This window comes from Ovis canadensis, chromosome 18 (assembly GCF_042477335.2).
Source record: "Ovis canadensis isolate MfBH-ARS-UI-01 breed Bighorn chromosome 18, ARS-UI_OviCan_v2, whole genome shotgun sequence".
Classification (NCBI taxonomy): Eukaryota; Metazoa; Chordata; class Mammalia; order Artiodactyla; family Bovidae; genus Ovis; species Ovis canadensis.
Window position 1 is genome coordinate 82,130,103 of NC_091262.1, and position 67,614 is coordinate 82,197,716.

At 64.9% G+C, this 67,614-nt stretch overlaps 1 protein-coding gene across 1 annotated transcript; it reads left to right on the top strand.

The window, feature by feature from the left end:
• The first annotated feature begins 20,591 nt into the window (after positions 1-20,591).
• KIF26A (kinesin family member 26A) lies at positions 20,592-59,790 on the top strand. The gene is made up of 16 exons (XM_069560409.1): positions 20,592-20,798; positions 21,162-21,407; positions 32,524-32,958; positions 39,281-39,447; positions 45,296-45,485; positions 49,164-49,376; positions 51,179-51,272; positions 51,492-51,754; positions 52,009-52,168; positions 52,286-52,427; positions 52,755-52,917; positions 53,470-56,311; positions 57,528-57,733; positions 57,825-57,845; positions 58,208-58,358; positions 58,513-59,790. Exons 1-16 carry the CDS (start codon positions 20,757-20,759, stop codon positions 58,692-58,694), a joined length of 5,517 nt encoding a protein of 1,838 aa, XP_069416510.1. The 5' UTR covers positions 20,592-20,756; the 3' UTR covers positions 58,695-59,790.
• The last annotated feature ends 7,824 nt before the right edge of the window (positions 59,791-67,614 follow it).

The window sequence follows — 67,614 nt, forward strand, 5'->3', positions numbered from 1 at the left end:
CTGACGAAGGCCAGGGCGGGGCTTTGGAGGGCTTGGGGGCCCTGCAGTGCCCTGTCGGCTGGGACCCTCAGAAGGCTGGGGGGTGGGCGGCAGGACCACTGCACAAAAGCTTGGACTGCTGGAGGCCCCCTTCCATGTCCCAGGGCTGGTGGCGCTCGGCACTCAGCCGCTTGTTTGAAGCAGCCGCAGCTTTGACCGCTTCCGAGGGGACGAGGATGGCTCAGAGCCTTTGCTTCTCCCAGGCCCTGCAGAGCTGGGCTGTGAGAGCTATGGTTGGACCTGCATGGTTCCTCCGTCCCCCAAGCAGGAGCCGCCCTGCCCCCTAGAACTGCCCCCAGAGCCTGGGGTCCCAGGGGGAGCCGCTGTGCGGGCCTCTCGCCAGGTAGGTCACTGAGGGTCGGGGAGAGGCTTCTGCCTGCTGGAAGCCGCCCGCTGCCATCTGCACTCCCAGTCCTGTGGGACGAGGGGGTTGCCCTGAGGGTCACCTGCCTGGGGGTACCGGCCCACCTTCCCGATTTACAGCAAGAAAGCAAGGCCCAGGCCTGTGCTCAGGATCCCAGGCTAGCACGTGGCAGAGCTGGGCTGTGAGCTTGCCTGGCACCTCTTGTGGGTGGTGGGAGGTGCGGGAGGGCGGGGTACCCGTGGGAGGCTCCTGGAGCCCCTCGGTCTGAGAGCCGCATGGCTCACGTCGGTGATTTCACTGGGTGGGGCTCCAGCTCCTGACAGCGCTTCCCCAGCCACCGTGATCTCAGCGTTATCGCTGGCCAACATCTCGCTCTCATTTAGGCCATTATCCACATATACCCGGTGTCTGCCATCCTAAAATCAGGCTCAGCAGGCAGGGAAGTACCCCCTCCCCTTTGCAGCTCACACCTCAACACCTCCTGCTGCAGATGGGGGCCTCAGGCTGCCGCTTGTCACCGCTTCCTCCGCACTCGTACCGGCCCCCTCTGGCGCTGAGGCAGGTGGACAGAGGGGTCCGCCCTGGACCGGGCTGGTCCCAAGCTCCTAGTCTGGGTCACACGCACGTCTGTGCCCCCCTGCCCCCAGGTTCCGCACACCCCACCCCAGTAATGACACTCAGGCCTGTGGACTCAGCAGAGACGCCAGCTGTGGAGTTCCAGCTCTGCTGTTTGGCCTCTGAGAAGTCACGGCCTCTCTCTGAGCCTCAGTTTCCCCAACTGCGAATGGGAACGGTGAAACCTCTGCTGCTCCCTTCACAGGGCGGGTAGGAAGACACACACACAGCCTGTGAGAACGCCTAGAGGGCCAGGCCTAGCTTGGTGTCTGTGTCCTGGCCTGGGGCTAGCCCGGGCTTCCAAGCCCAGAGGACAGTGTCCAGCTGGTAGCGTGGTCATGGGGGCTGCCCTGGACTCAGCCCAAAGAGGATGACCACCGCCTGCCTCCCACCCACCCTGAGAACTTCAGGGGTCACCTCTCGATTTTCTCCTTCGTAAAGCTTGAGCTCTCCCACTAGCCCCCAATTAGGGTTAGCGTTAGACAGCTCTGCTGTAAAGAAGTCTCTGGAGGCCGGCTGGTGGGCCCCCCAACCTCCCCAGGTGACTCAAGTGGCCAGGCCGGGGCGGAGCGGGGAGGGGGGCGATGGGGGGAGGGGCCCAGGCTCTTGTGGGGGGGGAGCAGAGCAGAGGGAGGACTGTGCACCCCCATCCCCCGCACAGGGTGGGGTGTGTGGCGTCAGGATGAGGCCCCCCCCCCCCACGTGAGCTCGGAGGAGGGCGGGGCTCCAGGCTGCCCTCCCTACCCTCTGGGAGGAGACCCACGGGTCTGAGAACCAGAAACCTGCCTGCGCGTCCTCGCCGCCCTCTAGTTCCACTTTCCTTTCGTTCCCCTCCTCCCCCTCCCACGACGCTCCCTTTGAAGTGAGAGGGACACTGATGGGCGTGTCCAGCCCGGCCCTCCCGCCGCCCATGAGCCGAACCGGCCGGACTTCTGGGGCTCCGGTCCTCACCTGGGGGCCCGCTCGGGCCAGGGTCTCTCCACCCTCCCCGCCGTGAGCCGGGCGCCCCCGGGCCCTGGCAGGACGGCGCTGCTGTGGTCCACCGCCGCGCCCCACCGGCCCGGGCGGAGAGCGGGCCCCAGGAACGCCGGGGGCGCCAGGCCGGGAGGCGGGGGCGCCGGGCGGGGCCGGGAGGCCGGTGAGTCAGGGCCACCCCCGCGCGGGCGCGCCGAGCAGGGACCCGCGCCGCAGACGACCAGCCGCGCGACCTGCGGGCCCAGGAGCCGCCCCGCCCGGAAAAACCGGTCGGGCCGGCGCGGCGCGAACGCATTCCGGCGGCGGGGGAGGGCGGCTGCCCCGCTTAAAAGGCGCCGCGGCGCTGGCCGCCGCCACACGGACGCACCGCCGGGCTTCGTGGAGGGGGCGCGCCGCCGGGACGGCTGGGCTCGCGGGGCTCGGCGGCCGCGGGCGGGCGGGGGGCTGGGTCCGGCGGCCGCGCCCGCCCGGCAGGTCGTGGCTCGGGACCGAGCTCCAGGGCGGCGGGGCTCCTCTCCACAGAGCGCGGCGGACGAGGATCGCGCGCTGGGTCCAGTGGTTCTTAACAGTTCAACAGTTCTGTAGCGCAATTGTGAAATGTTTAGGACCACTAGACCCGGCGGGCCTGGCGCCGGCGACAACGACGGGGCGCCCCACGCGCGGCCCGGGAGCGCCGGCTTGGGCAGGGCCGCGGCGGGACCGCCGAGGAGGAGCCCGCGGGCCCGGCGCCGCGCACCTCGGGCCGGCCGTTCCCTGCGCGCCGCGCCCCGCACACCCCGAGGCCGGGCCCCGGGCCGACAGCCGCAGGAGGCGGCCGGGCGCCGCGGCGCCGAGCGCAGGGGACGGCCGGGATGGGCTCGGGTGCAGGGCGCCAGGCCCACGCTCCTGGCGCGTTGCCGGCGCAGAGACGCCACCACCGCCCGCCAGTGCCCCGGGGGCTCCCACCCTCTCGAAACTCCGCCGGCGTCCCAGCCCGGCCCTGGCGGTGGCCCTGCGGGAGGGAGGCGCGCTCCTCGCCTCGGGCCTCCCGGGAGCTGGCGATGCGGCGCCCTCGGGCTGGGGACAGAGGGTCGTGGGCTCGCAAGGGGAGAGCTGGAGCCTTCGCGTCTCGGGGGGCCGTGGGGGGCGAGCGCAGGGGCCGATGAGAGCGTGGGGAATGAATGAAGGACCCCGCCGAAGAACTCGGACGCGCTGGGGTTGGGGGGAAGCTGGGAGCCCGCGCTCCAGGTAGAGGTCAGGCCCGCGGACTCGGTGGGCCGGCCCGCCCGGGCAAGAGCCTCACCGCCCACCCCCGCCCCCGAGGCCTCAGGCCCCGCTCTGCAGTGGGGCCCGGGAGCGCCGCCTGTGATCCCCGGGGGCGGGGGCGCCGGGAGGGGCTCAGGGAAGTGCCGTCCGTTCCCACCTCGCACCAAGGGCGACGCCGCTCCTCCCCAGGATGACTGACCTGCTCCGGAGCCTGCCTGGCTCGGGTCTGGCCACACCTTCTGGGGAGGAAAGGTTCTTGCCGCCCGGCCCCCTTGGAGGGGAAACGCCGCAGGGCGGCCTGGCTGCTGGGTCCCACAGGCCTGGGTTTGAGGCCAGCGGCGCACCGAGCTGCCAGGTAGCTTGCGGGCCAGTCACGGCTCATGAGTCTGGTGGTGGCTGGGGGGTGGTCGACCAGAGAGGCGGTGCGGAGGGAGAGAGTGGACTGCGAAGGATGCGGCCCCAGCCCGGGCGGTGGACCCCTCGGAGCCCTGGGGGAGGGGGCCGTTTTCCCTGGAGGCTTGTCCACCTGCCAGAGGGCACCCCCTTTTGCCCAGCAGACCCCCCGTTGCAGCCGCCGCAGGGCCGGGCCGGGTGCCCCTGGCTCCGAGGGGCCCAGAGGGTTTGGGCCGCCAGCGCTGCTCTGGGGTGGTTTCCTTCCACCATGCTCCTGGGCGGTCCACGCCACCCCCCAGCAGCCCAGGGACAGGCCCCCTCCGTGGGGCTCAGGTGAGGGGTCCCCAGGCTTCCCCAGTCTGTGGCTTGGCATCATTCTGTACAATGTGAACATGTATGCATCGCAGATTGATGACAATAAACTTTTGTCCTAAAGCTTCCCGGTGTCTGGCCGTCCTCTCTCCCGCGCTGCTCACTCATCTCAGCCTCCCCGTCTTCCTTCCAACCCGAGGAGGAGGAAGGGGGACAGTCCCCCTGGGCCTGGCTGCCAGCCTCCCCTTGCCTCAGAGACTGTGGTCTCTCATCCAGCCCCTCTCTTGCAGGGGCGGGGAGAAGGGCCACCTCCTGAAACCTTCCCCTGCCCCCCTGCTCCACCTTCTGCCGCCTCAGGAGCAGGCTGGGGAGAGGACTTGGTCTTGGGGCCCCAGTTTCGGGTGCTTCCAGCTTACCCCATCCTGGCCTCCTGGCCGGAGGCTGCCATGCCCAGCCTGCCTGGGCTCCTATTCTGGGGAGGGGCAAGCTCGGGGGGCTTAGGGGCTAAAGTGATGGAGGCCCCTCCTCTGCTGTCCCCTGCATCCCAGCCCAGACTGAGAGTCGGCCATGTGCAGCCTGTAGCTGGACAGCAAGTCTCAGCCCTGCTGCCCATGAGCCAGGGACCCTGGCACGCCCTCCTCCCCTCGGGAGCCCATTCCTTCCTCTTGCAGAGGGGAGTGCTGGTGCCCACCTCGCAGGGGCTCGCTGGAGGGGCCGTGCCCCGAGCGCTGATGCTGGCCTCATCCCAGAACTGGTTGGGGGGTGGCGCTGGGGAGGATGCAGGTGGCAGTGGGGTGGGTCTCATCACAGGCCCCCTCAGCCCCTGGGCTTCCTGAGGACAGGCAGCTCCTCCTCCATGACAAGCCTGTCCTTGCTGACAGACAGGTTCCCCACCCGACTCCTGGGTCAGGCCTCTCCTCTCTGGCTGCTGTCTCTGGCTGGCGGTGCTCAGGGTCCCCAGGACCCATTCTCTTTAGCAGTGGAAACCCCTGGCTGCACACGTGGCCCCCTGAGCTGCTAGTGGGGCGCTCTGGCCTGCCCCTACTTTTTCCCACTTGCAGTGGAACCAGCCCTCCATGGTGCTGAGCCCACCTGGGCCTTGCAGGCAGGACCACCCTGAGCCAGAGCAGAGCATCCTGGACGAGGCTGGCCAACCTGTCAAGGTTTGCCTGAGACTGTCCAGTTTTAACACTAGAAATCTCATGTTCTGGGAACCCTATTTGTCCTGGGCAAACTGGGACCTAATCACCCTACCCTGGACCAGCACAGGGGACCCGCCACCCTGGGTCCTTGGACCATGTATCAACTTTTCTTTCCCACAAAAAAATTAACCTTTTGTCTTTTTAAAGCTGGAGTTCTTTTGGTCTCTATTAAAGTAGCTAAACCGGTCTTCTGAGTGAGTGGTTCTCCAGGTTGCCGTGTGGCTGTTGCCAGGAGGGCTGGCGAAGACCCCCAAACCAGGCTCAGAGGGGTGGGGTGGGCACCTCGTGTCACCCTGGCCAAGCCCCTGGCTGATCCTGATCCCGGCCCAAGGATGAGGATCACCGGGGTAAGTGGTAGATCTCAGCAAGAGAAAAGAAGTGAGCGGAGACAGACCCCGTGACCTGTGGCTTTTGGTGATGTCCAGAGCCTCTAATCCCCAGGGCAGCAAGAGCCCAGAACAGGCACAGCCCGTCAGCGCCTCTGTCCGCAGCATCCCTACTGCACTGGCAACCTGCTGAGGGGCCCCCACCAGACTGCAAGAATCTAACTCCAAGTGCCTCTGAGGTTGAGAACCTTCATAGAGGGGGAGGGACACTCTTCACACGCTCGGTAACTTGGTCAATGTCCACTCTGGGAGGACTCGGGGGCCGCTGTGACAGGCTGTCAGAGCACCTGCTGGAGTCCGTAGCGGCTGCAGGGGCCACGGATGGGGCACATGGCCAAGTAAGCTTTCTTCGAGCCCTCCAGTTGGGAATCACCCTCTCCTTCACTTTTCCAGTTTTTAGAGGTATACTTAAGGTATAGTAAAAAGTGCAACAGGTGTTTAAAGTGCACGATCTGATGACTTCTGCCAAATGCCTACATCTGTGAAACCCTCACCCTCATCAAGATAAGGAGCAGACCCACCACCCAACGGGGTTAGCCTGGCCCCTGGCAATTCCTTCCTCCCTTCCCCAACAGCCCTAAACCCCCTCCCTCACCCCTGCCCTGCTCTGACGTTTTCTTTCTTTGAAGGTTTTCAAATGCAAATGTAGTATCTTTAACAGACGTAAGACTATTCAGGTTATCTGTTTCTTCTGGAGTGAGTTTTATCAGTTTGTATCTTTCAAGAAATCTGCTGGTTTAAGTTGTCAGATTTTTTGGTGTAAAGTTAGGTGTGACGCTTCATTATCATTCTTTTGGCATCTGTAGAAATCTGTAGCAAAGTTCCATCTTCCCTTCTTTTCAATTTTTTTAGAAAGTTTATTTTTGGGCCATGCCTCGTGGCATGTGAGATCTTAGTTCTCTGACCAGGGATGGAACCCCAGCCCTCTGCAGGGGAAGTTCAGAGTCTTAACCACCAGAACACCAGGGAGGCGCCCCCCTCACTGCTTAATATTGACGGTTTGTGTCCTCTCAGTCTGCTAGAGGTTTGCTGTTTTTACTGATCAAATCAAGAAGCCGTTTTGTCCCATCTTCTGTTTGCTCTAGGCTTTGTTTGCTCTGCTTTTCTAGCCTCTTAAGGTGGCATCTATTAGGCCACGTTTAGGATGATCCAAAGCCACCTGAAGCTCTGTTCATTGTTCAGGCTCATTTTCTCTGTCTCATTTTGGATAGTTTCTACTTCTAGCTAAATAACTGTTTCTTCTGCAGCGTCCAATTAGCTATTAATTTCATCAGTGTGATTGGCATCTTAGTCAGTTAGTTAGTTCAGTCGTTCAATCGTGTCCGACTCTGCGACCCCATGGACTGCAGCATGCCAGGCCTCCCTGTCCATCACCGTCTCCCGGAGCTTGCTCAGACTCATGTCCATTGAGTTGGTGATGCCATCCAGCCATCTCATCCTCTGTCATCCCCTTCTCCTCCTGCCTTCAGTCTTTCCCAACATCAGGGTCTTTTCCAATGAGCCAGGTCTTGGCATCAGGTGGCCAAAGTATTGGAGTTTCAGCTTCAGCATCAGTCCTTCCAATGAATATTCAGGACTGATTTCCTTTGATGGACTGGTTTGATATCCCTTGCAGTCCAAGAGACTGTCAAGAGTCTTCTCCAATACCACAGTTCAAAAGCATCAATTCTTCAGCCCTCAGCTTTCTTTATAGTCCAACCTCACATCCGTACATGACCACTGGAAAAGTCATAGCTTTGATAAGACAGACCTTTGTCGGCAAAGTAATGTCTCTGCTTTTTAATGTTTGTCACCCTGGACGTTAGATTTTCCATCCGTGAAGTTTGACAGGGTCTGTTTAATAGTGTCCATATTGCTGCTTGATGCATTCAAGCATTCCTAGATCTTCTTGAACATATTGAAATAAAGTTACAAAACTAGCTTTGAAGTTCCTGTCAGCTGATTTGGCCGTCTGCCTCGTCTCTGAGTCTGTCTTTCTGTGTTTGTGTGGCGTTTATCGGGCTTTCCTGGTTGCTCAGATGGTGAAGAATCTGCCTGCAGCGCTGGAGGGTCCTTATTGGAGTGTGGCCGCCGTGCAGTACGCTGCTGGTTTCGTGTGTGCAGTGGCGTGATTCAGCTTACATGTATGTGCATGCTCTTCTCCAGGTCCTTTTGCACTGTGCATAGGTCATTACAAGAGATATTACACATAGTGCCCTGCATCATACAGCAAATCCTTGTTGTTTATCTGTTCTATACAGAATGTTATCTGTTAATCCCACTTCTGGCTTACCCCCACTTTCTCCTTCGATGACCATGAGTTTGTTTTCTATGTCTCTGAGTCTGTTTCTGCTTTCTAAATAAGTTAATTTGTATTTTTTTTTTCAGATTTAAGATTTTGGATACCACATTTACGTGATAGGTAACATTTATCTTTGTCTGACTTACTTCACTTGGTGTGATAATCTCTAGGCCCGTCTCTGTTGCTGCAAACGTCACTCTTTATACGCCCCTTTGTGTGTCCCTTTATATATATTATGTATCACACACACACACGCACACACACACACGCACGCACACACACGCACACACACGCACACACGCACACACGCGCACACACGCACACGCACGCACACACACACACACGCACACACACGCACACACACGCACACACACGCGCACACACACACGCACACACACACACACACGCACACACACACTTTCTTAATCCAGTCATTTGTCGATAGGCACGTTGCCTCCATGTCTTGGCTACTGTGAATAGGCTTCTGTGAACATTGGGGTGGGTATATCTTTTCAAATTAGAGTTTCCACCTTTTCTGGATATATGCCCAGGCGTGGGATTGCGGGATCATATGATACTGGGTTGGCCAAAAGTTCGTTTGTAAGATGTTACAGAAAAACCCAAACGAGCTTTTTGGCCAATCCAATAGCTTTAGTTTTAGCTTTTTAAAGAAACCCCACAGCGGCTGCATCCGTTCACATTCCATCAACCGTGCAGGAGGGTTCTCTGGGCCTGTTCCTACTGACTGATTTTTCTCCCCATTTTACAGTTTTCCATTTCTTTTCGTGCCTGGTCATTTTTGATTGGCTGCCAAACATTGTGGCTTTCACGGTTGGGTGCTGGGTAGATTTGTAACTTGCGAACATTGTGAGCCTTGTTTTGGGACGCAGTTGAGCTACCAGCAGAGAGTTTTGATTCTTCCACGTGTTGCTTTTAGCTTTGTAGGCAGGGTCCGTTAAGCATTTACTCTGTCTCCTGGCAGTGAAGCAGCCCCCTTCTGAGTCCTCCGCTGCATGTCTGGCAAATGACTGAGGCCGTTCCTTCTGCTTGGTGGGAACACACACCATTCCCAGCGTATTTTAAAGACTTTTTAAAAAAAATATGGGAAAATATACAATAAGTAAAGTTTACTCTTTTAACCATTTTTTAAACATACAGTTCTGTGGGATTAAGCACACTCACGCGACTGTGGAACCATTACTGTCATCCATCTCCAGAACTTCTCATCTTGGAAAGCTGAAACTCTGTCTCCGTCAAACAACAGTGTCCTCTCTCCCATTCTCCCAGCCCGCAGCCCCACCATTCTTCTTTCTGTCTGTAAGAACTAAGACAGTGGCCCCAGACTACCAGAGCTGCGCGGTATTTCCGTCTTCTGTGACTGGCTTATTTCACTGAACAGAAGTCCTTGAGGTTCATCCATATTGTAGCAGGTGCCAGAATGTCCTTCATTTTTTTAAGGCCGAACAATGTTCCTCTGGGGCTTCCCATGTGGCGAAATGGTAAATAATCCACCTGCCAGTGCAGAAGACACAAGAGACATGGGTTCGACCCCTGGGTCTGGAAGACCTCCTGGAGGAGGGTGTGGCAACCCACTCCAATATTCTCGCCTGGAAAATTCCATGGACTGGCGGGCGACAGTCCAAGGGTTGCAAAGAGCCCAACATGACTGAGCAACTGGGCGCATGTGCCTGTGTGTGTGTGCACACACACACACACACACACAAGGTTCCACTGTGTGACTGGACCACAGCCTGCTGATCCGTTCCCCCTGGCCGCTGTGAGCGATGCTGCTGCGGACACGATCCGCACATGTCTGTTTCAGCCCCCACTATGGTTAGGAGCGAGGGTGCCTTTCCTCCCCCTCCTTTCCGGTGGCTGCATCCCAGGCTTTGGGGCGTCCTTTCTTGCGCACAATGACGGGCTCTTGGCTAGAGGCTCAGGGGTCTCCGTTGCCCGCCAGGGCCGTGGAGGTCTGGCAGCTCTCCTCTTCGAGACTCCGCCCTGTAGCCTTGACTTCCCCAGGCTTCTGACAGGACCCCTCTTTCCAGCGATGCCCGGGAGATCCTCCTGTGCCTTCTTCCTGTGCGGATGCCAGGCAGCCCTCTCTGGGCAGTGGGCGGGGCCAGCGCAGGCCCAGGGATCCCTGCCCTGGTGGGCCTGAGACTAGATGTCCCCTGAACTGTTGTTTCTTTATTTTCTCCCATTTAGGATGTTTTTTGTGGAGGTGTGAATCTGGTCCCTGATGCTTTATCTTGACTCAAAATCACCTCCTCCTCCGGTTACCCCAAGAACACCAGCTCAAATCTCCCCCTGCAGCTGCTGACACTCTGCCACGGTCCTTTCCCGGAAATGCTTCTGGCTGTCCCTGAGGGATGACAGGTTATTTCAGACACACCCCAGCGGTCTCCAGCCTGCCCTCACCTGGAGCTCCATCTCTTCTGGGCTCCTCCTGCTGACCACCCCCGAGGCTGGATTCTGCCGGCTCAGGCTGGAGCCTGGAGGACTCCATCACAGACAACCTAAGTGCTTGTGTAGGTCATCACACACACACACACAACTTCCCCGAGGGCCTGACCTCAGCAGAAGCGTGTGAGACGGCCGCCCCCAGGAGTAGCTTCTTGGGGGTGGGGTTGTCTAAGGAGCAGAGCCAGCCCAGTCCTGGGAGAGAGGACCCCCCAGGCACTTGGTCTTCCTCCCTCCAAGATTCAGCCTTTCTTTAGCTCTGGGCTAAATCTCCACCATGCCTGAAGAGTGCCTGGGGAGGACACCCCAGCATACAGGCCCAAGTGACATGCCACGGGCAAGGTGACACTTGGGCCATTTTGCGAAAGCTTTCCTTTGTTTATTTGGCCATGCAGCGCAGCAGGCAGAATCTAAGTTACCCGACCAGGGATCAAACCCGTGCCGCCTGCATTGAGAACATGGAGCCTTAACCGCGGGACCACCAGGCAAGCCCCTTCCTTGTTTTGGACACATTCAGATGAGGATTCACGTTTCTTTGCCGTCCCTTTGGCCTCAGCCCACGGGTGGTGATAGAAAGCCCTCCATTGCTTTTGGCGTAGTTTCCATCGGGGTTTTCTCTAGAGTTGTTCAGAAGGGTGTTTTCATTCACCTTTCTAAATTAAAAATTAACCTTGAGCGTTTATGTAATTTAAAAAGTCAAATAACAATTATCAATATAAAGCTTGTTAGGAAAAAACAGGAGCCTCCTGCCCTACGTATCCTCTCCCCAAGTTAGCATGTTGTTGCCTGGCCCACTCATTCGTGTCTGACTCGCTGTGGCCCCATGGTGTGTGCCGTGCTAGGCTCCTCTGCCTGTGGGATTTCCCAGCAAGAATATGGAGGTGGGTTACCACTTCCTTCTCCAGGGGATCGTCCTAACCCAGGGATCAAACCCTTGTCTTCTACTTGGCAGGTGGGTTCTTTACCACTGAACCACCTGGGAAGTCCCCAAGCTAGCATACAATGTCACCATTCCTTTCCGCTACAGCTTTTAATTAAAAAATAATTGCCCCATTTTATTATTATTTCCTCATTTTTAAAATTTGCATAGTTTTCTATGTAATAGTGACTAACTCCATCCTCTGTGATGAAAGTTTAAATCTTTCCTAAATGTGTCCAAATACATTACATAACTTGTCTCCCTCCCTCCCTCCCTTTTCTTTAAGGCGTTCTTGTAGATCGCCCTGAACGCCTGCTTCAGTCTGGATCCTCGTGACTCACCTTACACCTGTGAACGTCTGTTCACCATCCTGGAAATGCCTTTTACCTCTTTCCTGGGTTGGGGCCCCATGTCCCTGATCCCATGTTCCCTTTATCCTTAGTTTAGTTCCTGATTTGTGGGGGAGCCCATCTTCCGGGAACTTGGAGAAAGGGGAAAATCAAGTTTTTTTGTTTTTATTCTACTTTTTGGGGGGTCTTTATTCTACTTTTGCGCTCAGTCGATAGTTTGGCTGGGTATAGAAATCCGAGGCCGGAGTTCTCTCTCCTCAGTATTTCGGACACTTTGCTCCGATCTCGCTGCCTTTCCACTGCTGCTGCTGAGAAGTTGGAGGCCAACCTGCAGCTCGTTTGCCATGTGGGTCCCTCCCACAAGCTTTTAGTGTCTTGTGGGTTTTCCTCGTGTTGTTTTGAAATTTCACAAAGATGTTGATCTTTCTTTCTTTCTGTTGTGGAAGCCATCGAATCCTCAGTCCTTAGTTCTGCTTTTGTTTCCCATTATTTCCTTACCCATACTTTCCCCGTTCTTTTTTCCCTGCAATTACTATCATTCAGACATTGAACTTCTCACCTCAACCCTGAAATTTTTTTCTTTTCCCCACTCTTATTTTTCTGTTTCTTTTCCCTGAAATTTTTTTCTTTTCCCCACTTTTATTTTTCTATTTCTTTTCCCTGAAATTTCCCCCCACCCTCTTATTTTTCTGTTTCTTTTCCCTCTACTTTCTGGGCTATTTCCTTGACTTTTTCCTTCAGTCTTTCTTTCGAATTTTATTTGCCTCATATTTTTATTTTCCAAGTGCTTCATTTTATGTTATCTGAATTTCCTCTGTACTTTAGTTCATGGAGCTCAGCGTCTTTTCTGCTTTCTTTGAGGAACCCGCATGCCATACCCACGTGGGCTGTGGGGATGGGGTTCCTGAGGCAGGCACTTGACGTGGTCAGTGGTGCTGCCTGGACCCCAGGGTCTGGGGGGTATGGCTCCTTCAGTGTCCCTGTCTTTATTCATTCAGCAACCAGCTTGTGATGTGCTCATTCTCAGTGTATGTGATGCACCACACTGTCCACACACACACACACACACACACACACACACACACACACAGCGCCTGTGCTTACAAGGCCCCCACCTGTGTGTCCAGCCCTGGTTTCTGCAGGTCCAGGGCAGAGCTGGACTCTGCCCGGGCGGTGTCCCAGGGCTCTGTGTGGGACAGTCACCCAGATGGGGTCCTCAGGAAGCAGCAAGGCCTTTTCTGGCACGTTGGCGCAGCGGTGATGTGCCTGCACTAGGGGGTTCCCAGAGCTTCCCAGCTTTCACCCCTGACCCCCGGGTCCCTCTGCCTCAGTCACTGCCTGCCCTGGAGCTAGAGGCTGAGCCCAGGTCTCTGAGAGTTAGCAGGAGAGGGAGCAAGACCTGGGGGAGGGGGAGGAGAGAGCTGGGGGTTGGGGGAGGCCCGAGGGATTAGCAGGGCTTAGTGGGCAGGTGGGCAGGGGACACCAGAAGGCACACGGAGGGGAGGCCTCAGGACTGGCACCTCTCACCTCTCACCTCTCACTCTGGGATGCTGCAGCCCCTCGTGGGGCCTCAGCTTTCCCCTCTGTGTAAGAGGGAAACAAGTTTCTTAATTGAAGTCTTTTTCATCAGAGACTGCGGCCAAGGGGCGCCCTCTGCTGGCCATGAGTGGCAGTGTCCCTGTTGCGTCCGTGGCCGTGTGTTTGCAGGGGATTGGTTTCCCAGAGTCCTGCTTTCTCCTGTCTGGCCCCACCAACCCAGGCAGCCCGGGAGGCGGGGCTCTGCTCCTGCTACCTGGTGACCTTTCGGGCTAATTTCCCGTCTCCCTTAAGCATTCTCTGATACCGGGGAGTCGGTGATATCTGTGCCCCATGTGGCAGGAGTGCCAGGACTGGTTCTGCCTGGGCTGGAAGCCTTCCTGGAAGAGGTGGCATCTGATTGTGATCCGAAGCTGGAGTTGGCCAGCTGTGAAGGGGAAATCCAGGCAAAGAGGACAAAAGAAGCAAAGGAGCTGAGCTCCGAAAAGGAGGAGGAGATCCTGGCTGGGCACCTTGTGGGTTGACTGGCTGAGGGGCTGCCACTTTAAGGGGGGCACCATGGAAGGTCTCTCAGGATTTCTGGCAGGGCTGGGAGCCCTGGCTGGCTGGGATGGTGGGCCAGAGTGTACCTGTCACAGTGAGGCCACTGGTTATAGGGCTTAGGGACCACTCAGTGTCACGCACATCCCCTCTCAGGAGCTGGGGAGGTGCAGACAGATCAGAAAGGCTTCCAACTGCACCAGGAAGTGTCCTCAGGCTGGTCAACTCAGGGCTGGGCTGGGTGGGTCTGGTCAAGTCATCCCAGGGTCAGTGTCTGGCCCTGTGGCCTTGTTCTGGATGGCGTGGGAGGTGGGGAGGAGCCAGTGAGGAGGCCAGAGCAGGCATGCAGGCAGGGGGCTGGCAGGGGCTGCAGCTAGGTTGGGGTGGAGGGCAGGGACCCTCTGCATTAGGAAATCACCCGGAGTTGGCAACAAAAAGCATGCCCGGGAATCGCTCAGGCCTTTGTTTCTTCAGCAGCTATCAGTGTGTACCCGTTCTGTGCCAGGTGTGGGAGGAACAGCGGATATTCTAATAAGGATTGTTGTTCAGTGGCTCAGTCATGTCTGACTCTTTGTGACCCCATGAACTGTGGCACGCCAGGCTTCCCTGTCCTTCCCTATCTCCTGGAGCTTGCTCAAACTCATGTCCACTGAGTTGGTGATGCCATCCAACCATCTCATCCTCTGCCGTCCCCTTCTCCTCCTGCCCTCCTCTTTCCCAGCATCAGGGTCTTTTCCAATGAGTTGGCTCTTTGCATCAGGTGGCCCAAGAGTTGGCGCTCCAGTGTCAGTCCTTCCAATGAATCTGATGGGGGTTATAGACCATAAACAAGACAAATAAGAGACATCCACAGTAAGCACGGTAGGTGCTGAGGAGGAAGCCTAGAGCACTGGAGTGCTGGGGGAAGTTGGGAGGGGTTGGGGATTTAGGTGAGGTGGGTAAGGAGGGCTTTGCTGTGAAGACAACCTTCCAGAAAAGAGAAGAGAGCAGAGTGGATGTCTGGGGACCAGCGTCCCCTGTAGCGGGAACAGCAGAGTGAGCCCCAGAAGGGGTGTGCCCAGCGACAGCGAGGAGTCTGTGGGAAGCGGGGGCTCCCGGGACTGTGAGCAGAAGCAGTGTGAGCTCACTCCCCTGCTGAGAGCCTTGCCTGGCTGCTGAGTTGAGACCAGATCCAAGGGGATGGCAGAGAGCCATCCAGAGAGAGGCCTCTGCAGTAAGCGTGAGAGTGGCTGAGACGGGGCCTGGGCAGCGCAGGCTGGGAGACCAGTCTGCCTCTGGACATTCTGTCAAGGGAGCAGGAAGAGGAAATGCTGATGGATAGGACCCAAGGGTGGTGAGAGCCAGCAGGAGTCAAGGACGGCTCCAGGGTGATTGAACTGAGTGAATGAATGAGCAGGTGGTGATGGAAACCCAACACCCAAGACCCGCCCCCCGCCCCCCCCCCACCCCACCCCACCCCCGCTCCGGCCTTGTCCGCTGGCCTTCCCTGAGCCCACCCCACCCGACTTGTAGAGAGAGTGGAGGGGCGGTTCTGGGCCAGCTGGAGCCACTCTGCTGGCGCTGGCCGTGGTGCTGAAACCACTGTGCAGGAGGGGGATCCTTCGCTCTGGGCCTGGGGCTCCTCCTGGCCTGGGATGCTGGGCGGGGGTGTAGGGCGGAGGGTGGGCAGGGGGCAGTGGCTGGCCCCTGTGAGGTCCTTGTTCTTCGGGGGCCAGCCCCACCCTGCTGTTCTCACTCTCCTACGATTTGACTACCTTATCCTGCCTTCCACTCTGGTGGGGTGTGGCTGGGGCAGGGGAGCTGACTATCCTCACCTCCTCTTCTGACCACAGGAGGGGAGCCCCCAGGCCAAGGTCCCGTCCTGCCCCGCACAGAGGCGCTACTGAGGCCCCGGGAGGAGGGGTTCCCTGCACACATCCTCGATCCAGACTAACTGGGAGGCATTCTGGCGACTTCGTGCTCTGCCTGCTTTCTCTACTGTGTGGCAGGGGCTGAAACAGCACCCGCTTCTAGGGTTGTTGTGAGAATAAGATGAGTGCCTCCCCCCCCCCAAACCCCGTCACACACTCAGCCTCCCCAGGAGAACTGGCAAAAAGGCTGACCTGCTCCCAGCCCGAAGCCTGCCCCACCCCAGCCTGGGAGCTGAGGAGGAGGAGGAGGGACAAAGCCTGGCCAGGGGCCCAGGCCCTGAGCTGAGGTGGGCTTCTCTCATGGACACAGTGAGGCTGTCATCATGGGCTGCCCTCTGGAGGCAAAATTCCCGCTCCAGGCATGAACCCAGCCTTCTGGATGGGGGCTGACGGGGAGCCGGGGGAGCTGACCAGACGTGGGGAGGCTGGGAAGGTTGCAGGCCCCCTTTTCCTCCCCCACGCTGCCCGTGGAAGGGGCAGGAGGGGCTGCTCCATGCTGAGTGTGGTTCTAGGTCTCAGACCTCAGAGAATTTTGTGTCTGGCAGCGTAGGCACTCCAGCCCTTCCTGACCTCTTGATTAAATACCGAAACTCATGGCTAAAAACTGGATGAGAGTTAAGACCACACGGCCTCTCCCTGGCCCACCCTCTCCTCTGCACTGAAGCAGCAACTCCTGCCTGCCTGCAGCATCTCCCCCAGGAAAGGCCCAGGCTTTGATGGGCATAAACGCTCTCCAGAAGCACACACTTGGCCATGCAGCGCACACTGGGCGTCTTTCCAGGAGCCCCGGCCTTTGACCTGTGTCTACTCTCACCAAGGACCAACTGTTAGTGTTTGTTGCCCACTCCCCGACTCGTCCAGTTTCCCACCATCACGGAGAAACGGCTGCAGGTGTTCATCTTCTGAAGATCAGACTGCTGGCTGGAAGGGCTTGGCCCCTCTTTGAAAGGCTGGCTGGGGGTGGGCTGGAAATCCCTGGCAGGAACTTGGGTGTCATGTGGCTCTGTGTGTGTGTGTGTGTGTGTGTGTGGGTGGGTGGTTTCCAGTGTCCCCAGCAGATCATGGTGGCAGTGGTGTGGTGAGCTTGAGTTCCCCATATCCAGTTCAGGAATCTGACCGCTGCAGCCTGGTGTCCTCCCGCCTTCCTGAAATATTGCCACGTGGGGTCTGATTGGAAGCTGAGTCCCGCAATTAATCCTGTCAGAGCTCTGCTCAATTGCAGGGGTTTTTCTCTTTTGCTCCCTTGGCCTAGATTTCCCTGGGGACAGCTCTGACTGGCCGCGGTGTGCTTGGTAAATTAAATGTTAAAAAAATCCCCATGATGGCTTTAATCAATCCACTGAGGTGGTGGTGGCCGCCTCTCAGAAGAGCAGGGCTCACTGGAGGAAGCCCCCTCAGGCTCAGGGTGCTGGGAGGACAGGGGAGGCTGGACAGTCCTCTGCAGAGCCTGTCCGAGCGGGAGGGAGGAGGCTGGGAGGTCCCTGGGGTGGCCTTCTGGAGCAGAGAGGAGGGGGCTGAGGGGAGACTCTGGCCCCCTTTAGGGCTTGTCCCGATTTCTGCCCCAGGCCAGGGCTGGCCTCAAGGACAGGGGGGGCGGGCAGCTCTCCCTGGGGTGTCTCGCCTGACCCGAGGCCCCGGTGGGGCAGAGCAGTGGTCCCGCAGTCCTGTGCCCGGCAGATAAGGCGTTTATGGCGAGCCCATCCGTGTAGTCAGGTGGAGATAAAGCCTTCCGTCTGCCACTAGGAATGTCAGTGGTGGAACTCCGGGAAGCAGGAGGGTCTCCCCCCGGCAGATAAAGAGTTGGGGGCGAGAGATTCATGGTCCTTCCCAGGGCGCAGAGGTGGCTGCGAGGCTGGCCCGGCGTCACTTCAGGCCGACAGCGCGCCTGCGCCTCTGGAAGGTCCCGGCGCTGAGACCTCCAGGCCCTCGGCGCTTCTGTCGTCCCTCTGCGCCTGCTTACCTTCCAGGTCCTGTTCAGGTTCATCTCCCCCTGGCGGGGTCCCGAATACCCCCTCCCCTGCTTTGACTCCCAAAGACCTCCCCGTGGGCCTAACTTATTGAGTCTACCCTGTCCTGGGGCGCCATCCTCCCCAGGCAGGTGTCCCGCCGCCCCGTCTGAGCCCCTAGGGGCTGCCCCGCCAGCCTGCGAGGCTGGGGGCTGCGCATAGTAGGAGCGCGGGATTCGACCCAAGTTGTATCCCGGTGGAATCCACCCCCTGCTCCCCGAGGGTCCTGCTACTGACTCTGACCCTTGGTCGCGCCCGGCGAAGAGCAGGGATCCTCCAGCCAGTGATGAGTCCCAGGATCGGCCGGAGGGGGCCAGGTCAAGGGCAGAGAAGGCTGCAGATGCGTGCGGAATCGGGGTCCTTGGAGTGGGGGCACTCTGGGGTCCTGGCGGGGCGGGCCTTAGGAGTCCGTAGGCTCAGGCTGCGGTGTGGGATGGAGGGCTTCCGAGGAGGGACCCCGGATAGGGTAGCTGCATGCAGAGGGGGGATCGCAAGGTCACTGGGCTCCCTACATGTGGCCAGGGTCCCCTGGGAAGACTGGAGGTCGGTTTGGCGAAATCCCGCTTGGCGATGCCTCCGGGTCGTTGTGCTTCGCAGTCAGAGCAGCGGCTAGGAGGCGCGCGAAGCAGAGGGGTGCAGACCCAGGCCAGGTCCTGGCCCCCTCCTCCGCCCCATGGCCTGCAGGGTTTTCGCCCCCCGCCCGGCTCCTCGAGTCTGCGTGTCTGGGAGTCTAGCTCGTCGCGCGGGCGAAGGGGGCGCTGTCGGCGCGGGCGGGAGGGGCCGGAGCGCGGGGGCGCGCGGCACGGAGCAAGCGCAGGGGCGGCGGGAGCGGGCCTCCGAGGACTGGGGACCCGGCGGGCGGTCCCGTGCTGAGCGCGGCGGCGGCGGGAGCGCGGCCAGTGAGCGCGCGGGCGGGGAGGAGGCGGCGGTTGCAGCGGCGGGAGGAGCTCAGGCCAGCTCCCCGCGCTGCGCTCCCCGCGCTCGGCTCCTCCATGGCGCTGCCGGGGCCGCCCGAGCCGCCCCGTGGCGCGCCCCGCAAGGTGCCCAGCCTGCTGGAGATGGGGGCCCTCTGCCTGGACTCGGAGATTATCCTGGGGTTCACCAGCCACCTCCTGCGGCGCCGAACCAAGGTGAGGGCCAGGCGGCGGACCCCCGCTGGCGGCAGCGGCGCCGTCCCGAGACTTTGCGGCGGGGCTCCCGCGGCTCGCGGTGAGGGAAAGAGGCGGCAGGTCCCGAGCAGCGTCCAGCAGGCCGGGCCGCACTTTCCCGCGTTAGTGCTGACCTGTCTCCTCTCAGCGGGACCGTCGGCGTCCCACCGCGCGCCTTGCTGGGGAGGGCGAGGCAGAGGGCGGGGGGTCTCGTGGCTGATCCTGAGTCCCGAAGTGGTCCAGGTTCCGCGCGGCTGAGTCTGATCACTCCTGGGAACCCGCGTGCAGGGTGCTGCGAGCGTGTGCTTCTGGAAGCGTCGCAACCGTGCGGACAAAGTTGCGGGCGTGGCCGGTCCCAGACACAGGACCGGGGCTCCTGCGCCAACGTGTTTCTGGGGGTGCAGGTGGGGAGTGTGGCCGTGGGTGTGCTACGGACAGCCGCGCTTCCCGGGCCTGCGTGTGTGTGTGTGTGTCCGTGTCCCGGAGCAGTTTCGGGGCGGGGGATGCGGCCGGGGTGCTGACGCCCCTTGTCCTTTACGAGGCTTAGAGGAGGTGGGAAAGAGGGGATCTTCGGCCGCTGGGCCGGGTGGAAACGGGCTGGACGGCGTGGGACCGTGGAGTGAGAGTGGGTAGCCTCTGTCCACTTTGTGCGCCCCCCCCCCCCCGCCGCGTTGCAGGCCATTAAAGACTCGGAGAGGAGGGAGGGGCATGATCACCGCGCTCCTCTCTATTTTTGGGGAGTGAGGCCCGTTCAAGAGACAGGGAGGGTGGGGTCAAAACATAAAGGAGGAGTCGCTTTGAGAGGCTCAGGAGAGGCGAGGAGCGGGCGGAATCTGTGTGAGGGTCTCCCTGCGTGCCGGGGAGCGCGCAGCGGCTGGGGTCTCCACCAGCACCACGGTTTTCCTAGGCGCGCCTCTCCGCCTGGGACGCGTGGCGCGCGGTCTCTCCGCAGCCTGGCGGCGGCGGGAACGCGGCGACCAGCAGGGGGCGCCCGCGTCACGAGCAGCCGGGCGGCCGCGCCCGCCGACCCGGACCCCGGGCTTCGGGCGGATCCAGAGCCCGGACGCCGCGCAGCCCGCCGTCTCGGAGAGCGGCGACCCCGAGGCCCTAGCCGGAGCGGGAGCAACTGGTCGCCGGATCGGGGCTGGGGGCGGTGGTTGGGGGGGCGACCTCCCAGCCGGAGACAAACAGGCAATTAATTCCGCAGCTAAGTTCCCATCTGCCAGGCCGGCTGACAACAGGTCCCGCGCGCACCCCCGGGGCCACCTCCTCCCGCTTCCCCGGCGCACGGCGCGCACACTCGCCTTCTTGCACGCGCGCGGCTGCGAAGCCCCGTGTGCTGTCTGCCGACACGCCTAGACACAGCAGATGCAGCGGCGTGAGCGGAGCACGTTCCGGGGCGCAGACCGCGGCGACCCTCACCCACGCGCGACAGACAGACGGTGGTCTCAGCGGCACGCGGAGTGCCCTGGATTTCGGGGGAAAGCGATCGGGAGTCCGGGAGCCGGGGCTCATCCCCTTCCACTTCGATGTGTGACCTTGGGCAAGACCTTCCCCACGGCGGTCTCAGTTTCCCAGCTTGTAAAGTGACGAGTGGGTTGGTGCCTCCCAGGAGACCCCAGTGTCCCGGGAGCGGAGCCGCCAGGCGCGCGCGCGCGCGTGTACGGGGTATCTCACCGCGGGCCCCCAGCGCCCCTCCCTGGGACTGAGACTCGCCTAACAGGTTGGGGGGCCTCGGAGCGGGTGGGGCCGCGCTGTAATGCGGAACCCCTTCCCCCACGCGCTGCGGAGCGAAGGCCCGGGCGGCGGGGGCGGATGGGGGGGCGCGCTCCCGGAGCCCCGCCCCGGCCCGCCCCGGAGTCCCCGGCCCCGCCCCGGCCCCGCCCTCGCCTCCGTGCGCGCCCGCCGCCGCCGCAGCCGCGGAGCTCTGTTATCCACTCGCCCGCGCCGCGAACTTCGGAGCGACCGGACGGGCCATGGGGGCGTCCCTGGGTCGGATCACGTAGCCGCGGCGCCCCTGGAGAGCCCGGGTGGCCCCGAAGCGCCCGCCCAGCCCTTCCTGCGTCCGGGCCATGGGCAGCCGCGGCGGCCCCCTGTGCGCGGCGCAACCCGCGGTACGCGCTGAGGGCCCGAGAGGAAGGCGGGCGACTGCGGACCGCCAGGCGGTGCGGGACCGATCCCGGGACCCCGAGGATGCTGGCGGGCGGGCGGGCGGGGGTCGCGCGGCGTCCCCTGGGGGCGGGGCCTGGAGCACCGCGCGGATGGCGCCGGGCCTCCTGCTGGGGTCGGGGAAGCCCCATCAGGACCTCCTGGGATGGAAGAACGCGGTGGGCTGCAGGTCGGCGCCCAGCGCTCCTAACTTTTGTCGAGCGCGTCACTCTCGGGCTGGGGCGCACTGAGGTCTAGTCACCGGGCCTGGGTCCTTGGGGGTGGCCCCGCCCAGCGGCTCAGGCTCACTGTCCCCTTCCCCCCCGCAGGTGGCCGAGGGCGGCCCGGCCCGGGAGCCGCTGCAGCTGCTGGAAGTGTCCCCCCGCAAGAGGCTGACCGCCGGGCCGGAGCAGGACCCATGTGGCAGCCGCCCTGCGCCCGAGGGCGCCGGGCCGGGCGCAGAGCAAGGCCACTCGGCCGGTGGAGGCGGATGGTGCCGTCACTGCCACACGAAGCTCTCCGAGCTCAAGCGACAGGCCTGGAAGCTGGTCAGCGGGCCTGGGACACCTCTCCGGGTAAGTGACTCTTCTTCGGGCCGGTCCCCAGGGCAGGGCCCATGCTGGAACTTGGGAGACTCGGGTGCTGGAGGCAGGCACAAAGCTCCACCGTGGATTTTTGGCCCGTCTCCTGCCTCCTCGGTTTCCCTCTCTAACATCCCTGGGGGGCTTCATCCTCAGAGGGTCCCACGGTCTGATCGGAGGGGGCTTGGGCCGGGTTCCCGCTGCAGACAGGCGGCAGCTGGAATCCAGTCTGTGTGTGGGAGGGGGAGGGGAGAGAGGGAGGTGGCAAGGCCTCCACCCTGGGCGGGACAGCTCCTGCCCTGCCTGCAGAAGAGGTCACCCCGTGCGTTGTTGCCCTTGGGGCACCTGGGTCCCCAGCCAAGTGTCTGGAAACTGCACACCTGGGGCAGGAGGGCTTGGAGGGCCAGGGGTGGGCCCCCGCTGTGAGGCGTTCCCTTGCTGGCCCCTCCTGCTTCGTGGGTGAGTCGTGTGAGGGGCACACTCTGGGGCACTGCCACTGGAGACATAGTCATCCGTGTGCTCCCCCAGGCTCCGGTCCAGCTGCCAAGGTGTTTGCCAGGGGCCTGGGCCCTGCTGAGGTCTGCAGCCAATGGGCTCGCCCTGGTCTTGGAAGGAGCGGGGGCCATTGTTCCAGGAACAATGCACCCTGGAAGTCTGCACAGCCCGGGAAGGTGGGGGGGTGGGGTCTCCAGAGGAAGCCCTTCCCGCCGGACCTGCAGCCTTTCTGAAAGCTGTCCTGGGAAGTAAGACCGAATAATCCCCATTGAATCTAAATATAGTTCTCCAAGGAGGGCCCGCGGTCTTGGGCAAGACCCTGGCCTCCTGGAGTCCAGCGGTGTTCCCTGTAGTGTGGGCGTGGGCAGGGGGCAGGAGGGGAACCGGAGTCTGGTGTGTGCCCGGGGCACCCTTTCTCGGCGGTTAGGGGAGGGGCCTGTGGCCTGGCCTGGGTTGGGGCTGGAACCTCCCCGGATGGCCTGAGTTTGCTTAAAAACGCACCACCTTCAGGCTCCAGGAGAGCATGTTTGCGAACAAACGCTGGGGGCCTGTCAGAGCCACAGGGCCATCTTGCTCCCCCATTAGGGGCAGACGAGGCCATAGAGAGGAGGGGCTTTATTGACGGAGCCGGGCTGTGTCTGGCGGTGCTGGACGTGCGGCTGGCGGGTCGCAGGTGGGCAGCTGATCCTGGTGGCGAGAGTTCCAGGTCACACCAGTCGCTGGTGGACTCAGGGTCCCTCACCTGGGAGGTCTCAGCGGTCTCTTCCTGCAGACAAGCTCATCAGGAAAGGCCCCGAACACCCAGAGTGCTTACTTCAACCTCCCGTGGCCTCTCCAAGTTTGAGTTTGGTGACAGGTACCCCTCAGTGCCAGCTGAGGGCTCACCCACTTCCCCAGCTGTCCCTGGCACCCAGCAGACCGAGGTCCTAAGTGCGCTTTCTCTCTGTGGCCCGCTCCCCCACTGTTTCCTCCTTTGTCAGATGGGGGTAGCCTCCAGCGGCCTTTCTGGGGGTGCTGTTCAATCTGGGGGTGCTGTGCCGGAGGGAGGGAAGGCCCTGTTGTTCACTCTTTCTCTGGAGGGTTTGCAGGTGGGCCCAAGGGGACTGCAGGCTCTCCAGGGGAGCCTCCCGGGCGCTGGGACGGGTGGTCGGGTGTCAGCGGGTGTCTTTGTCCTGGGAGAGCAGGCCTCTCCTGGCCCCCCAGAGCTTTCCTTGGGGCAGCGGAGCAGGTGTTGCCCAGATGGCTGAGTCCACTTTCGGCATGGGAGGGATGGTGAGGCATCCCTGGGTAATGGCCGGGCCGCTGGAGGGTTGGGTGACCGGCTCTGGCTGAGCACCTGCGGGTCCTCCCAGGAGTCTGGCCCCAAGGTCCAAGGGCACTGGGCTCTGCTCAGAAGCTGAGGCGCTGGAATGCAGAGGTGGTTCCTAGAATTTTCCTGGGGGGCCCTTTCTTGCTTCTGGTCCTAAGGAGATGAGCTTTGTGAGGACGGCGCTCAGCAGGTCACAGAGAGCTTTGTTGGCTGTCCTCTCACCCAGTCTCACACTTGGGGTATCTGGGGATGCCCAGGGCAGGAGGTGGCTTGCTGGGCTCCCGGGGCAGGGGGTGAGTGAGGGTGCAGCTGGGACCCCCACCTGGCCCAGAGGCCCTCTCCTCAGGGGTCCCTGCTGGGTCTCAGGTGTGGACAGAGGCTGATCTTTCCACCAGCCCACAGCCACCCCATCCTCTGCCCTCGGAATCCCAGCCAGGGCTTGACCCCTTGCTGGCTTCTAGTACACCCTCCTGCCAGCAGACGGACGGCTCCCTGCTGTGGGACCTTGGGCAGGTTCACTGAGAGCTTGTGGCCTCGATTTCCCTCTCTGTACTGGGACCAATACTTAGGCCACCTGATGCAAAGACCTGACTCATTGGGAAAGACCCTGATGCTGGGAAAGATAGGAGGGAGGAGAAGGCGGTGGCAGAGGATGAGATGGTTGGATGACATCACCGACTCAAAGCACATGAGTTTGAGCAAACTCCGGGAGATGGTGAGGGACAGGGAGGCCTGGCATGCTGCAGTGCATGGGGTCACAAAGAGTTGGATAGGACTGAGCAGCAGCACCCAGCACCGCCTTTACTCCCCTTTCCCGGGTGTGTGGGGCCGCATCTGGCATACGTGTGCCTGCACGCCTTGGGCCTGGGTGCTTCCTGGGACGTGGGCTCAGGCTCATTCTGTGTCCGGGTCTTTGGTGCCCACTGGAGGTGGGTGGCGGTTGAGGCCTGCCCAGCCGTTGGGTGACCTGGGTGGAGAACCCGCGTCTCCCTGGCTGCCTGTGCCCCCCTTCTCCTGTGCGTGCCTCAGTTTCTCCATCTGGGCAGTGAGGGTAACTGAGGTTGCCGTCCAGGGACCTCCTCCCCAGGGCGGATAGGATGTGTCCCCTGCCCCCTCTGAGCCCCGCTGCCCCTGAGGACACGGGGGAGGGAACACACTCTGCCCACTCTGAACCCAGACGGGAGGCGGGCCTGGCCGGAAGGGGCCAGGCTGGGGCCCCTGGGCCCCTACAGAGGCGCCTCTCCTCTCACAGGTCCTGCACCTCGTTTCTGAGTGACCCCTGGGGCCCTGCAGGGCCCGGAGCCTGTGGTTTGGACTGTCTCGTGGTCTCCCCGGGCCGCTCCTCCCCAGTGCCCGCACCTCCCCTTCCCCTGCCTCTGAGTAGCCCCTGCTGAGGGCTCCCAGTGCCCCTTGCCCTGCAACCAGGGCCCGAGGCCGGGCCTTCCTCCTCAGCCACAGCCGAGTGCCCTCCAGCTTAGCACTGGCCAATCTGTCCAGGGTCAGAACCGAGGCCCCGTGCTCCCTGGCAAATTGGTCCCCGGGTTCCCGCAGACCACTCTCATCGTCCCTGCTCCCCACCGCCCCCCTTTCCTCCGCGTGGCCGCTGTGTGGTCCCTGTGGCCAGTGTCCCTCTGCCAGGCTGGGCGCTGTGTCCGGGCAGGCACGGGGCCGGGTCCCCCAGAGACGTTTGCTGAATGATGGAGGGCCCCGACTGTCCGTCCCACGCGGGCTGGGTTCGTCTGGAGGGCTGCTGAGCTGGACCTTGGGCCCAGCCCCGCCCCGACGAGTGCCCCAGGGAGGACGGCGGGCCCCGGCTGCCGGGGGGCAGGGCTCCTTCTTGGGGGTCCGCTCCAGCCGCCACCCAGATGCACCACGCCGAGGGGGCGACTCGGGAACTGTGACCTCCCTGTGTCAATGTTGGCACTGAATCGACTATCGCCCCAATGGGGGAAAGGGCTCAACCCTCCTTTCATGCTCATGACTCTCTCGCTCACCCGGGCAGGGGGGTTCTTGTCCTCCCCGGCCATGCGAATTCCAGAGCCACCGCCCAGCCCTGCGGGCCCAGCCCTGCTTCGTGTTTTCCCCGAGCTGGACGTCGAGTCTGAAGGCTGCCCAGGAGGCTGTGGCTTGTCCCGTGCACGGCCCGGGGTGATGTGGCCAGGTTTCTAAGATTGGAGGCTGGGAGACCCTTCCGTCTCTGTCCCGGAACACCCGTCCACCCTGGACAGCGTTCCCCGCTGGCTCGGGGGTGGCGGGCCTCTGTGTGCCCTGTGCCCACGGCCCCCAGCTGTGGCCACGCTGGTGTGCAGTGGTGGGCTCCGTGGCGGGCCAGGGCTAGGCCGAGCTGGCGCGGAGTGCCTGCTGCCTGCAGTCGGGTCCCTGGATCCAGCCCCAACACTGTCTGAAGCCTGGCTGGAGCCCCACCAGCTCCTGGGGGCTCCCCGGGGCGGGGCGCCTGGTGTCAGCAGCTGAGCCTGGTGTGGGCAGGCCCCAGAGCAGTGGGGCGGTGCTCCCTGGGGCTGGCTGCCGGGCACCCTCCCAGCTGGCATGAGCCTGGTGACTCAGCTGGGGAGGGCACAGGCCGTGGGGCCTGGAGGCTCCTGGCCGCTCCGGGGCCTGAGCCTGTGCGGCCCCTGCTCCCTGGATGAATGGCGGTCTGGCTGCTGTCTCCTGCTGTCTCTGGGGGCTTCCTTGGGCCCTGCGGTGGAATGACGGGCTCTGTGTGTCCGTCCTGTGTCCTTGCTGGTCTGGGGTTTGGGGGTGAGATCAGGCTGTAGGGGGCGGGACTGAGCTTTGGGTCATGAGCGCCTGCCTTCTGAAGCGGGGATGGGGCTTCGGGGCCGGGGTGGTGAGGGGGCTGTGCGTCTTGCAGGAGGGAGCTTCCTGAGGGGAGTCCAGCTGTGGTCAGTGGTGGGGCCCAGCAAGGGAGTGCGTGGTGGTGACTCACTGCCCCTCTGCTGAGCTGGGGAGCCAGGGGTCAGCCCGGCCTCTCAGCTGCTCAGAGCCTTGCTGGGGGCTTGTGTTGGTCTGAGATGGGGTCAGGGGGTGAGTGTATTCTTGCCTGCAGAATTCCATGGACAGAGGGCCCAGGCGGGCTACAGTCCATGGGGTCACAAAGATTGGGGCACGGCTTGGGGACTAATACTGTCATTGGGGCCTCTGCAAGGCCCCGTCCGGTGTCCTGAAGGAATCTTGAATCTGGAAGTCAAAAGAGCTGGTTCTTGTCGTAAATGGTGAGCAAATTCTGGTTTTCTTTTTCCTCTGCCTGCCAGGAAGCTCACAGCAAACGTACTCTTCAGCTCCTGACCGTCACACGGGCCCTTTCTTACTTGTCAGAACTGGTCGCTCCCGCTTGTTCTAACATGAATGGTCGTTAGCCACGTGGTTTTGCCTAAAATTCATGCCGACTAGTTCCTGGAAGCCACCGCAGTTTGTGTGGAAGGAGACGCAGGGTGTGATAAATAAACAGGAGGGAAGCGGGCCTGTTGTCCCTCAGGCGGGAGTGGGCTGGCGGATGCCCACCAGGGGTCCACGCCTCTGCTCCCTGGAGCCGGGGATCCTGGGTGGTGGTGCTCAGGGCCAGGTGGACTCCTGTCAGGCTTCTGGAAGCAGCCAGGCTGGGAGGCCTGGCCTCCGGGAGCTGCCCCCCGGCGTCCACCCCGGAGCCCTGACCTCCATGGTTCCCCTTCCCGCTGGGTGGACACGGGGCTGGCGAATCTCTCCTGGTCTGTGGCGTGGCCGCTCCTGGGCAGGCCCTCCCCGTCAGGGCACAGCGTCCTTGGCCCCTCTGGGTGAGGAGGCGATTTCGTTTCTGGCGCCATGTCTTGTGGCCGAGGGACCCGCATGGACTGCGGGGTTCCTGGCCCTCTGGGGCCTCTGTGGCCTTGTCTGGTCTGGTCCCGTCCCGGGCAGCTTCCCTGGCTTCAGCCAATCGGGGCTGGACTGGCCCAGGGATGGCGGACTTAGAGTCCTCCACAGCACAGTGCCCACTGCCCAGCACCCGCCACGCCCGCCTTGGGAAGGGGCTGTCCTGGCCCCATGGTGCCCGCCTCCAGGGCTGTCCCGGCCCCGCGGTGCCCGCTCCCCTCTGACCCTATGTGATGGGTGCGGGCTGGCGCTCTGTCTCTGGGTGGAGCCTGCCGGGCCCTGGGCCTGCCCCGGGCCTGCTCCTTCCTAACGGTCCCGTCCTAGGCGTCCTGGCCCCGTTCACCCCGCTAGGCCTTGGTGCAAGGCCGCCGCCGCCGACTTCGCCTCCTGGAACCCTCCTGCCAGCCCCACATGCCTGGCCTTTTCGAAACCCAAGGGACTGTCTGGAAGCCCTCTCAGCTCGACCCGCTTGGTGGCTGCCCTTGACCCAGACACAGACCCCCCGGTCTCCTCCCTGGGGGTCCTGTCCTGGGCTCCATCCCTTCCCGTGTGGCCCACCCTCTAGGCCCCAGGTCTGCTCCCCAAGCGTGTGGCCTGGCCTCAGGGTCTCAGGGTCTCAGGGTCTCTAAGCCTCTGTCTGTAAAGCAGTCTCGGGTAGGGTGTTTCCCAGGTGGTGGTGCCTGGGAGGCTAGTCATCCTGGAGCTCCGAGGGCACTCTCCAGCCAGGGCAGGTGGCCTGTGGGAGGCCTGGGCTGCTGGGCGTTGAGGTGATGCCAGTCGTCCTGCCGGGCACCTGTCCTTCCTGCGGGGTCGCTGGTGGGAAGGGTCGGGTGCCCAGCTGTGGCTCTCAGACCCCCCGAGTGGTGTTGGGAGGCCCGGGTGGTGCTGGGCTTGTGGGGGGCGGCACACCCCACCCTGGGTGGGTCTGGGCAGCCCACGGAGGCGCTCTATCGCCTGGTGGTCCGGATGAGGAGACTGATGTCCAGTGCAGTGCCCGAGCCCGGGGTGGGTGGTTGGACTGAAGGCCGTGTCCAGCTGTGCTCCAGGCACACTGCCCACCGCGCCCCGCCCCCAACAGCCAGGGTCCTGACAGAGCTGCTTCTCCGTCACCCTTGCCTGTCCAGACCCTCCTGCCCGTCTGGCCTCTTGCCCCCCGGGGCACCCGCTGGGTGGAGGACAGGGAGGCCATTGAGGAGAGGAGGTCTCAATGAGCCAGTGTGTACCCCGAGCTAGTGTGCCCAGCTGGCCGGCTCCTGGCACAGGGCCTTGGGGATGGGTGCCGGGCAGCGCAGGGTGGGCCAGGCTGTGCCCCCCTCGGCCCCCCTCCAGGGCCAACTCAGGGCCTCAGAACTGCAGGTTTGCAGGTCGGGGTGGCAAAGGGAGGCTCAGGTCTCCCCTGGGCCTCAGCAGGCGCCAGGGCCTGGGGCTGGGGGCGGGCCTCTGGTGAGGCGCCCCGTCGTGGGAGGACCCGGGATGGCTGAGGCAGGTGGCTGGAAAGCTGAGCCCCCGACTGGTGGCCCCAGCCTGCCCGGCTGCACGGGACCTGGGCACGTCCTTGAGAGCAGCACCCGGAGGCCCGGGATCCCTTCCTGGACCTGTTGTCAACTCGGGAAACGGGGGCCGCACAGGGTCACGGCCCAGCTGCTTTGTTTGAGGAGGGAAGGGGGTTGGGCGGGAGGGCCTGTGGCCGATGGGCTGCGCCTGGTGCCCGCTCGCGGAGCCTGACTGAGTGGCGGCCTCAGGCGTTCATCCAGACCTGGCCTCTGGGCCCTGGGCCTCCTGGCTGCCCTGCCAGTGGGGGCCGGGCCCCCTTTAAAACCCAGCATGATGGGGGCTCAACAGGGTGGTCTCACAGCCCTGAGCCTGGGGGCTTTTCTGACCTGACCCCCTCCCCCCTCCCGTGGGGTGCTCATGGGTGCGGGGGGCAGTTGCTGGTCACTGCCATCCATCGTCTGGGTGGGCCTGGCCGGCCTGGGCGGGGGCAGCCCATCCTGGCAGTTGTGATGGGGCAGCGTGACCACCCCCGGGAGAAAATGGAAGGATTACTCAAAGCAGCTTGGAGACCCTGGAAACAAGATGAAGAATGGAGAGGCGTCAGTTTTAAGTGGGGGGAACTCCCTGAAAGCTAGGCAGTGTGCAAGGGTGGGTTACACTACACTAAACTGAATCAAATGAAGAAAAACATTTTCCACATGCAAGTAAATATCTGTTTAATTAGACCATAAGGAGGAAATTAACAGTAACATTTTGTGGCGGGCAATTACTGTCTTTCTGAAGGTGCGGGGCTCCTGAGGGAAGGGGTGGGTGCCTTGGCTGGGCCTTTCATGGGTGGGGGTTAAAATTCTGCAACCTGAGGCTGTGACTCCTCCGGGGCCTGGGCCAGGGTGCTGCCTGGAGCTGCCCCAGGGCTGGGGGTGGAGGTCAGGCCCCCGGGAGGGTGGGCCACCCCTCCCGTCCACCCCCAGCTCCCCACTGTGCTGGGCTCTGCTGGGACAGGGGTGTGGCTGAGGACGAGGGCTTTTATCTCCCTGGGGGCTGCCCAGGGTCAGCACCTTGCCTTCCTGTGTCCAGGAGGCCCATCTTGGGAGTGGCCAGTGCCAGTCCCCAGGAGAAGCCCCCTCACGGAGTCCCCGAGACCCAGGCCAGGGTTCTGGGGGCAGGGGGCCTGCTCTGGGTCGATCCCACCCGAGGCTCGCTGGTCCGCAGGCGTGGTCTCCAGGGGTGGGCTGTGGGTCCGAGCGAGCAGCGGGCAGTGACTGTCCCGGGATGCTCAGCAGCCCAGCTTCCGCCTGAGCCGCCCTCTGGCCCCCGTGCTGGCCCTGCCCACGCTGCCTGGCCTCGGTGAAGGGCTCAGGGCTCCCTGCTGTCTGTGTGGTCACCCCAGACGCGCCTCTCCTCCTTGCTGGTGTCGTGCGTGTTACAGGGCTCGGAGCGGTGAGCCTGCCCTACGCTGGGAGCCCCCAAGGACTGGGGGGCTCAGGGGGCCCTATGCAGTGACGGTGGTGAGGGTCCCCTAGGGGAGCGGGCTTGGCTGCCAGGGCTGGAAGAGGGGCTTGGCCCCTCACGGGGGCTTTGGCCACGGGATGGGGCCTGAGTAAGCTGCGGCTGGTCCTCCTGGGCACTCCGGGGAGGCCATCTGTGGTCTGGGGGGTTCCGTGAGCACGGAAGCCCCTGCGGTTGGCTTGCCGAGCCAGCCTACTGTGGCGGAGGCACCAGGGTGTGCTCCCTGGGGGCCGGGCTCCCCACGGCAGGCGGAGGCCCTGAACAATGGGCGGCTGGGCCTGGGGCGGGCGGGGCGCCTTTCAAGTCGGGTTAATGGCTGTAGCAGGCGGCCCTCCCTTCCCCTCACCAGCCCACCATTAGCGGCCTCCCGCTGAGTGGAAAAACCAGAGTCATCAGAGTCGGGTCTGGAAAAATCGGGCAGGGGGGTGGTTGGGGGACAGTGACAGCCGGGGCCTGTCTGAGCCCCGTGTGGCTTGGGGATGGGGCGTCTGGCTTCCATCTGTGGCCTGTGGACAACCTGAGCGAAGTCCCCGAAGCGTTTGCGGGGCCCCACGGGGGAGCTGGGGGGCGGGGGTGGCTGCTAATTGGGACCAGGCCTGCCAGGCACTTCAGAGGCTCTGGGGCCCGCCAGCCCGGCCAGAGCAAAGCCAGGCCTTCCGGAGCAGCCCGTGGATCAGGCAGCTGGCGAGGCCGGCCTGGCCAGGTCAGCCCTCCTGCGACCTGGTCCCGACAGCTCTGCGGCCTAGCCTGCGGGGACTGTGGCTGGCACAGGCTCACCTCGTTGCATCGAGCTTCGCGGATACAGCGCTTCTGTACAAACTTGTGGCCACCCTGCATTGAGGAAGTCTATCTGCGCAGCTTTCCTGACAGCGCTGGTTTCTAATTCACGTGGGTTTCGGTCTTGGATTGTCTTTTAAGACCCGGTGCCGCTGCACACCGAGGAACCTGCCGTCGGGCGTGAACAGGAAGCTGTTGAAACTGGGAAACTGAAAACGCCCCCTGATTCGACTTGTTCCCGTCCTCACCCTATCACAGGGACGTGGGCCGAGCCGGAGCTGTTCCTGAGTCTGCCTGTCCTGGGGCCACAGAGGAGGGCGATCGCCAGCTAATGCTGGACCGGAGGCTGTCCCCTCGAGGCGAGGCCACCCGACCTCAGCCGTCACCTCCGTGAAGCCCTCCTGGGGCTCTGTGGACACTGGCCTGGCCGGCCGCAGGTCAGGCTCGGGGGCGTCCCGGCTGGGGTGACTGAGACACCCCCATTTGCACGGTGCCGTCGGCCTTTGCATCTGAGGGTTTGAGGAGGTCATAGTCCCTTTTGTGGCCAACCGGTCAGCTGGACTGCAGCCACAACCTCTGGGGGGAGCTGTGATCAGGGAGGGGAGGCCCCCCGTTCTGCAGACTGGGGATGACAGGGAGGGCTGAGCCCACCAGCTGCCAGAGTGGAGACCCCGGCCCACATGTGGGTTTGCAGTGTCAGCTGGTGGTGGGAACATCCCGGGTGGTCGCGGGGGGAGTGTCCCGACCCCGCACGTGGTTGGGGCTTGTCCCTGGGGAAGGGCACGAACGCCGAAGGGCTGGCCCTGGTGCAGACGCTGAGCCCTATGGGACTGCCCCGGGGAGGGGCCGGGGCAGAGCCCGCTGGGCTCTTGAGGCGCGGGGCCTGGGCCCCAGGAGTGGGGCTCTCACTAGCTTCCCTCCAGTGAGGCCCCTGAGAACTGGCGCCCTCCTCCTCGTCTTTTTTCTTCCAGAGATGTCGCCTCCTGCAGGCATCCCTCCCTGACCCTGCAGGCTTGGTGAGGGCCTCCACTGGGCTCCTCGGCTCCTGTTCTTGGGCTCCTGATACAGGCTTGCAGTTACGGGAAGACCCAGGCGTTCCCTTCAGTGCAGGGCAGGGGGCGGGCTGCAGGGCCCAAGTCCACACCTGTGGTGGAGCGTGGTGGCCGTCTCGTCGGCCTCCTGCCAGCCGCGCCCAGCCTCGGTCCTCCTATGGGCCTGGAATTGCCCACTTGGTCCTGCAGACCAGGGCCAGAGAAGGCGCAAGGGCAGGGAGCGGCGCCCGGCCCACAGCCCATGCCCACTGGCTTCAGAATAGATTTGCTTCCAGCTGGGGGCCTGGCACCGGCCGCCCCGAGCCCGCTGTGGCTGCTGCTTAGGCACGCAGCCTTGGCTGTTGGAAGTGGGTCGTCCGGGATCCGGTGGATGCCTCGTTAGCCGAGAGCGGGACGGTCGTGACCGGGGAGGAGGTGGGCAGCTGTCACGGGCACTGAGGGCATCTCAAGCCCCGATGATTGCTTTCTGGTGGGTTTGGGGGACGGTACTGCTCGAGCGAGGCTTATCAGTCAGTTGCGGATGGTGCGGTGGCTGCTGTGGGCGTGGGCACTGGGCGGTGGGTCCTGGCGCCCGGACCCTGACCGCCTCCGTCTCTTGTTCCCCCAGGACCCCTGCCTCTCGGCTCTGCTTCTGGATAAGCTGCCTGCGTGTCGCCCAGAGGCTGAGCGCCGCTGTGATGTCTGTGCCACGCACCTGACCCAACTCACGCGGGAGGCCCTGCAGCTGCTCCAGGCGCCCGCCAGCCGCGAGGACCCCGACGCCCCCCACGGAGGCCCCAGCCTCGCGCCCCCCGGCCCCAACACTGCCCCCAGCCTGAGGGATGGACCGGCGCCGGCGGGCCCCGCGGGGAGGCAGTCGGGCCGGGCGGGGCCCGACAGGAGGAAGGGGCCGGCCTGGCCGTCCGGGCCCAGTGTCCAGGTGTCGGTGGCGCCCGCCGGCCTGGGCGGGGCCCTGAGCACAGTCACCATCCAGGCCCAGCAGTGCCTGGAGGGCGTGTGGAGCGTCTCCAGGGTCAACAGCTTCCTGCCGCCAACGTGCCTGGTGAGTGCCCTGCGTCCGGTGGGCTGGGGGCTCCCGGGACACCGGGCAGGGCTGGACTCCGCCGGGCTGAGTGCCCAGGTGCGAATGGGGCCCCCCAGTGTGGTTTCTGCGGGGGCAGGGGGGCTGTGCGTGTTGGGGGAGGCCCCAGACCTTCCCACGGCACGCGTCAGGTGTGCAGGCAAGCTCACGCGGGCAGGGCTCTCTCCCATCCCCTGGGGCCTCGCTCCTGCCCCGCACAGTGCACGGCTGAGGTGGTCCGGTCACTCTGAGACCCCCCTGTGGCGCTGGGCTTGGCGGAAGGGCCTGCAGGCTCCTGGGAGGAGGTCAGGCTGCCATCCCACATCTCCGCTGGTCCTGCCCCGTCCAGGCCTCTGCTGCTTGGAGCACAGGCCTCCCTGGGGACACACCTGCCCCGTGGACAGAGGCCAGGACCAGGAGTGTTGGGGGGCCGACCTGGGGCCTGGCCTCTCTCTTCCTGGCGTCCCCTGACTCTGGGATGCGCCCCTGCCCCTCACTCTCCAGGGCCCCCCTCCTGGGGCCGCCTGATTGTCACCCACAGCCGTGGAATGGCCTCGTGGAACCAGCTCTGGGCACTAGGGGGACCGCGTGTGCTCAGGGGGGCCCCCAAAGTCCAAGGAGACCCCAACTCTGGAGGGTGGAGCTGGGTCCTCACCCCCATGGGTCACAGGGCTGTGCTGGGGGGAGCCTTTCCCCAGTGTCTCCGTGACCCCCAGTTTCCCATCTAGGAGGGGGGGTACCAGGACGGGGGGGTGGGCAGGAGAGGATGGGTTGTAGGACAGGGGTTTCCTGGGATGCTGGGGGGTTGGTTTGGATTTGGTGGTACACGGGGCCAGCTGAGGGCTGGGAGGGTCTTTCCCCAGAGGGCTCCCTGCTTCATGATGGGGTGGAGGTGCCTCAGCTGCGCCAGCTACTCAGCTGGGGGCTGAGACCCAGGGCCCAATAGACCCTTGTAAAGCGGACAAAGTAGGACGAGCCCTCCCAGCGGAGGGCAGGGTCCATGTGGAGGCCTGCAGGCCTCATCAGGAGACAGAGCTGAGGGTGGTCAGGCCAGGCCCACACGGGTGTTTGCAGCTGTGTCTCTGCCCCACCCTGTGGAGATAGGAGGTCAGATCGGAAGTGGCCGGGGAAACTTCCCAGTTGCCCGAATGGGCTGCACCGTCTTGCCAGTGGGTGTCTCTGAAATAGACACTTCCTGGGGTCCCTGTGTCCCCCGAGGGGCTGTGGGGGGTGGAGGCCCTGGAAAAGGCCCCCAGCTCTTGGGACCAAGTCCCACACAGCCCCTGCTGCAGGGCAGACCCCGGCTGGCCCCACCTCTGGGCTGGCTGGCCCCTCTGAAGGCGCTGAGCTGTGCTGACTGGACGTTGCTGCCTTCACTGTGGCCTTTGACAAGATCCTGCCCGAGCTGGGAGCAGGCCCCTGGGCACTCGCTGCTGGGGCGAGTCTGTCTGAGGCTGCCCTGTCCTGGGGCCCTCCCTGGCCCTTGGTAGCTGGGGGCACAGGGAGCTTCCAGGAGGAGCTTCTGGTTCTGAACTAGCCTTTGGCTGGTGCGATGGTGCACACGGGGTGTGGCCTCGCTGCGTCTGACTCCTCCATTCGCTGAGGCCTGGGGCGAGACCAGGGAGAGGGAGGCAGCCTCTGCTGTGCACCCTGTGGTGTCTCCCGGCCGAGAGCAGGGCTGCCCGGGAGGGATGTGCCGCGAGAGCTCCAGAGAGCTGGGCGGCTTCCTGGAGGAGGTGGTATTGAGCTGGGCGTGGGGTAAGTGTCAGAGATGGTGGGCCCCGCCAGAGGTGTGAGAGAGCAGCCAGGGGGCTCCTTATCTTGGGAGGGAGCTGAGCGCAGTCTTGCAGGTAGAGAGAGACCCCCAGGAGGCAGAGGCAGGTGTGAGCTGGTGGTGGGAGAAGGCGGGTTGGCACAGCCCCGTTGGCGGTCTGTTTGCCTCCCTGTGCCTGGTGCCAGGGGCGGGGGATGGTCGCTGGGCTCTTGCTGGGCAGCCCTCCTGGCGGCCTGCGCGTCGTAAAACGTGAGTGTTTAAGGCTCGCTCTTGGCTTTGTGTGTGCATTGATTCGTTCAGGGTGGGTGGGAATGGATTTATAATTAGACAACAGTCCTGGCGATCAATAGAGAGATTATTAGAACCATAAATAGAACTTTAGGACTCAGATGAGGTAATTTCCCCTGAACCCGGGCATTGATCATTAGAGGTGGCCCTGGAGTGTTAAAACACTGCGTGTTAGGCTGTAGAATTAAACACTTCTGGAGGGACGTGCTGTGAATCCCGGCCATGGCCCATCAGCCGCAACCCCCCAACCCCAACCCCGGGCGTGACTGTCTCCAGGAGGATGTGGGTCTGGGCTGGCCAGGTGGGCAGTGAGGGTCTGGCGTGTTCTGGGTGCCTGCCCTGTGGACTGCCGGGGGTTCTTCTGTGCACGTGGCCGTCTAGAGGGCCTGGTGTTGGCCAGCCACGCTGTGATCGCGACTGCAGCCCACACTCCCGTCTGCAGTGCAGAACTCGGCCCGGTCCAGGTCATCCACCTCCTGGAAAGTGTCCTGTGATGATTCCTGGTGGCAGGGGCTGCCCTAGGGGACAGTCGGGCAGTCACCTTCCAGCAGCTTTGCCGTCCTGGGGGTTGGAGGTGCTCGTGGACCACCCCGCCCCCCCAGGTGCTCTGCCCCGGCCGGCTGCATGGGGACACAGCTGTGAACCGTGGGGTCTCCCCGAGGAGCACAGGGTCCCTTCAGGTGTTCACAGGACACCTGCGGTCCCTTTGCAGCCAGATGCCTGGAGATTGTGGCTTTGGCCTCCTGACCCCGCAAGTCGGCTAGAGGTAGCATAGCCTGGGGCCACTGAGGGTGCGGCTGAGTAACACGGTGAAAGGTGCTGCCACCTCCGTTCCCTGCCAGGGAGTCTTCGTGAACCCTCCATAGTCCTGTAGACATGGGCCAGGCCCCACCCCAGGTCCCGGGGAAGAGGACTTGGAGCAGAGGGTTCGCAGTCAGCCACGGGGCCTGGAGCAGTACAGGCGCTACAGGGAGGATGGAGGGCTTCCTGGAGGAGGTGCTGCTCTGAGTGGGAGGTGAGGTCATTGCTGGTGGAGCGAGGATTTCCTTCTGTCCGTGGAGGTAGGCTGGCCCTGGCTTGGGGACCTGGCTCCTGCCGCCCCTGTGCCAGCTGGCTTGCTGCCCCCACTTCCCGTGAGCCCTGGCCGGGTCCCTGAGGGGTACCCACCTGTCCTTGGGAATGTGGTGGGGACGGTGTGGGGTGGGGGGAGCTTTGACCTGGCCAATGTCACCGGTGCCCCCTGAGCCTCAGTTTACCCACCCGAGGAGTAGTGTTTGGGCTAGACAACCCCGCACTTCCACGTAAGGCTGCTTCTGTGATGTGGGGGAGGGACAGTCTGAGTCTGGGGCCCCGGGGAGACCAGGCAGGGCTCTGAGGGGGGCCCCGGTGCCCAGCGCAGGCCCCCTGCACCCTGCAGGGCCAGGTGCAGCTCTGTGCCCCGTGGCAGCCCCTTCCTCTGCTCTCCCCACCTTTCGGCACGAAAAAGCCCCTGAGGGCCCTGGGGAGCGCTGTCTTTCCTGGGCCCCGATCTCGCCGATGTGGAGTTCAGGCCCAGAGGGCTCCTGAGGAGTGGGTTAACTTGGTGTTTCCCAAACGGTGCTTGGTGGAACCCCGGTGCCCAGTGGCGGGCACCCCGCAGAGACGGCGGGCCCCCCTCACGCTCTCCTCTCTTCACGCTTTTCTTTCGTTGCTGCCCTGGCGCCTCCATCACGCTTTCTGTTCGGCCGCCCGCCCGCCCCGGCCCCCTGTCTCCTGTCCCCTTGTGTGTGTGTTGGTCTTCCCCTCCGCCCTCCCCGCCGCCCTCCCCTGCCCTCCCGGCTTCTTTTGGCGCGTCCGGGCTCTGCTTCCGGCAGGAACTGGCAGCGGCCTCCCGGTGGCCGGAGCCGGGTGTCGGCAGCTCACCGGCCGGCGGAGCCGCGGCGCGTGAGGGACCCCCGACAGGTCAGTGTGGGGCCCAGCCGGCTGCAGGCATGCCGCGTGGCCTGCGCCATTGCCCGTGGGGCCCGACGTTCTGGCTGGAGGCACCGATGCAGGCGTGGGAGGGGGGCTGGCTCGGGCCCCACGGGGGTGAGTGGAGGGGTCCTTAGGGGCTGTGGCTGCTGTCCAGGTGGCCGTGCGGGGCAGCGTGGCTGGGTGGGCCTGGGCTGCTGGATGGAGCGGGTAGCAGGGTGCTCTGGGGGCTGAGCCTCGGGAGCCCCCGCTCTGTGCTGCTCGCAGGGGGCCCCCAGCCAGACTCGGCCCAGGCCCTGGCGATGCCGCAGCTTTTAACATTAGTCCGGTCCTCCGCCCCTCTGCTTGACAAAAGAGTTTAGGGCTCTCATGCGGAACGCGTCTGTCAGGTGGCAGAAGGGGCTGGCATTTGAGGCAGGACGTGCTGCATGGGGCCCTGGGGGTCGAGGGAGAGAGCGAGAGAGAGAGCCCCCCTGAAGGAGACTGGCATTTGAGTCAGGACGTGCTGCATGGGGCCCTGGGGGGCTGCAGGGCGCCGGGCTGTGCCCAGGCCTCGGGTGCCCCGTGTCACTCATTTGCCTTGAGCCCCAGCATCGCTTGGAGGAGGAGAAACAGTACCCAGTGGCCCAGGTTTGGGCCTGGCTGACCCCTCCTTGGGAATGTTCCCCAGGAGCAGGTACCCCTCTGTGCCTGCAGCCTCCTCCCCTGGGGCACAGGGCTCACCTCCTGGCTGTGGGCCCTGCGTGCCTCGTGCCAGGCTGTGGGCTCCTGGAGGGCAGGAGTATTGAACAGCTCCTGTGTGCCGGGCAGGATACCGGGGACGTGGAGGGGACCAGGCAGGCGGAGGCCTCCTCTGGGTTCCTGGCGTGGACCAGGTGCTTTTGGAAGCTGGGGGTGTGATAGGGGAGTGCAGTACTGAGTAGCTGAGCATGGCCCAATTTCTCTGTGAGCGGGCAGCCCTGGGTAGACCGGGAGAAGCAGGGGAGGTCTCAGGGCTGCGGGAGGCCAGGGCAGGCACAGGGAGTGTCCTAGAGAAGGAGAGGGCTGGCTGTGTTGGGTTCTGAGGGATGCATAGGAGTTCCTGCCCTGTAGGCAGACGCAGGGCACGGTGCCCCAGCACGGGGCCTGGGCCGTTCCAGGTTGGGACCTGTCCTTGCAGCCTTGGGGAAGCTGCTGGTGCTGTGGGGGTGAGGGTCGGGTGCTGGGCTTCCTTCCAGCCCAAGCTCTGGGGCTCCCTTGGAACTTCCTTTGCAGAAGTGGTTTTGCTGTGTCCCAGGGGATGTGTTGGGAGCTGGTGCTGACCGTGGGCTGGGGGTGGTGGTGAGACCCTCCACCGTGGTGAGGGGTGTCCTGCGGAGAGGCGGCTGGACTTCCTGCTGGGCCGTTCCTCCTGAGGCCTGTGGAGGCTTATTCTGCTGAAATGTCACGTTGACCTGTGGCCGTGTCACTTGGGAGACCCCGAGGACGCTGGGCCCTCTAGAGTGTGGCTGCTACCTGGGCGCCTCACCCGCAGGGTCACCAGATAGACCCCGGCCTCTGCCAGGCCGAGCAGAGAGGACGCCTCGGACGACGGTTGTGATCGCACTCCGGGCCAAGTGTAGCCAGGAGCCCCAGGGACCCGGCCTTGGTGCCTGGGGTGCCCTGGAGGCTGGGGCCCTTGGGAAGGGGCTGGGGCTGGAGTGGCCGGGCTGAGGCAGGCCGCTTCCCTCCCCTGCCAGGGGGCTCTGTCCAACCACCCTCTGAGGCCAGGTCCTGCCGGGGGGTCCAGCGCCCGACACGTGTGCATAAATGTAATATGTGGTGGCCGGGTCTCCAGTTGGCCAGCGCCGTCCTGGGGAGCGGTTAATTACATTTGTGCTGTGTTATGAGGCTGTCTCCCTTTCTGGAATTTATTTTAGCTAATTAGTTGGAAATGCCAGAGTAGTATTTCAGATGATGGGAAGATCATACATTATCATACACGGGGCAATTAGTGCCCCTGACAAATATTTATTGTGCTTTCTTCTCTAAGCGTGCCTCTGGGTGCCCCCAGCTGGCCGACCTGGGGGTGACGGCGGGTCCTTGTCCATCTACCTGACCGCGTGGCCCCTGTGATTCTGGAGCTTGAAGTTGGGGGGGAGTCAGGCTGGGTGGGGGTCACCTGTGCCCACCTCTCCTCCACCGGGCCCTGAGCGGTCCTGTGTACGTGGGGTCCAGGGAGCATGCTGGTCTCCGGGGGCCGGGGGTCTGCCCCCTGGCTCCCTGTCACGGGGCGGGCGCCCGAGCCTCACGCCGGCTCCTCCTTCCCTCCAGGCTGAAGCAGCGGTGGCCGCCGTGGCGGTGGCGGACACAGTCCGGGACGGGCCCCCTCCCGCGGGCTCTGATGGCGCGTCGAAGACGTGGGGCCTGGTCACGCCTGCCCCGGGCGCCCCCCCGGGGGGCTCCACGGGCCCATCAGCTGCAGCCTCCTTCTTCCTCAGGTACGTCCTCCAGGGGGGCACTGTGCCAACTGCACGTCCAGAGGCCTCTCACCCGGTGTGGGGTGCAGCCAAGGGCAGGGCTCCACGCAGTCTCCACCCCTCCCAGGGGGCTGGTCTCGGGCAGGTCGCCTCTGGCCTCTGGTGCTCTGTGCCTTGGTTTCCTTGTTCGTCAGGTGGCGCTTCCTGGGAGGCATCGCGCGCTGACGGCGGGAGGACCTCAGCCGCGGCCGGTGGATGTCCCCAGGCGGTCCTGGGCCGGTGCCGGCGGCAGGGGGTGGGTGGCATGGACGGGAGGCAGGGGCAGGCGGGCCTCGGGGCAGCTGGCCCTGCAGCTGGGGACACAGGGCGGAACTGGCCCGAGGGAGCACCCCTGGGCCACTGGGGAGGTTGGGGTGAGCTGCAGAGGGTGTCCTGGGGGGGAGTCCTGTCACCTGGGGGCCCTCGGCACATCGCCTCACTGGTGGTGCCCTTGGGTGCCAAGCGCCCCCTGGGGTTGGGGGTCCCAGGGTATGATGGTGGCTGTGAGTCATGATGGCTGGCCCCGCAGGTCACTGTCCCATCAGCAGCCCCTGCGGGTGTGATAAGCTCGTCCCTGTATCATAGGAGCCGGCGTCTTATCAGCGTGGCCTGGGGCTGTGGGGCTGACTGAGAAGTGGGGGGCGCAGTGAGGGCGCTGGGCCGGTGGGCATACGTGCAGGCCCACAGCCCCAGGTGGGTACCAGGCGCCGGGCTGGGCCTTCTGCTGTGGGGTAGGTAGGGCCTGCCTCGTGGGCCCAGGAGCCCCGTGGAGGGGACAGAGGGCCGATCTGGACGCCTGGGGGTCCCGGCCCTGGTGGTCTCTGCAGTCTCTGCCCCGGCCTTTGGGGCAGCGGTCATGCCCTGCCAGGCCGCGCTTGCTGGAGGATTGCCAGCCTGAGGGCCCCTGGGGAGGAAGGCCAGTCCTGGGAGTCCAAAGCTGCCCTGGCTCCTTAGCGACCCAGGGCCTGTGGGATGGGGCGCTCCTTTTGTCTCCAGGGAGCGAGGCTGCCTCCGCTGACCTTGGGAAGTTACCATAGAAACAAACGTGGGGGCTGGGGCTGGGGGCACTGCCGGCTGTCCTTACTGCCAGCCTGTGGGACACCCTTGCTCACAGCAGCTTCCTGAGGGTCGTGGGCCCAGTCTGGGCGTGGGTGTTGCAGCTGGGAACACCGCCCCGGGCTCACACCTGATTTGGTCCCGAGGCCCTCTGCCTGTTGGGGCTGTGGGTGCTTCATCGTTGGCCTGAGAGGGGTGGTCTCAGTTTTACGTGCCCCTCTTTGTTTTGTGTCGGGGAGGTGCTTGTCCGGAGTCCCCCGGAGGTGAGGAGCTCCTGGACCCCCGGGCAGGGGGTGCCTCAGGAACGAACCAAAGGCACGTTCTGTGACCCATCACTGGGCCCCTGGGGGACAAAGCTGACCCCCAACCTGTACCCTGCCCCTTGGAAGTTTCCGGTTGGTCGGGGGCAGGGTGGCAGTGTGCAGTCTCTGAAGGAGCCACGCAGTGTCGCCCACGCACTGAGGGCACAGAGGCGGGCTTGGAGGGTTGAGTAGGAGCCTGGTGTCTGCCCAGTGGAGGCAGAATAGGGTGGGCTCAGGGGTCAGGGGTCCCTGAGCACCCCGTGGGGGCCGGCACACTAGCCTCGGGCTTTCCTGGGTCTTCCCGAGAGCCGCTTACCCGCCGTGGGTGAGCCACGGTGGAGGGTGATTCTGGGGGCGGCTTGGGGACGAGGCCTGTGGGACACGGGGCACGGATGAGGCCTGGCACCCTGCACGCCCCGCTGGGCCCGGGTGGGCAGCTTGGTCATGACTTGGGCACCGCAGCTGCAGTGGCGACCGAGGGCCCCGCGTGCCAGCACCCCCAGGGCCCCGCATGCCAGCACCCCCAGGGCCCCGCATGCCAGCACCCCCAGGGCCCCGCATGCCAGCACCCCCAGGGCCCCGCATGCCAGCACCCCCAGGGCCCCGCATGCCAGCACCCCCAGGGCCCCGCATGCCAGCACCCCCAGGGCCCCGCATGCCAGCACCCCCAGGGCCCCGCATGCCAGCACCCCCAGGGCCCCGCATGCCAGCACCCCCAGGGCCCCGCATGCCAGCACCCCCAGGGCCCCGCATGCCAGCACCCCCAGGGCCCCGCATGCCAGCACCCCCAGGGCCCCGCATGCCAGCACCCCCAGGGCCCCGCACAGGCCGCCTCTGTGATTACATTTCCCTGGGGGCTCTGGTGACCTTGACTCCCCTTTAGAGCCCCCACAATGCTGTGTAATGTCCTTCCTGTCTCTGCAGTCTCCCCTCCCCCACACCCTCCTCTGGGCCTTTCTGGGGTGGGATGCCAGGGGGGTCTCCTCCCAGACCCCTGAAGCTAGAGGTGGGATACAGTGGGGTCACCCCCTGGACCCCTGAAGCTCAACGGCACGGGAAGGACGGCTCTGAGCCCCCTCAGCCGGGGCAGTGGTGGGCTCCCTCCAAGCGGCGCTCCCAGGCACCCCCCACCCCCTCCACTGCAGCCTTAGGGGCGCCCCTCCCCCATGTCTGCCCGGACGGCCAGGCCACAGGACGTCAGGTTGGTAGCCGGCAGGGGCCCGGGGTGGGATGGGTGCTGCCGAGAGGCCCCCGGCCAGCAGGGCTCCGAGGAGAGGTGTCCCTCGCCCGCAGGGCTGGCGAGGAGCCTGGGAGCCTTGGGGTGAAGGCCCCGGGTGACAGGAGAGTCAGGCAGGCGGGGCAAGGGTCAGGGCTGCTGGGGCCATGGGCCTCGGCCTCGGGGGCTCCAGCGCTCCCTTAGCCGCCCTGCACTGGCGGACCTGGATGGGCCGCTCCCGGGGGTGGAAGCGGGCCAGGCGTGCGGGGCGCGGCCCGGTCCTCCCGCCTCCTGGCGGCCCAGGTCGGAAGCTGGTAACTGAGCCCCACTCACATCCAAACGGGCCCTGTGTCTCCTCGGGGTGAGCAAAGGCCTCACTGTCAAGGCCAACTGCCTGTGAAATTACCTTCTTGTTTGGAAGAGGCAATTTTTCTTTGTGAAAAGGCAAATATTTTCCTTTCTGTTCACATGAATCAGCGAGCAGGGCCTGCGAGCCTTGGAAAGGGCTCTGGGATTCAGTGAGAGGGCTGGGGGCTCAGGGCGATGCTTGGAGGGGTGGGACCCTCCCTCCCCCTCCCCCTCCCCCCTCCCTCCCTCACCCCTCCCCCCTCCCTCCCTCACCCGTTCTCTCACCCCTGCCCTCATGGCCCCATCCTCAGCTTCCCCTGGGTCCTAGGCCTGGGCCAACACCTGCCCTGCAGAGCCACCTCGGGGTGGGGCACAGCCATGTAAGCTCAGGGCAGAGCGTGTAGCAGGAGGCACAGGGTTCGGGGAAGCCAAGTGTGGGGGCATCAAGGCAGGCTTCCTGGGGGAGGTGTCCTCTGAGGATGAGAACTGTGGGTGCAGGAAGTCTTCCCTTCACAACTGGACCTCGGGGAGGTACCCACACGGCCACCGTGGGTCCCGCCTTGAGCCCCCCTTGCCCACCGCTCCCCAGCAGGGCAGTGGGTGTTTGTGGTCCTGAGTGTGGCATTATCCTCCCCCATCCCCCCTGCCCAGAAACCAGGTCTGTATCCCTAGCAGGCTGGCCCCTGCAGAGATGCCCCCCCACCCACCCTGGGTCTCGTGAGCTGAGACACAGTCCCCAGTGGCTGACAGGCTTGTCCCGGGTGTGAAGGGCCCTAGATTTCATCAAAGGGGAGCGTGCTGTCCTGGGGCGCTCTGAGTCACCCCCGGTGAGCTGAGGCTGTAGGAGCGGAGACCTGGAGGGCCGGCAGGCTGGGGCGCAGCCTCTTGGCTCCCTGCCCTGCGGGGGCTGACCCAGGGCAGGCAGGGAGGAGGGGGCACCTGAGTTCGGTCGGACCACAAGGCAGAGACGCTGGCCAGGGACGTTCCAGCCTCCTGGGACTGGTGGGGCCATAGACGGCTGAGGGCCCAGTGTCTGTCCAGTGGTGAGACCTGGGCATGTCCAGTGGGGAAGGACACCTCCCGGGGCACTGCCAGAGCCGTGGAGGTGTCGGGGCAGGGCTGAGTGAGGCCCGTGCCGGAACCTGGGCTCCCGAGAGGGTCACCAAGGGGGCAGGTGCCCCGGCAGGCCGAGCCCTGCCCGCTGCTCATGAGCTCCACTGCCAGATGGCGTCCGGCCTCCCCCAGCACCTCACCCGTCCTCCTGGTCTCCACGAGCCCTCGAACCTCTGGGGTGCGGGTTCTGGACGTCCCTCTGGCCTTGGAGGAGGGGGCCCGGCTTGTTCTTGGAGGAGCAGAGAGCTAGCTGTGGCGGGGCAGGGGACTCGCCTTGGTCGTGGCCATCTGCTGATCTATCTGGCCACCCTGATAGATGACCAGACCCATCTGTGTCCCCGTGTCCTGTCCAGGCAGGCTGGGGGCCAGCCCACCTGCCCTGATTGTGCCCGGGCAGGGCCTGGGGCAGGGATGCCCGCTGCACTGCACGCCTCTGGGTCAGGGGGTCGCATCTTCCCGTCGGGGCAGTGGGTGGGGAGCTGTGGCCTCACTCAGGGTGGCGGGGTCCAGGGCAGCAGGCTGGGCTGGGGAGGGGGTGGGGCGGGAGGAGCCCCGAGGGCTGAGCGGGACGGGCTCCCTGCCCGGTGCCTCCGGCCCCCACCCGGCTCAGTCCAGCCGCCTCCCCGGACGGTTGTGCTGCAGTTCCGTGCAGCCCCGTCCTGCCTTCTGAGTCCTCTGGCTTCTCGCCTTGAGCCTGCGGACGCCCTGAGCCTGTGGACACTCAGCCTCCATCCTGTCCTGGGTGTGATGCGTGTGTGGGGCGGGGGCGGTGGGAGGGGGATGCAGGACTCCGCTGTCGAGGAGGCTTCAGGTTTAGGACACACGGGCTCTAGTGGAAACCGGGGCTACGTCTGCTCGTGCCTGGAGAAGCCTCGGCCCTCCCTGGCTGAGGATGCTGGCCCGCTCACACACCCTGGGCCCTCCCTGCCCCGAGCGCACCGGCCGCCCCACCACGCTATTAAGGAGCCGCCACGCACCGTAGATTACTTTTATTTTCCTGGATGACACAGCACTAGGAGGAAAGCCGTCCCTGGGGTCTCTTAAAAGACAACTCCTATTAAAGATGAGAGGAATTAAGCAAAACGCTAGTAGCTCCACCGACTGGGAGGCTGACTGAGGGGCCTGCTGCCCGCGGTGTGGGGCCTCCTGTCGGGACCTTTGGAGGCTGATGGCGGGGGCACTGGGGCTGGGGCTGTGGGACGAGGAGGGTGTGTGTGGAAGGAGCAGGCCGGGGAGCCGGGCTGGGCGAGTTCTTCAGCCCTGAGCCTGGACGCGCCCTGGCCTCCCGTCCCTTTCGGTGGGAGGTGGGGGGTGCTGGGGAGGCAGGTGGGGGTGGCTGATGGAGGCAGGGGCAGTGCTGGGGAGGCGGGTGGCTGATGGAGGCCGGGGGTGCACGCTTCCTCTGTTGCCTGGTGTCACCTTGAACGCATTAGATCATCAGGGCCGCTCATGAGGGCCCCTGTGTGGGGGTCATGCCCTCCCATGTTAGAGATGGGGAGACTGAGGTACCAGGTGCGGTCACACGGCCTGTGAGTGATGGAGCCCAGTGGCTGTGTTGGGGGAGGATGATGGAAAAAAAAGGATGCGCTTGGTGCAGGGTGCAGGGTCCCGCGTCTGCCCGGGCCAGGTCACCCGGCCTGAACGGGCCGAGCTGCCAGGGGCTGCACGTGGCTGCCCGCAGCCCTGGGGGCCTCTGCGTGGCTGGTGGGAAATGAAGTGCAGGCCGAGCAGCTGCTCGCAGGGCGGGGCAGGCGTCAGGGCAGCGCTGAGCGCCCTGCCCCCTTGTTCCCCCTAGGGCCGCCCAGAAGCTCAGCCTGGCCTCCAAGCGCAAGAAACCCCCACCGCCACCGCCCCCCGCCCCGCGCCGGGCCTCCACCTACCCCACGGACTTCAGCGGGGTCCTGCAATTGTGGCCGCCCCCTGCACCCCCTTGCCTGCTCAGGGCCACCTCCAAGGCCAAGGACAACCCCAGCAGTGTTGGAAAGGTAGGCCCTACCCCGAGTCGGCGGTGACCCAGGGGTGGGATGAGGCTTGGGTGTCTGGGCACGAGCTGGGTTGGGGGAGCAGGCGGTGAGGGACCCTGCTGCCTTCTCTGGGGCTGGACTAGGGGGCTCTGTGTCCAGATGGGCTGACTGAAGCCGGGGCTGCCTGGACACTCCAGATGGTGGTGGGGAGCCTGGGGGACTGGGGATGGGGGGCGATATGGGAAATGGGTGGGGGTCCCTGGAGCACCGGCCACTCTCAGAGTTGGGTGGGGTGACCAGGGCTTCCTGGGACTGAGGGGTGGGGTCCGACTCCAGGAACCCCCGCGCCTTGTCTCTCCGGCAGGGCGGGGGCACAGCTGGGGCCCCTCGGCTCGCCAGAGTCCGGGCAAAGTCCCACCGTGTCCTGACACGACAACTGTGGGTGGTTTGCAGGGTGCTCAGCTGAGTGGGAACGCTCCCGGGTTCGGGAGCCAGGCCCGCGGCGTGAAGGCCCTTGCCCGTCACAGCTGGTCAGCTCTCAGCTCCTGTCCCTTCTACTGAGACGGTTTCCGTCCGGGCCTTGCCTGGGCTGCTCATGACTGCCCCCAGGCCTGGGTCAGGCTGTGTGAGGGCTCCATCCTCAGTGCAGGGGGCTCTGTGCCGTTGCAGGTGGGGAGCCCGAGCCGCGGAGGGCCGCGGGGGGAGGGTGGGACCCTGACCCTGAGGATGGACCCCTTCGGCCCCCTCTGAGCCTCCCACCCAGGCCCTGGGCCCAGCCTCTGCGGTCCCCAGAGGCCCACACCCCCTGGACGCACACCCCTGGGCTCAGTCCATCCTGCTGCCTACGTCGCACCCCAGGGGGCTTCTGCTCTGGGTCTGGAGAGGGGACTGGCCGTGGGGGAGGGGCTGTGAACACTCTGGGCCTGGCTCTGACCTGGGCCTGTCACTGGATCCTGGGCCCTGGGCCCATCCTGGTGGGGCTGGGCGGCTGGAGGCACAGACCTGGCTTTCTCGCTGCTGCCCTGTGTTACTTGGGATGCACAGACCTCCCCCTCCCCTGGGGGGACCAGCCCCCCCAAGTATTCCAGGGCAGGGACCCCCCACACTGGCAGACCCCCACCCCCGGAGGCAGGAAGCCCGTGGCCACTGTCCTAGCCCTCTCCCCACTCCCCTCCCCCACCAGGCCCCCCTCCCTGCCTCCCTGGATGATGTTATTTGCACGAGTATCACATAGTCAGAAATGCCTCCTGAAAAGCATTTAATATTGTCAGAGAAAAGAAGTTAGATTACGCTCGATTCTTGACATTAATGTGCCACTTAAGATAATTCATCATCGTGCGGAATTACAGAAGACGGTCCCTCCCCCCACGCCCGCCCAGGGCCCCCTCTTAGGAGTGGAAGCCCGTTTTTATGCAAAATGTATTTGTTCCCTACCTGGCAGCTACTCAGCGGGTGCTTTGCAATAGCTGAACGTTTAGGGGGAGATGTGCTTGTCTGGCGGGGAGACCCTGTCATTTCCCCTGGTAATGAAAGGCCCTCACAGACCAGGACCTGGCCTTGGGGCTGGCACGGGGGTGGGAACCCCAGCGGGGCAGCCCAGTCAGGCTTTTCCCCGCCGGGAACGCGCTCCAATCTGCAGAACCCATTTGGCTCCTGAAGTGGCCTGGAGTTCACACTGAAAAAAAATTGCCAAAAATTACTGGGAAGTGCACATTCTCGTCTGCTTGGCAGCGGCGTTTGGAAATGAAATAGTTTTGTTCGTGTCGTCAGGGAATAAAAGAATCGATTCTCGCCTAATGGAGCCCGGGTTGGAGGCGCTCAGTAGAGGAGTGTTTCTGCCCGCGTCTCCCCCGGGACCGCCTCTCCTTAGCAGAGCGGTTTGCATGTCAATTTGCCACGTGCCGAAGGGGTGTCGGTGGCGCCTCGCACGAACCACCCACGGTAAACCAATTTTGCCGGCGTTATGTATCTGTCACTTACAATTAAATCCGTGAAAAATACTGGCTCTGAGATGAGTCTGGTAATTTGATTTACACTGTGGTGGGGAAATCAGAGGTTTCAGTGGAGGCCTGTGTCCCCCTGCGGAAGCCGGGATGTAGTGCTTTCTCCTGGGGGTGGGGGGCTCACCCGGGGTGGCTCGCCCGGCAGCTCTGGGCCCCTCTCGGCCTGAGGTCTGTGTTCTCCGTGCAGGTTTTGGGGTGTCTGCAGTGCAGCTCACTCTGGGCTCTTGCATCTTAAGTTTCTGGCCCCCCCGCCCCCGCCCCCAGGCTTCTGTTCGCTTGGGGGCCTTGGGGCTTGGGGTCCAGCTCTGGAAGCTGGGCGTGAAGGCAGATGAGCAGCACGGGCGAGCTCTGCATCTGTTTAGGGTTTGGGGGACACACAGTGGCAGAGGCTGCCGGGTGGCCTGCTGGCCCCTGAGCTCAGCTGAGCCTGTTTCACTCTGTCCACTGTCCCACCCTGTCACCCCAGCCTCAGTCTCCCCACCATCTCCCCTGACCCCTGACCTCAGAATCCCTGTCTCCTCCTGGATCAACCTGCCCTCTTCCTCCCGGTCCTTGTGCCGACGGGCTTGCCTCTGGGTCCTGCCTGGTCCTGGGTGTGAGTCTGGCCTCCGGCGGCTCTGGGGTCAGAAGTACTGGAGCCCGTTTCTCCCAAGGGCAGCTCGGGCGTCGGCCGGTCCCGCTTCATGGTTTGTCCCTCCTTCATTCCCCAGGCCGGGGAGGATGTGCTCAGGGCCCTGAAGGCCTCTGGCCTGGGGCTGGGAGCTGGCCGGAAGGGCTCCCTGGAGGAGGTGAGGCTGGACAGAGACTGGGGATGGGGCGGGGCCCACGCCCTCCCTCTGCCCCGCGCCCTGTCTGCCCCGCCTTGGTGCACTGCCATCTCTCCTTGGGGCTGCGCCTTGCTGTGTGCAGAGCCTGCCGAGGTCGCGAGTCGGGGAGTGTGGGGAGGGCCTTGCTCAGGGGCAGCCTCTGTCCACCCATGGTGCGGGGGCAGGGGCTTGGGGAAGGACACGCGCTTGGGAGCACTCCTGAGGCTCTGATGGGGCCCCTGCGGGAGGGCCCAGGTCTTGCTTCTACTCCCCCCTCTCCCCTTCTCACTCCACCCTCAGATTTGCGGTTCGGGGTTTCAGGGGACCCGCTCACAGGCTATGTGAGGCAGGTGGGACAGTTGACCTCTCTGAGTGGGTTTCCTCCCTTCTCAAGCCTGCGAGGGCCTGGGGGAGAGGGGTCACTACAATGGCTGGCAAGGCCCGGGAGCTGGCAGAGCTGGGGAGGAGCCCGCGCAGGTGGCTCTGCTCTCGAAGGCCCGGGTCTCGGGGCTTGCTCCCCTGGACCCGGCTCTGCATCGGGGCCAGCGAGGGGGTGTGGGGACCCCCGAGCCGAGGGGGTGTCCTCGGGGTCCCGTCCTCGTCTTCTCTCTCTGCCCCAGGGGCAGCTGGGGTCTGCTTCCTCTCTCCGCCCTGTGGCCCCCTTCGCGGGCTCCCTGATCCGTGCTGGCGTGCTCCTCCCGCCAGGCCTCACCACCTCCCTGCCTTGCTGACCTCATGTGGGACGTGCTCCTGCCTGAGGCTGGGGCGCGGATGCCGCATTCCTCTGGTGGGGACCCCATGCCGGCCGGGCCCGCTGTCCCGACTCGCGCGAGGCTGCCCCTGCCCTGTAATTAGCACTGCTCAGAGGCCCGCTCCGCCCGCCTCCCCAGGTGAAGGTCATGCTGCGGATCTGGCCTGTGCAGGGGGCCCAGCGCTCGGCCGAGTCCACGTCCTTCCTCAAGGTGGACACTCGCAAGAAGCAGGTGACCCTCTACGACCCGGCCGCCGGGCCCCCGGGCAGCACGGGTCCCAGACGTGCCCCCACGGCTGCCGTCCCCAAGATGTTCGCCTTTGACGCGGTCTTCCCCCAGGACTCGGAGCAGGTGAGGCGGTGGGGCAGCCTTGGGCGGGGTGGGTTGGCAGCCCAGGACAATGGGAGATGGTCAGGCCTGCACCCCTTCTCGTGCAGGGCGGGCAGGAGATGATGAGAGGAGGCCCGGGTGTGGGGGCTGGGTGTGGCTGGGCAGGCCGGCTGTGTCTCCCCTTCCCTGCTGGCCTCCCCTCCCTCCCGTGTCCACCAGCTCCTGGGCTGCTTCTCAGGCCCAGTTCCCAGAGTCCGCCCTCCGAAGCTTTCCACGCAGAGCTTGTTTTCCCCGGGATGCTCCTCTGTGTGTCCTGTGCCTGCCGTGATCACGCGTGTGCTATGATGTGTGCCCGCTGTGATCACATGTGTGCTGTGGTATGTGCCTGCTGTGGTCACGCGTGCAGTGTGGTGTGTGTCCACTGTGATCACGCGTGTGGTGTGATGTGTGTGCCCACTGTGATCACGTGTGTAGTGTGGTGTGTGCTGAGACCACGCGTGGTGTGATGTGTGTGCCCACTGTGATCACGCGTGTGGTGTGGTGTGTGCTCTCTGAGACCACGTGTGGTGTGATGTGTGTGCCCACTGTGATCACGCGTGTGGTGTGGTGTGTGTGCCCACTGTGATCACGCGTGTGGTGTGGTGTGTGCTCTCTGAGATCACGCGTGGTGTGGTGTGTGTGCCCACTGTGATCACGCGTGTGGTGTGATGTGTGTGCCCACTGTGATCACGCGTGTGGTGTGGTGTGTGTGCTCTCTGAGATCACGCGTGTGGTGTGGTGTGTGCTCTCTGAGATCACGCGTGTGGTGTGGTGTGTGTGCCCACTGTGATCACGCGTGTGGTGTGGTGTGTGCTCTCTGAGATCACACGTGGTGTGGTGTGTGTGCTCTCTGAGATCACGCGTGTGGTGTGGTGTGTGCTCTCTGAGATCACGCGTGTGGTGTGGTGTGTGCTCTCTGAGATCACGCGTGTGGTGTGGTGTGTGCTCTCTGAGATCACGCGTGTGGTGTGGTGTGTGCTCTCTGAGATCACGCGTGTGGTGTGGTGTGTGCTCTCTGAGATCACGCGTGTGGTGTGGTGTGTGCTCTCTGAGATCACACGTGTGGTGTGGTGTGTGCTCTCAGATCACGCGTGTGGTGTGGTATGTGTGCCCACTGAGACCACGCGTGGTGTGATGTGTGTGCCCACTGTGATCACGCGTGTGGTGTGGTGTGTGCTCTCTGTGATCACGCGTGTGGTGTGGTGTGTGCTCTCTGAGATCACACGTGTGGTGTGGTGTGTGCTCTCAGATCACGCGTGTGGTGTGGTGTGTGTGCCCACTGAGACCACGCGTGGTGTGATGTGTGTGCCCACTGTGATCACGCGTGTGGTGTGGTGTGTGCTCTCTGTGATCACGCGTGTGGTGTGGTGTGTGCTCTCTGAGATCACGCGTGTGGTGTGGTGTGTGCTCTCTGAGATCACGCGTGTGGTGTGGTGTGTGCTCTCTGTGATCACGCGTGTGGTGTGGTGTGTGCTCTCTGAGATCACGCGTGTGGTGTGGTGTGTGCTCTCTGTGATCACGCGTGTGGTGTGGTGTGTGCCGTGTGGCCGCAGTGGCACTGTGGCTTCTGTGTGTGTGCACTGTGCCTGTCAGCTGTGTCTGCCGGCTCCTGCTGCGAGTGTATGTGTGTCTGTGTCTGGTCCGTGTGTGTTGTGCGTCCACGTGGAGACCTCTGTGTCCTTGGTCCTGGTGTCCTCCCGGCCACCTCATGGACTCACTGTCCGTGTGTGATGCACAGAAGAGGCAGGAGGCGGGGTGGCGGCCTGACTGTGCCCCTCCTGCAGGCCGAGGTCTGCTCGGGGACTGTGGCTGACGTGCTCCAGTCGGTGGTGGGAGGGGCTGACGGCTGCATTTTCTCCTTTGGCCACGCAAGCCTCGGTAAGTACCCCTGACCACCCGCTCTGCAGTCTCTGGAGGCCGTTTCTGGGGCAGGGTGCCGGGGCTGGGCCTGACTCCTGTGGGCAGTGGGAGCGGAAGCCCAGGCGACAGGCCTGGACGTCAGGCGCCCATGGAGTGGGTGAGAGAAGGCTGCTGGGCTGGGCCGGGAACGCGGCTACCCGCCCTGCTGGCTCTGAGGGCCCATCCGCCGGCCCGCAGGCAAGTCCTACACCATGATCGGGAGGGACAGCTCGCCGCAGAGCCTGGGCGTTGTGCCCTGCGCCATCTCTTGGCTCTTCAGGCTCATGGACGAGCGCAGGGAGAGGACGGGCGCCCGCTTCTCCGTCCGCGTGTCAGCCGTGGAGGTGTGCAGCCGGGGCCAGAGCCTGCGGGACCTGCTGGCCGAGGTGGCCTCCGGCAGCCTGCAGGACACGCAGTCCCCGGGCGTGTACCTGCGGGAGGACCTGGCGTGCGGGGCGCAGGTACCCTGACCGCGCCGGGGGGCGGGGCCGCGGGCTGGGGCGGAGGCGGGGCTGCGGGTTGAGGGGGCGGGGCCGCGGGTTGAGGGGGCGGGGCCGCGGGCTGGGGCGGAGGCGGGGCCGCGGGTTGAGGGGGCGGGGCCGTGGGCTGGGGCGGAGGCGGGGCCGCGGGCTGGTTACTTTGGCGCTGTGGGGACAGCTCGGCCCCGAGTCACTCTGGTGCCTACCCCCCTGTCCATCCATCCGTCCGTCCTCAGCTCCAGAACCAGAGTGAGCTGCGGGCGCCCACGGCTGAGAAGGCAGGCCTCTACCTGGACGCTGCACTGGCCGCCCGCGAGGACTCCCGGGGAGGCTCCCACGTGCTCTTTACGCTGCACGTGTACCAGTACCGCGTGGAGAAGTGCGGCAGAGGCGGAAGTAGGTGGCCGCGTGCCTGAGTCGCGGCGTCGGGCGCCTTCCGGCCCGGGCAGCCTTGGGCGTCCTGGGTCTGGGGGCCGTGGGGCTGAGCCTTCACCTCCTGCCCTGTGGTTTCAGTGTCCGGAGGCCGCAGCCGCCTGCACCTCATTGACCTGGGCAGCTGTGAAGAGGCCCCCGGGGGCCCCCCATCCCTGTCCTTGTCGGCCTTGGGCAGCGTCATCTTGGCAGTGGTCAGTGGAGCCAAGCACGTGCCCTACAGGTAAGTGCGGGCTCCTGGGTGGGCCTGGGGAACTGGCCCAGCCCACGTCAGGCGTGTCCAGTGTGTCCATGGTCCCTGACCCCTCTGTCCTTTCTTCCTCATTGTGTGACCGGCTTTGCTACCCAAGGGCTGGCAGGGAGTCCTGGTGCCCAGGGCCCGGGGGACAGAGGTGGGTGTCAGACCTGACCCAGGGGCCCCAGGCACGGCCCATGTCCAGCTAGAGGCCCTCCTTCCTCTCTCCAGCCCCATAGCAGCCCCCAAGCCCAGTAGTTCCCCAGCACCCCTCCCAGGCCCTCAGCCTCTGAGCCCCGCCTCCCGGGCCCCCAGGGAGCACAGGCTCACTGCACTGCTGCGGGAGACCCTGGCCACCGCCAGCTGCCGCACCACCATGATCGCCCACGTGTCCGACGCGCCGGCCCGCCACGCCGAGACGCTCAGCACCATGCAGCTGGCTGCCCGTGTTCACCGCCTGCGCAGGAAGAAGGTCAAGGTTGGTTTCGCCTCCTGGGCCCCTTCCTGCATGGCGGTGGTGCTGGCGCCCCTCCTGCCCAGGAGGAGGCCGGGTCCACGCCCATGGTCGCCCCCAGGAGAACCGGAGCGGCTCACGGTGGGGGCTGTGGTGGCCTGGTCTCTGTCCACCCAGCCCCGGGGAGGCGTGTGGCCAGGGCAACCTACTGGGCCCCCGTGGCCTGTACCCTCCCAGGCCTGGTCCTGCAGGGCACGCCCTGGGGCCCTCACTGGGTCCGGAAAATGGAGTTGGGGTGCCCTGGGGCCCGGGGCCCTGGGTCTGAATCCTGGGTTTGCAGCTGACGTTCTGTGTGCTGAGGGCGTATCCTCGCCTCCCTGCAACTCGGCTTGCCGCTTTCTGGGATGTTGCTGAGAAGGTCCGGTTGTGTTGGGGACCTGAGACCTTGCTCGGGGCAGGGATGAGTCTGGTGGCTGCGCGGTCACTTCTATCCCTTGAGTGTGGCGTGTGCGGCTGGGGGTGCCAGGGAGAGGGCCAGGCGGGACGCCGCTCAGGGGGGCCCTGCTCTGTCCCCAGTATGCGTCCAGCTCCTCCGGTGGGGACAGCTCCTGTGAGGAAGGCTGTGCCCGCCGCCCCCCGCACCTGCGCCCCTTCCACCCACGTGGCGCGGCCTCGGACCCCGACCGCCTGGCCGCCAGCTCGCCTGGCGACCCCGACTACTCCTCAAGCAGCGAGCAGTCCTGCGACACAGTCATCTACGTGGGGCCTGGCGGGACGGCGCTATCAGACCGCGAGCTCACGGACAGCGAGGGCCCACCTGACTTCGTGCCCATCATCCCCGCGCTGAGCCGACCCCGCCCCACCCCGGGCCCGCGGGAGGCCGACCACTTCCGCTGCAGCACCTTCGCTGAGCTGCAGGAGCGGCTGGGCTGCATTCCTGGCACTGAGGGCCCCCCTGGGGCCCAGGCCGGCCCAGCCCGAATGGGCAGGAAGTCCTCGCCACTCGAGGCCGTGGCCCCCAGGACGCCTGTGGGCGCTCCGCTGGCCGCCAGCACTCCTCGCGGCAGCCCCGGTCCAAACACCCAGCAGGGTGCCCCGGAGCCCCCCAAGGCCAGTGCTGACCAGAGAGAGGCGGGCAGCACCAGGCCTGAGCTGCCCACGCTGCCAGATAACACCACGGTGGGCGGAGGCGGGAGGCCGCTGCCCAGCCCAGCCCCACCCCTGCCTTGGCAACCGGAAGCTGGCGGGGCCTCTGAGGAGCCTGGCGGGGGCGACAGTGCAGGTGCTATACGGACGCCCCCCGTGGGCAGGAGCAGGCAGGCTGAGCACCCCTGCCCGCCTGCACGCGGCCACCGGCTGGAGCGGGGCCTGCTGACTACCACGGTAACCCTGCAGCAGCCGGTGGAGCTGAATGGGGAGGATGAGCTGGTGTTCACGCTGGTGGAGGAGCTGTCCCTGGGGGGCCTCGCTGGCCCCGGGCGCCCCTCCAGCTTGGCCAGCTTCGGCAGTGACTGCTCCCTGCAGGCCCTGGCCTCGGGTTCGAGGCCGGTGAGCATCATCAGCAGCATCAATGACGAGTTCGATGCGTACACCTCACCACCCCCTGGCGGGGCCCTGGACGGGGCGGCCTGGGCAGATGGCAGCCGGAGCTCGTCCGGCAGCTCCTGGCGCAGCGAGGTCAGCGTGTGCACCGCAGACAGCCTTGGCCCCGCATCAGCGGGTCCTCCGGACCCTGTCGGCTCTGAGGTGCCGGCAGGGCTCCCCTTGCTGGGCTCCTCCGTCCCGGATGGCGGGTCCCTGGAGGACAGCAGCCTTCAGCGCTCAGAGGGTGGCAGACTGGACAGTCTTGGGCCTGCCCGGGGTCCTTGTCCCGCGGAGGAGGCTGTGGCAGCCCCCGGCCGACCTGCCCGGGAGCAGTCTGCCGTGTCTCCCCGGGGGCCGGCCCCTGCACAGACCCTCCACTCCAGCCTGCCGCGCACACCCAGGACTACCTCCGCGGCTGGTCATGTGGGCGGCCCCCGCCTGGCTGCGGGCCCACCTGGCCCGGGAGGTCTCTTTGAGGACCCTTGGCTGCTCCGGGCTGACGACTGTGGCCCGCCACCCCTGGCTTCAGGTGGCAGGGCCCCCAGCCCAGCCCCAACACTGGCTTGTGCCCGCAGGGTGGTGGATGGCTGTGAGGTGGGCCGGGTGGCCCACAGGCCGGAAGTCGTGACCCCGATCCCACCCCTGCGGAGGGGGGCAACCACGCTGGGGGTGAGCACGCCCTCTGCGTCCTTTGGGGATGCCCCAGGGGAGGCAGCAGCCTGCCTGGGCAGCCCCAAGGCCACCCCCATCAGCAAGAAGAGCGCAGCTCCCAAGGGGGGCTTCTGTGCGAGGCCTGGAGGTGTGGCCCCCCCAGCGCCCCCCGTGCGCAAGTCTAGCCTGGAGCACAAGCCTGGCCCTGGGCCGTCCTCTCCGCAGGCTGGGAGCCCGGCTCGGCCCGGGGCTGCTGCCTTCCTTCGAGGGGACGGGGAGGCCAGGCCTGGTGGCCGGGCTGACCACCCCATCCCCAGGGTCACGTCCAGCCTGAAGGCCCGGACTGGCAAGGCGGAGACAGGGTGCCGACCTGCCACCCACGGATCTCTGGAGCGCTGCGAGGGCCTGGCCCACGGCAGCAGTAAGGCCAGGGAAGCCCCCGGCCGGCTGGCCCGCGCTGTGCCCCGGCTGGGTGTGCCGCCCACCAGTCCCACGCCCGGGCCCGCACCTGCCTGTAGGAGCAGCCCCGCCAAGGGCGTGGGGGCCCCCAAGCTCCCCAGCAGCGGGAGCAAGGGCCGCAGTGTAGCGGCCGGCGGGCCCCGTGCTCTGGGCTCTTCGGCGAAGCCGCTGGCCCCCACGGTGGGGAGGGCCCCTTGCGGCCCCGTGATGGGCCCCAGGGCAGCCCCGCGGGCGGCGCCGGGTGTTGGGGCGAAGGCCAGCCGGGGCACCATCATGGGCACCAAGCAGGCGTTCCGGGCCACCCACAGCCGCGTGCATGAGCTGGTGGCCGGGGGCGCCCGCGGCCGGGGCGGCCCCTCCTGGGGCTCGGCCGACTCGGACAGCGGCAACGACAGCGGCGTGAACGTTTCGGAGGAGCGGCCGCCTGCCAGCCCGGCGCTGCCCTCGCCGTACAGCAAGGTGACGGCGCCCCGGCGGCCGCAGCGCTACAGCAGCGGCCACGGCAGCGACAACAGCAGCGTGCTGAGCGGGGAGCTGCCGCCCGCCATGGGCCGCACTGCGCTCTTCTACCACAGCGGCGGCAGCAGCGGCTACGAGAGCGTCCTGCGGGACAGCGAGGCCACGGGCAGCACCTCCTCGGCCCCCGACTCCATGAGCGACAGTGGGGCCGCCTCCCCGGGCGCCCGCTCCCGCAGCCTCAAGTCCCCCAAGAGGAGGGCCACAGGTGGGTGTCTGGCTCGGCCGCGGGCCACCCTGGACTGCCGGGCACCCCCTTGGTGGATCCCAGGTGCAGGCAGCCCCTTTTCGTGGTCTGGGCGTGGGTTGGGAAAGAGTTTCCAGACATGAGACGGAATGAAAGAAGAATTAAGTTTATTAGAGTGGGAGACGCTGTTAGAACAGCAGGCCAGGTCAAGGGCGAGCCGACACTGAACAGGGGTCCTTACTCCGCTCTTATACCCAGGATCCAGGGAGTGGGATAGGGGTCTTGCGGGTCGTTTGCTGATTGGATGAGGTGTGAGTAGGGCAGGTACCTTCTCCCTACGGGCCAGGAGGGGAGACAGGCTATACTGCTCCATTAACAGTGACACCGTTGGGGAGGGAAGGGCGATGAGGGTCTGGTATTTTGATTCCTGCGTTCCCAGACCCTCCTGGGTTTCATCTGCCCTTCCGTCCATGGGTCACCGCACCCTCGACAGGTTCAGACGTAGGCCGAGGGGATAGGCGTGCCCCACCCTCTGCGGTTTGTAAACGTACCCCATGTGTGTTCTCTGCCCCCCTGCACTGCCCCCAGGCTGGTCCCCGTCCTGTCGGAGCGAACTGGCGAGGGTGGGCCCCCCGAGGTCACCCTGACGAGGCGTGCGGGGCTGGGGGAGGACGGGGGGCTACCAAGCCCGCTGGCCGCCTGGGAGCTCCCTGTGTCCGTCCCTTGGACCCCCATCTCTGTGGACTGGCTAGGGTGGGCTGTTTCACAGGCCGAGTGTGGCTGGGGGATCTGGGCACTGGTGGACGCTTTCCAGGGCATTGTGAGTGAGGCATGCATGATCTGAACGGAGGTCGTGGGAAAGCCGGAGGCTGGTGGGGAGGTAGAGAGGGGCGTCCCGGAGGGCGTGGTGGGCCTGGCTTCGGGGTCTGTCCGGGGCAGTGGGAATAGAGACGCCTATGAGTTAGGAAGCCGTGCGGCCCTTTAGGGGTGTTCAAGGGTGACCGACAGAGGTCGAGGGTTGTGGCCTTGAGGCTGTGCCACGCGGGGAGGCGGGAGGTGCTGGGGCAGCTGGAGTCCTGTCTGTTCCGTGGGGCAGGGCTGGTCAGGGTTTCTGGGCAGCACTAGGCTGAGCGTTTCAGGATTGTGCCCCTGTGGGCTCTGCTCTTCAGAGCCGTGGTCAGGCTGGGGGTCTGGGGGTCTGGCCTCTGCACGCCCAGCGCCCGGCTGTCTGTTCTAGGTCTGCAGCGGCGACGGCTGATCCCGGCCCCCCTGCCCGACAACGCCGCCCTGGGCCGCAAGCCCAGCCTCCCGGGGCAGTGGGTGGACCTGCCCCCGCCCCTGGCCGGCGCGCTGAAGGAGCCCTTCGAGATCAAGGTGTATGAGATTGACGACGTGGAGCGGCTGCAGCGGCGCCGTCTGCCCCCCAGGGAGGGCCCGGCGGAGGTGGGGGCAGCGGGGGTGTGGCTGGGAGGGCAGGGGGGCTTCTTGGTGTGGCCGGCAGCCCGCTGACCTCACCTTCCCCTCTCGTTCACAGCCCTCCCAGAACTTGGAGAAGGTAGGACGGCCCCACTGGTCCTGAGCTCCTGGCAGGGGAGGGGGTCCTGTGGCCACCTCCTTGTGCCCTGGAATTGCGCTGGGTGGGGGGCCTTCCCACAGCCACGGCGCTCACCCTGGGCCTGGGTCCCAGGTGGGCACAGGTGGCCTTGGGGGCCCGTGGTCTGAGCCCCACGGGGCTGGGGAGCGGGGCGGTGAGGAAGGGGCAGGGCCTAACCCCTGCCCACCTCGGAGGCCCCACCGTGCGCCTGTTCAGGCCTGGAGGGTGGAGTGGGGCTTGGGTCAAGGCTGGGGTGCCAGACCCCTGGGGAGCAGGCTGCCATCCGTGCCTGAGCGCCCCACCGCCCCCACCCCCGTGCTCAGGGCCCGGTGTGCGTCAGTGCCCGGCTGCGGCTGGCCGAGCGCAGGCTGCAGCGGCTACAGGAGGTGCGGGCGAGGCGGGAGCTGCTGCGTGGGGAGCTGGCCGAGACCCAGGGCCGGCTGATGCTGGAGCCCGGCCGCTGGCTGGAGCAGTGTGAGTCTCCCAGCCCCGCCCAGCACCCCGGTCCAGCCACGTCACCCCCGCCCCAGGGCGGGGGGGAGACCTGGAGGTCGGGAGGGGGAGGGGCGACGCCCTGGCCCTGGGGACCCCGGCCTGAACGGCTCTCCGCGCCCCCCGACCCCCGCAGTTGAGGTGGACCCGGGGCTGGAGCCCGAGTCGGCCGAGTACCTGGCGGCCCTGGAGCGTGCCACCGCCGCCCTGGAGCAGTGCGTGAACCTGTGCAAGGCCCACGTCATGATGGTCACCTGCTTCGACATCAGCGCGGCCGCCCCCGCCGCCGCCCCAGGGCCCCAGGAGGTGGACGTCTGAGGCTGGGCCAAGGGCCCCCAGGGGAGGGGACATGGCGCTGGGGGCTTGAAGATGGAACGCGGGATGGAGCGAGGATGTGCTGGGGGTCGGAGGGATGAGGATGTGCAGGGTCCCTTGCGGGACGGGGCGGGGTGGGGGTCTTGGAGGTGTGGGAGCGTGAGGGACGGGAGGGGCTGGCCGAGCCCGCGGGCGGAGGAGCGATTGTGCAGGACTCCGGAGGACTGTGATGCAAGTGCCTTTAACCTTGGACTGGGTTTCTCTCCTTTCTGCGTTTGGTGCTAAGGACTCGGGCCACCGGCACACAGCGGCCCCTGGGCGGTGCCTGTGGCTGTCCGGGGGCCGATCAGATTGCGCCTTGTGTACAGCTAAGCGAGTCCGTGCTGCAGAGCGGCCCTGGGCTCACCAGGCTGTCTGCTTTAGGTTCAGGGTTACTTCATAGCCGTTTCCTCTCGACAGAGCCGGCCGTAGGGGTCTGCAGACCCCCTGTGTGTTCTCTCTGCTGATCTCGGATCGAGCCTGGAGCGGGTGGGTCTTCTGGGCGGTGGGTGGCTGACTCTCCCTCCCCGGGACCTGCTCTGTCCTGACATCACCAGGAGGGCAGCACCCAAGGGCTGAACCGAAGGCACCTGGCGCCTTCTTCCACGGCAGGAATTCTTACCAAAACCACAAGCAAAAAAACAAGACAGACCCACACACACACACACACACACACACACACACACACACACACACGTTGGGGGTGAGGGTTTTGTAAAGGTGCTGTCAGGTTCGTATTTTTGTATCATTTTGCCTACAGATGCGGTATTTGCAGTGGGAACTTGAAGACAGATGATCTATGTTTTTATGCTTTTCTATGGAAGGTGTCCCTGCGGCCGGGCTCTTTCCGGTGGGGAGGCCCCCAGGCAGGGCGCGGGTCCTTGGGAGGCCAAATGCAAACCGGGATGAGCCTGCTACCAGGAGCGGGACGTTCCCGTCACGACGGGTTCTTTTTTTCCAACCGTTGTGGATTTTCTAGGGTCATCCGAACCTTTGTACAAACATGTAGATAACAGCTTGCTACGGTTTTTATTTGTGAATAAAAGATGTGTCCCTTGTTCATGAGGCTCCTGAGTCCACCTGGCGGGCTGTCCTCTGAGGGTTTGGGGCGAGGCGGGGCAAGGAGGCTGCCGGGGGCACCTCCCACCCACAAACCCCACAGCAGGGGCCAGCCGTCGGCAAGAGGGCACTGATGGGGAGGAGGCCCTGCTGCAAGCCGGGGTGCTCCAGCCCCTACCTTCGCTCTGCGCCTGCGCCCAGCCCCTTTGTCTGCAGTCGCCCAGCCCAGCCCCCGGGCTGATGGGAAACAGCACTTTTTGTGGGTCCCTGGCCTCTTCCCAGAGGCTGTGTTAGCTGGGAGCCCTGGCAGTGGCAAGGAGGAGCCTCTCTGGGACACCCAAGCTCCTTCCTTGGCCCCCTGCCTCCGCACCCTGCCTGCCTTTCCAAAATACAGACGCCCGGACACTCCACGGGGTCAGGGTCCAGGGCCCCCTGAGCCGGCAGGAGCCCCTCACCCAGCACCGTCACCCTCCGCTCTCCGCGTCTCTCTCCTGTGCTCAGGCGTCCCCCCCCCACGGCCCTGGGTGCTCCCTGGTGGCCGTGCTCGTCCCGTCTTGGTGTCCCCACCCCACGCACCCACGCGGGCACCTGGAGGTCCCTCCCAGCCCGCCAGGCCTCTCGCAGACGCTATGCCTGGGAGCCCCCCCCAGCCAGCCAGTGTGGGGCCCACTGCTTGGTGGCCTCTCTGTCCCGGGGTGCAGCCCCCACTTGGGGCATCCTGTGTGCACTCTCCACCTGTCTCCTGGTGTCGTGGGGGCCCCCCGGGGGCGTGGTTGGTGACTCACTGTTGCTCCCCTCACCGGGCTCAGGGCTGGGCCCCGTGGGCCTCGGGGCACAAGCTGAACAGATGCGTGAGCCCCGTGATCACGGCCTCTCCCTGAGGAGGGTCCAGCGGCCCCAAGCTCTCCAGAGTCTGCAGGCCCCTCCCCATCCTTAAGCGGGCCACATCCTTCCTGTGGCCCCCCGTCCACTGCAGGGGTGCCCGTACCAAGCCCCTGCCCCAGGCTGCCTCCCCCCTCTGCTGTCGATGGCAATGGGACCCCTGGGATCGGGGTCACACGTTAGCCGGGAGGTTGGGGGACTCTGGACGCCCACCCTCTTCCAGACCCTGCAGTTGTCTGTTCTGGGGTCAGGTCTGGTTCCCAGAGGGACCCAGGCAGGCACCTCCCAAGCTGCCTCTCCATCACTGAATTTGGGGGTCATGGGGGAACTCAGGGTGATGTGGGGGCCTTGCTGGGTAGGGCCCTTCCTTGTGCACAAACCCCTTCTCCCCCCTACCCTGCCCTCAGTCACTGAGGGACCCAGAGCCTGCTTTCCACCAAGACCCGCCCAGCCCTTACCCCAGCACCCGTCCTGGGCGGGGTCCTCTGTGGAGCCGGCTGAGGCTGGGGCAGGTGACCTTCAGGGCTGGGGGAGCCCACTTCCCACAGTCCGGGGTAGGCTCGGGAGGCGGTGCCTGCCTTTCCCGGGGAGGGGGGCCCCCCATCCTGGGGCCAGCCCGGGGGCCTGGGCAGCCTTTCATCTGGCCATCAAAGCCGTCAGCCCTGTCATTACAGGCAGGGAGCAGCTGAGGACAAGACGCCCATTTTATGGATGGGCAGGCGGAGCCGCCTGGACCCAGCCACCCCCAGAAGGCTGTGGGCACCCTGTTCGTTCAACACCCAGGGAAGCCGAGACCCAGGGCGGGCGGGGTTGCCCAGGTGTCCCCTCTCCTGGGAAGGGAGGCAGGGCTGGGAAGAGGGCCATTCCCAGTGGAGGCAGGGATCAGCCAGGCCTGGGAGCCAGGCCCCCAAGGGAGGCGTCTCATGGCCTCTGAGGCCGGCCTGGCGCCCCACCAGCTGGCTCCCCTGGGTGAGGTGCCTGCCTGACTCACCCCGCCAGTCCGGGCCTGTTCTACCCGCCCTACCCGCAAGGGGAGGAGGAGCCGGGCAGGGGTCGCGCTGGGCTGGGTGAGGGGGGCACGGGGCTCACTGGGCCCAGTGCGTGGCTGGGAACAGGCCGGAGCTAGGGAGGGTAGGTGGGTGGGGGCAGGAAATGAGCACTCAGGCCTGAGCCCCCAGGAGCATCCTGCCTCTTTCCTAGGCTTCGTCTGGACCAGGGGGCCCAGCAACCCCGATCAGGGTCAAGGGTTGGGAGAAGAGTCTGGAGCTTTGAGAGGGAGCCTCTGAGCCCCATCCCTTCCCTGGTGCTCACCCACAGGGGCCCTGGGGTGGGGGGCCAGTGGCGGGGATGGTGGTGGGGCAGGGTGAGAGGTGGGGTGCCTGCAGACGGCCTTCTGGAGCCCAGATTGCAGGGGCCTCCTCTGCCAGTGGGGCCGTCTTGTCTCCTGGGCTTCGGCCCCAGGGAGGCCAGCTGTGAGGCCTTGTCCCCTCCTGGCCCCTGTCTCCCCCGGAAAACGGGGGTGAATTCACAGCAGCAGCCTCCGTGTGGCTCCCGCTGGGCTTGAGGGCGGTGGTCTGGGGGACCTGGGGCCCCAGATAGGCGGCAGGAGGTCTCCGCCCAGTGCCCACCGGCCTGCTCCCCACCTTGTGCTCTCCTGAGGTCTGGGGCGGGAGGGCGGGGGCCTCTGTGCAATTTGTGCGTTCCTGGGTGTCAGTCCTCCCCTGGTCCCCCCCCCCCCGAGCGCTGACGCCTGGCTGGCCTCCCGCTGCGCAGGGCCACCCAGGGGTGCAGGCCAGCCTCGGGGTGCACGGCACTCACACGGGGTCCCTGGCCGTGTGGTCCCAGGGGGTCCCTGGGTGGGGGAGGGCTTGTCTCGGCTGGGGGGGGGGGGCGTGTCCGGAAGCTCCCAGGGCTGGAGTCCGCTCCCGGCCAACAGGAAGCTCAAAGGGTAATCTCTCCCTCCCGACATTGTATTTACCAAGGCGGGATCCAGACCCGTTTCCACACAGGAAACCTGGGGAGCTGGGAGGGGGCTGGGAAGGAGCTCCCTGGGCGGGCCAAGAAGCCCGGCTTCCTGTGGGGCTGCGGAGTGCTGGCTGGGGGAGGGTCAGCCGGGAGCTGAGAGAGGCCCTCCCCACGGAGCCCCTGGGCGGGGGAGGGGGGTGCCCGGGAGGCCTTGTGTTTCAGGACCCTGAGGCCCAGGGACTATTATTTCCCCATCAGGCCCAGGGGCATTGCGTCTCCCCATTCCCAGAGTCCAGCGCGGCCTGGCCCAGGGGCAGGTGGGCTCCGGGGACTTCGGGAGGTCTCGGGGAGGGCCTGCCGGGTGAGGTGGGGCCCCAGGGGCGCCTCCCTCCAGGCTCACCGCCCTGCCTGAGGGCCACCCCCTCTGCGCTCCTCTCCCCCCTGGGGCGGGCAGGAGTGTGCCTGCTCAGTCACTCAGTCGTGTCCGACTCTGTGACCTCGTGGACCGTAGCCCGCCAGGCCCCTCTGTCCATGGGATTGTCCAGGCAAGAATGCTGGAGTGGGCTCCCATGCCCTCCTCCAGGGGATCGTCCTGACTCAGGGATCGAACACCATCAGCGCTCTGCTCAGCCTTCCAGACAAAGGGGGCCTGGCAGCCGGCCCTGGACACCCTCCCTGTCCCCACCTCTGTACCACCAGGAACACCCCCACAGACGCAAGCACAGAACTTTATCATGTGCCGAGCACCCAGCTGCTCCCAATCTTAGCCTCCCTCAGTTCTGTATTTGTTTCAGAATCATCTTCGAAAATAAACGTAATCTTTGGTTTACAGCAAAATTTGAAAGCTAGAGCAGAGACTTCCCGTACGCCCGACACTTCTCCTCTCGCGTCGACATCGCATGCTAGAGTGCTGGCTTATAATCGCTAGTGACTGGAGTCCATACTTGGTTCAGGTTTCCCCACAAGTCCTTTTTCTGGTCCAGGGTCCTGCCCAGGATACAGGGTGGAAGGATGAGAGCGCCTCCATAAATTACTGTCCTGCATGAGGGGGCGGGCTCTCTCCCCCGCTGGTTTACACCATCACGCCCGTCTATAGGAGTGAACTTGAGGATATTTGTTTTATATGCTGGGCTGCACCCCAATACTACTGAATTTTGTGACTAAAATCCTCCATCTCTGGCCCCTGGGAGCCCTTGCGTTTGGCCGGAGTCATGTTTAAGGTCCTCGACGGTTGCCTGGAGGCCCCTGTGCCCCGCCCCCGGCTGGTCCGGTCTGGACTGGGGGGCCCACCAGCCATCTAGGGGCAAATCAGGGCCTCCCCTCCACCCAGCCTGGGCTTTCTGCTGACTCTGTTGCTGGTCACACTTAACAATCTGTCTGCCTGCCCGGTCCGGGGCACTGGGGAAGGGGGGCTGCGATCTCTGAGTGTCCAGGTGGGGGAAGCAGTCGACATAGGCCCTCAGTTGGGGGGAGCTTCCAGGGTCAGGGGCTGTGCCGGGGAGGCAGCCATCCCCCACCCCCACCCCCTGTGCAGCCACGGAGACCTGGGAGTGATGGGGTCCCTGGGGGCCTGTCTGAGGCTGGGTCCGTCCCCTACGTGGCTGCAGCCCATGCCAGGCTCTGGGTCTCACCGGGAACTCAGTGGCTGCCTGCTGGGGAGGGGTGCCCAGGAGGCTGTCTGCCGGCTGGAGGGCTTGGGGCTGGATCCTCAACATCCATGATGATGCCTGTCTAATTGCTGCTGTGACCTGGCCGCCCGGCCTGGCCCTGGGGCTGGTGAAGGGGCAGTGACGTCCCTGAGAACTCACAGGGCGGCTCCGGGTGAGGTCACCCTATACCCGCCTGCATGCTGTCGTCACCTGGGGAATGTGAGGTCAGCCGCCCTCCCCCGGGCAGCCATCAGCCACCTGGTCTGCACGTCCCCACCCCGTTCCTGCCCAGTCACCTTCCAGGGGCAGCCATTTGCCCCCACCCCCAACCCAGAGGAGGGCAGCCTCCCCCATCTGTACTGACCCTCGCTTTTCTCAGCCGGGAAAGCATGGCCCAAGTGAGTAATTGGTTCAGCTGTCCTCAGAAGACGGCCCAGGTGCTCCACTGAGAGAAAACTCCCGTTGTGGGGGCTGCCAGTCACCTGAGCAACCCCGGGACTGGACCTCCGTGGCACGTGGGTCCCCCTCCTCTGCCTCGGTTTCCCCTCCCATGGAAGGAGGAGCCGCTGTGGGCTGTGTCTGAGCCGTCCCGACAGTGCACACAGCTCCTTGGTTTGGAATAAATCTCTCCCGTTTCTCCAGCAGCCGAGATGTGCAGCCGTATTTCTTGCAGCCTCGGTGGCCGTCCGCCGAGGCTGATCCGCCTGGCAGAGGGGTGATGCTCTAAATCCAGCGCCTGCTGCTGATTTGTGGGCCTGCCTGTGCTGGCCCGGGGCTCGCTGGCATCTTTACGAGGCGGGATGAGCCTCAGCTGAGAACTCGGGACAGGACGGGGGTGATCTACAGCCTGAGCCAGCCCCGCCAGTCCGCTCACTGTGTCCAGTGAGTCCCCACTGTGTCCTCTGAGCCGAGCCCGGATCAGTTGCTGTCTGGGCCCCAGACTGAGGGTGAGAAGAGGCTGGTGCTTGCTCCAGGGATCTTGAAATTTGGCTTCAGGAAGGAATTCTCATGGGACACAGTCTTTGGCGGGGACTTCCCGAGCCCTGTGTCCAGCTCTGTGTGTCCAGCCGTGTGTCTGGGGCTGAACCCAGGGGAGCAGTTTGAAGACCCAGATCCGGTAGCAGGGAACCGGGCTTCCTGGGCGCGGCGGCAGCAGAGGTCTGTGGGGGGGGCGGGGTGGCCTGGAGCCTGGGGGCCTGAGGAGGGTGTCCTGAGCAGTGATTCCCAGGGACGCCGACGCCACAGGTGTGCTCTGGCACAGGGCCTGGGTGTGAACCCCAGCTCTGCCCCTGGGGTCTCACCATCTCCAAAACGGCGATGTGGCCACGGGGGCTCCACATGTCCAGTTCTTCACGTGTGTCAGCAAGCACCGGCGCCCGGGAGGGTCCTGGACTCACGGTCCTGCCCCCTACCGTGCCACCCGGGGAGTGCAGCCTCCTAGAAAGTTGGGCATGCCCCCCGCCCCCCGCCAGGTAGGGCTGGGGTGTCGCTCCCCCCGACCCCGAGAACCTTCTGCCTCCTTCCCAGAGCAAAGGGCCCGCTCCAGTCTCTGGAGGCTCACCTTTGGGTGATTTGATTTGCCCAGAAGTGGACACAGTTCTAACGAGGCGCTGAGCTCCGGGAGCCAGCCCTACATGGATGCGCAGAGGCAGGGTAGTCATGGGGGCGGGGCGGGGCGGGGCCTGGCGCCTGTGGGCGGGACTAGAGGCGGGGAGGTGGGTCTCGCGTTTCTGACAAGCGGGCGAGGAGTGCCAGGCCTGGGACGGGGACCTGCTCGGCGGACTGTCCCCAGGACAGCCTAGTTTCCAACTGTGACGTCACTTACTGGCCCTTGTGGTCACCGCCCATCAGTGACATTCCAGCAGGACACGTTTGGAATCCTCTGAGCCTCCATAACACCTGCCCCACCTGGGGCTCCCACCAAGCCTCTAGCATCCACCCTATACAACCTCAGCCCTGCGGGGGACCTGGCCGGCCATCTGCCTGGACCGGCTGCAGGGAAGGTCCCTGCCCGGCGCCCACTCTATCCTCAGGCCTGCTGGCCACTCCTGACTGTGAGACCACTCTCTGCCTGCAGTGTGGCCCATATCTGGGATCCTGCAGATGGGAGGCCGGGGACCCCGCGCTTGCCTGTGCGAGAGATGGTCTGCCAGGGTCTCTTTCTGGCTGAGCCTGAGACTTTGCTTGGGAGGGAGCTAGGCTCAGACAACACGCTCACCTTCCGAGCCCATCACAGAAGGCTGGTCTGTGCGTGCGCTGGCGGGCATCGCTCCCACGCCAGGGAGCACAGTGCTGCCCCCAACTCCGGAGCAGGACAGAGCCAGGCTGGCCTGGTTCCTGTCCTTCCTGCCGTGTGACGCTGTTGGAGGCAACTTCACCTCTCTGAGCCTCAGTCTGCTCACTGGGGAAGTAAAGAGGATACACAGGCTGGCCCTCAGGATGGCAGCGACGGACCCCAGGGAGCACTCAGCCCCCCAGGGTCTGACCTTCCCAGCCAACACCTCTGGGCCCTGCCAGGGCTTTGGGTTGGAGCTCAGGCAGCCACGGGCCTCCCCACACCTGCTTCTGGGTTGAAGTCTCTGGGGCCTTCTGGGGCCTTCTGGGCCTTCTGGGGCCTTCTGGGGCCTTCTGGGGCCTTCTGGGTTGAAGTCTCTGGGGCCTTCTGGGCCTTCTGGGCTCTCTGGAAGCCAGGCAGGACTGTCCCTTTCAGGAGCGTGTGTCTAAATGTTCATGTGTCTTGCAAACATCTGAACCCTGAGCAGGTCCCCTTGGAGGGGGGCACCGGGCAGTGGGAGGCCTGGGGTCTGGACTGTTCTGGGCTGTGTCATGGGCTGGGTGGGGGGGGGGTGCTGAGGTTCCCTCCGGGCCTCGTGAGCGTCAGCTGGGGGCTCCTGTCCTCAGGCCCTTTGGCCCTGGAGACCCCAGCCTGAGGGAGACGCTGCAATCGTGCCTCCTGGTCCCTAGACCCGGGGCCTCGGGGCAGCAGGGCAGCCGGCTGAGACCTGAGCGCCCAGGAGCGCTTCCTCCGAGCCCCAGATCCTCGGGAGCACTGCAAGCTCCCATGGCCTTGGGGTCCCTCCCACCCCCGCTCCTCCACCATCCGGAAGGGAATCAGGGGTCCGGAGGCAGTGGCCGCGGCGCGGGTGGGCTGGTGCCCCTGCCAGGCCCGGGAGGGCAAGGCCGGCCTCATGCTCCAGCCTGAGGATCCCTTGCGAGAGCCGAGGCTGGGCCCTTCCGCACGCACTTTACTGCCTCCCCCCAGATGCCACAGTGACTCCAAGGGCCTGCTCTGAAGACCCTCAGTTAGCTTCATGCAGGGGGATGGGCGG

What these genes read in the sequence shown, in the direction of transcription:
- KIF26A (XM_069560409.1), top strand. Translation starts at nt 20,757, where the DNA reads ATGGGCAGCCGCGGCGGCCCCCTGTGCGCGGCGCAACCCGCG. An exon ending in TCCCCCAGGACTCGGAGCAG is followed by an intron (nt 49,377 to 51,178) that starts GTGAGGCGGTGG and finishes CCCCTCCTGCAG; the next exon opens with GCCGAGGTCTGCTCGGGGAC. An exon ending in CGGCCGCTGGCTGGAGCAGT is followed by an intron (nt 58,359 to 58,512) that starts GTGAGTCTCCCA and finishes CGACCCCCGCAG; the next exon opens with TTGAGGTGGACCCGGGGCTG.